General features: G+C 35.5%; 1 protein-coding gene across 1 annotated transcript; it reads right to left on the bottom strand.

Moving 5' to 3' along the window:
- Nucleotides 1–12,868: 12,868 nt before the first annotated feature.
- LOC140337714 (mucin-5B-like) lies at nt 12,869–64,490 on the bottom strand. Its single transcript, XM_072421515.1, has 49 exons — nt 64,397–64,490; nt 62,857–63,118; nt 60,226–60,340; nt 59,845–59,935; nt 58,776–58,891; nt 57,752–57,968; nt 56,633–56,758; nt 56,098–56,215; nt 55,111–55,249; nt 53,143–53,253; nt 52,083–52,152; nt 51,812–51,949; nt 50,348–50,512; nt 49,853–49,947; nt 49,306–49,432; nt 48,257–48,512; nt 47,687–47,733; nt 46,923–47,020; nt 46,386–46,537; nt 43,857–43,995; nt 42,680–42,790; nt 38,679–38,772; nt 38,145–38,237; nt 37,504–37,575; nt 34,685–34,756; nt 34,070–34,159; nt 33,171–33,263; nt 32,498–32,578; nt 32,268–32,357; nt 30,566–30,655; nt 29,326–29,403; nt 28,925–29,035; nt 24,977–25,174; nt 24,597–24,844; nt 23,696–23,879; nt 22,858–23,050; nt 22,299–22,474; nt 21,445–21,514; nt 21,240–21,352; nt 20,346–20,377; nt 19,591–19,768; nt 18,609–18,713; nt 18,427–18,467; nt 17,526–17,645; nt 17,313–17,408; nt 16,059–16,187; nt 14,923–14,962; nt 14,451–14,574; nt 12,869–13,409 (listed from the first exon to the last, which is right to left on the bottom strand). The coding sequence occupies exons 1-49, from the start codon at nt 64,470–64,472 to the stop codon at nt 13,172–13,174; spliced, it is 6,018 nt and encodes a 2,005-aa protein (XP_072277616.1). The 5' UTR covers nt 64,473–64,490; the 3' UTR covers nt 12,869–13,171.
- Between the last annotated feature and the right edge of the window lie 7,599 nt (nt 64,491–72,089).

Genomic DNA, 72,089 nt, shown 5'->3' with positions numbered 1-72,089 from the left:
GTGGAAACATATAGGGAGGAGAGTAGTGGAGTTTAGACATAGAGAGAGCAAAGAAGGTAAAATAAGGGAGAACAGGGATGAGAAAAAAAGGAAAAGATCAATAAAGCATAATTCTTTTTTACATGTTAAGTTATTAAATTTTACTTTCTAAGAAAGGAATGGGGTAAAAAAAAGGGAAGTGAAAGAAAGGTTTCAATTTTTTTTTATTCTGTGAAGTTTTTAAATTACATTAACCAATTCATAAAATGCATCATAAATGAAATGTATTCTAATGGAAAAGTGTTCAGATGCAGATTGTTTCTTACATTCTTAAGCTGTACTACATTAATGGAAGATGTAGGAAGACGTCTTTCCATATAAAACAAGGCAATAACCCCTTAGGATGCCTACATACATGATAAAGCAAACCTGGAATTGTGTAAGGGCTTGAGTTTATATTATTTACTAACCATTCATCTGAAGGTCATTGGAGTGGTCTCCATCAAAATTTCCACACAAACCACATGTTGAATTCATGTAATGATTTTCCAGTTCCACCTAAATAGAAAATCCAAATATATACTGTAACATTAACAAGAAGAATATATTGAGATGTTTAGTGAACATCGGCGTTGCGTGATACAACTAATAAAATAAACCGTTGGTAAAGCTTGAAAAATTTGGTTTTCCAAGGCTCTTGTTATTTGCTTTCAGTGGTGCCAAGCAAGAAAGAAGATGAGCATTATGCACATGGATTTAACTGTTACCGCAAAAAAGCAAGTTTAGATTGCATGAACCCCTATAAAAATGTCTCTGCTCTGTGGCCCTGATTGATTAAAGTTCTCCAAGGCTGGAGAGAATACACTTTCATCAGTGAAGCTGGGTAATCCAGCACACCTGGAATGAATTTCCTATCCAATAGCTATGTGTTAGCAAATGTTTTCAATCCTGGACCAGTTCCATTCCAGGTTTGCTGGATCACCTAGCTTCACTGATGAAAATGTATTCTCCTCAGCCTTGAAGAACATTAATAAATAAGAGCCTGTGAGTCAAAGGGGAGGGTCAAATATAGTACACAAGGAGTACACTTGCCAAGCCCTTTGATAAAGAAATAAGGTTTAAGAAAGAGAGAAAGAGGCTTTTAGTGTCAAAAATAATGGAGTGTATTGATAAAAAACAACAATGTTTGTAACAGTGCTACACCTTAACATAGATCTCCTATGCTAATTGTTCTTGACATAGTTCATATATGCAATAAATTATATTAGCAAATAAAACCACTTGTCTCAGTTACAAACGCGTTTCGCTTAGAAGGCTTCCTCAGGGGATTATATAGACGTATGTAGATTGAATTTGTCAATTACCTGATCAATGAAAAACTGAATAGAACCATATGTAGAGGTCCACTATCCATAAAAGTGATTTATTAAAAACTTGGTGACGGCTGGACTCTTAAGAGCTGCTAGTGGAGGGGGGAGGTAAATGTATATAGCCCTCTTCTCATACATAAATAGCCAGAATAAGAGAAATAGCAAGATAGGATCTTGGTTTAATGGTGTTGTGAGGGAAGTATAAGATGCTGAGTGTCAATTTAAATATGACTGGATGAATATACCTAGGGTTGGAATTGGGTCCGCTTCCACAGTAATATCTATATAAATTGGAATTAGGAAAGATTTTGTAAAGGATATTTAGTTGTTATTCTACAAAGGGGGGTTTGATTCTTCAAAGAATTATGTTTGCTGTGAGATCATTTTCTAGGAGAGTTTTAAATGTATCCAGTAGTGATAGAGTGAAGGACGGGATGCCTGCAGCCGGACCGATAGCACTACATAGATTTGTGGAAAAGCTGATAAATGCAAACATAGGTTTTACACTCTCCAAAAACAGACAGGAAGGTAACATTCACTTTTTTTAAATGATGTAAATGCTATAGAAAAGTATCCTCTTTTAAAGAAAGGGGAAAACCTCCAATTCTTTTCCTTGGTGAGGCTCCAGGACTCTAACAATCCAGCTTTCCACAAACCAAACTGAAACTAAAGCATATAATACATTTGCATGGGTGGTCTACACACCCCGTCTCACACTTTCCACACAAGGCTTTGGGACAGTATCATCTTCAAAAAAACAGGGTTTTCCTGGTTAAATTTTGACTGTTGTCAATATACTCACATACTGAATACCAGTCAACACAATGAAGTTGAAAGGTCAAAGCAGCCTTTTATTTTATAAACTATACCAAAATAATAATAACAACCAAATTGTGATCTAAGGTCTTTGAGGTCACCTTAGCAATGAAATTTTATTCTGCTAGCATATATTTAGCCTCAACTGCACCACACTGCCTTGAGGACATTAAATTCCAACTTCACTTCAGCAAAGTACAATGACATCATATATGAGATCGATGTCCAAACATTTTCCCAACTGATCAATAAGATTACCTTAAAAGTCCCCAAGACCCTACTTCTACTAATATAAAGTGAATAATGCAAAAAAATACCCAAAACAATTTCGCCTTATGCCAAATAACCTATGAGTGATCTCCCTGCTTGTAACCTCTCAAGATCCCATCAGCTTGAGACATCGGTCAGGTAAAATCTGCCCTGATCATAACCTGGTAGCTCTCATATGCCCAGGCCGCATTGCAAAGCAAGGTTATTTAGACCTTGTACTCTTTTTTCTTTGTTTTCTGCTGCAAGCCTTTCTTTCTGATATATGAATATCTTTAACATACACAGAACACTACAAGATTATCCTTTTTTATATCTGCCTTTTATTTCTATTTATTGAGCAAAGACACATGTCAATATAAAAACAATCAGAAATGAGCTTCCAGACACAAATCAGGGTTTTCTTATCTAAAACCAATAAATAGGTGGTTGTAAGCAAGTATTGACCCGATCTGTGCCATTTTGTTAATAATCGCCATCATCTCTTTAATATGACATTTGAAAGCCTCATTCATTTTTAGAGGAGGATAGCTTTTCTGCTAAGGATAAATTTTTTTCACACATGGCCTTGGAGTGTATTAAGCCAAATTTTGTTGCAAGGGAGTAGCTGTAGCCGATACAGGAAGTTGGTTAGGGAGGGCTCGCAGGTGGTCTGTAATGATGGGCAATTACTGTGTAATAACGTATCTAAACTGGAGCTTTTCAACAATAAAATTGTAATAGTTAACCATTCACTTTGTATGGTGTGGTTCTGCTACCGAGTTGGCGCTAAGTCAAATCTCCTCTCTGCAAGATATCAGTCGTCACAGTCATCAGAATGATTTTTTTCTATAGTGGGCAAAATGGCTTTCTTGGCTCTCTTGTAGTTTTGGTAAAGCATCATCAACAGCAGCTCTACCTGTGATTATGAGGGCGTCAGATGCTATTACAGGTTTTATATCCGAGTTGGATAGCACTGGTTCTACTAGTGTCCATGGAAAGGAATAGATGTGTATTATTATTAATATTGTTATTATCATAATAAAGATGTGTATGTAAATCAAAATAAAGGGAAGAAGCACATCACTTATTAATTAAACAAAATATCTGCTACAATTATTTACACCTGAAGAATAATATGTTTACTCACTTCAACAAAGTCCCCGTAGTTCCATGTAATGGTTATGCCATTTCCTTTGATATAAAAGTAGTCACATGAATCCTCAATGTTTATATCTGTATATTTAGTAGCTGAATCATATCTGGAAAACATAGCAAATTAAAGTTTAAATACATCCCCACTAGCAACCAGATAAGATTAATATACCCCTAAGTACCCCTATGTATGTCTGACTTTTTTGTGCAGCGTCTATTTTTTTCTATACACTTGATATCTCTAGATTACTAGATTTATTTATGGAACAGTAGACATGTTTTCCTGTGTACTTTCCCTAATTTGATTCTATTTGATTTTTGAATCAAATACCATTTAAGTTATCTTTTATATGAACCCTTTTGTTGCCGCTTCTGCATCTGCAGGCTTATTCCCACCAGACGTTGACACATTTTGTACACTGTTGCTGCTTCAATTCCTGTCTTATATCTGCTATTGACTGTGCTTAAAACCTTCATCCAGTCTAGAAAGACTTCACTGTGGTTTGTTATCATGTTTGCAGTTACTTACATGTCAGTTTAGGAGACATTGCACTACATCTCTATTATTTCATATTATGCCACATTATTAAAAATTTGAAATTAATTAATTATCTAATTTATTACATTTATTATATTTTAAACATATATTTCAAAACAATGAAAATCAGACCGAATAGGTCAGTCCATTACCCTTTATTTCACGGAGGGCAAAAGGGGCATAGCTGCGTGTTTTTTGGATGCTGGATGCAGCACCCAGGGGCTTTTCTGGGTTGCCGCTTGTTAATGCTTAAAAACACTTTTAAGCATTTGAAAGTAATTTTTGCAGACACTTTTAAGTTTTTAATGCTTTGTTCTTAGCTGATCCCTTTGCTGGATTGGCTGAACACAATGACAGTAGCTCACTCGACCTGGATAGAGCTCCTGCGATTTTGAAGTGCGGAGCAAAACTGATTGTCGTGGAATTCTTTTTAGACATAGATGAACCCTGCAAAAGTAATTATTAGGTAAAAAGAACAATCATTTTTTATGCATGTATATTTGTATTGTGTCATTTTTTTCTAGGACTGCTTTAACCCTTCTGGCAATAGGTAACGGACATGCATGTACTCATGCACTCATTCCCAAGTATGAGAAGGAAGAAAAACCCTAGTTGAGAAACACTGCCCTAAAGATAAGAAACCATTACCAAATTGTGAGACAGTAGTAAAAATTAGTAAATTTTAAGCAGATATAGCAAGCCATAGCAAAGGACAAGTCATAGCATAAATTATTGATGACACATGCTCTGCAATATAAAATCAGTGAGGCAGCAGAAGGAGTAGCTGGGAAAGTGAGTACTAGGGGTATGGGGGGTTTACATCAGCTCGGTCACTTTACCCTGACTAGAAGAAGTGACATGGTCTCTTTTAATCAGCAAAGGCATTACATTACACTTACTCTTTGCCATTTATCATGATCCCAAATGGACTAACATCAATCCGGACATCGCTGACTTTCGAAGTAAAATACACAATATTACCTCCTTCTTCCAGAGGTCTATGTATTTCGACTGAGAAAGCAGGAAAGGGTGTATGGCATTCAAATATGAAATGATAATAGCATATTCCAGGAAAATTATAAACTCGGTTATCAAAAGTCTGAAAGTGATAATTTCCCCATGTTTTGCAGGTACTTTTTGATGCTTCTGTCTTGTGAACTGCAAGAAAACATTGAAACATATTTATTAGCTATGAAGCTGGTTGCAAAGAATATGAAAGTATCAAAGATTTTTATTAAACTTTATTTAGTTTTCCAAAAAAACACTTTTTTATAGAAATAACTAAATACAAATAATATCTTTGACATGTGAAAAAGGAATAATGACTTATGGCTGACAGATTTTGCCATGAAAGACAGTACTTTAGTCTGACTTAGTCTGCCATGCTTCACTCAAAGATTAAAGGCACTGGGATCAAAAACCAACCAAATCTGTTGTAGGTATAAAGTAAAACACACATAGTTGCATATAGCTGCAGCAAAACTTTCAGTGGGTTATAATCATATAGAGACAGATAAATTGTGTATCATTGATTGCCAAGCCTAGATGATTGCAGAGTGGATGACAGCTGTACAGGTAGTCCCAAAGTTAAGGACATCCGACATATGGACAACTTCTAGATACAAGCTGGGCTTCCCTGCTCACTTGTGTGCGGGTTGGAGGCTTGATAGGAGGGAGGGGCAGTTTGCATGACTTGCAGAAGAAATCTTTTGCTAAACACAGCTGAGACCGGGCTTTTCTGCAACACCTTGTGTTAATGACTAAGCTAATGACCAAGATAAACTCTGCATTTGTTTCTTTTTGCATATCTAAGCACAGCTTGCTCCAGAAGTTAATGAATGTGTAGGCTCAATAAAGTATTTTTTTTTGCTTTGATTTTTTGATTTTTTATGATTAACCCACAGTGAGGATTTTATACAGTAACTGACACCACACTGCCTAATAATATGTTGAGGCAAACATCTGTCCTAATTGCATTTATTAAAATAATGTACCTGTTCTGACCTACATACAAATGAAACTTAAGTACAAAGGGACTGCCTGTACCTACATTTGCCCTTTCCATCTCCTTATGTTTCATATCTGAATTCTGGAAACAGTAATGCATGTAGATCCTGGGAGTCTAGTTGTATGGAGCATAGGAGGCACCTGTGGGAATCAGTGATCAAAATATGATGGGCAGGAGGGGAGGGTGCGACATTCAATATGCAGCATCTAACTGGCAAACTCCAAGCAGAGAGCCAGTCCAATTTGTAATAAATCCAATTTTTTACCCTAAAACAAGATATGTCAATGCAATTTACCACAGGTACTTCTGATTTGAATTCTTCCAACAGAGGCGTATAGCATAAAACAAAGAACTCAAAAATAATGATTTCACCATCTGGGTACATCAACATCATGCAACCATTATACCTACCTACCAAGTTCAATGAAGCACATGTTTTAGAAGAAAACTATGGTTAAGCTCTTTGATTTTCTAATGTGTTGGCTAAAAGTTAATTGTGCTATAGATATATTTAGTTGTATTAGCTATTAGATATATACATATATATATATATATATGTGTATTGGCTATTAGATATATGTAGATTTATTTATTACTATTAGCTATTGGATATATGTATATTTATTTAGTTGCTTATCTATAAAGACAACCCATGAGTCAACTTAATTGCACTTGAAAGTAGGACTATACCAATTTTCTTTTACAAAAGACCGCAATCTAAGATAACTCAGCAGTAAATAACAAATCTGATAACTAGAAAGGCAGCCATGTCTCACATTATAAAATTACAAAATTACACTTAGCAGAGGTTACAGTGACCTAACACACACACCACATTATATTCTACTGCCGAAACTCTTTTTACAAAGACACAAAGTCTCTCCCTGCTGCTCCAGTATATAGGAATGTACAATATTAGCTAATTTGTTGTTATATAATGGATAGTATCTAGAAATACTTTTAAATAGCAGAATGTATCTATATATGTTTGCATTGGTCAAGCCATACATATGTGATTCATTTGTCAATTTTTATACAAATACAATGCAAATAGTCATTTACTTTATAAACCAGCTTCTAGCTTTTATTTTAGGAAAATGATAAACACTTTCACTTCCAGTTTTGGCAAGCATTAAAAGTTGTACTGGCAAACAGATAATTTTATGGGTGAAATACAAAGGCTGTTTTACTTTATTAGAATTTTGTATTTGTGCCCATCCAGCTCTGTCCAAGAGGTCAGGATACCAGATTTTTCTGTGCTGCAGTTTAGTAATCCTGTGCTCTGCTCTGTGAATGTATTTTTTGTTGGTTAAGTACTGAAGATTTCCCTTTATTTACTGTCCCAGTGATGCAGAAGCCAGAGGAAGTCTCCTAATGTGAGTGAAATTACCCTCCTAGTCAGTTGTCTCCAGTACAAGTGCCCTAATTGAAAAATAATAAACTCGTCTCTAGTTCCCAGAACAAACCTAAATTTTTGAATTTCCTATTATTTTCTGTTTCACTGACGTAGACGTAGGGGCTATGAATCTTTTCTACAGGGACACAGTCTACAATAAAAACCTATTAGAGGGTATATCCCTTCACTCTACCAAATACATTGTTTTACCTTTATACACTTATATCTAATAATAATATATATCACCAGTATGAGCTGTTTTTTGGTCCTGTAATAGTCTTACAGATTCACATTTTCATTTTTCATGAAAGAGTATCCAGCTGAAGGACTGAAAGACTAGAGGAGCCTCATGCTCGAGTTGTCAAGGGTTATTAGAGGCTTAAGCCAAATAATCCCTCTAGATCGACCTTACTTTATCTCTTCACCACTGAGGGATTGGGGAACCCCTACTAAAACCAATTTATTGGGGATTTAGAAGACCCCCTACCTAAACTAAATTTTTTTGGTTATTGGAGGGAAAACTTCTGACATTGGTAACCAAAATATCCACCTTACAGTGTTGCTTAGAATATCTTTCTTTCATACTTCTAAAGAGATATAATCTCTTGGTAAAGCTACGTACACACTTCCAATTATTATCGTTGGAAAACGAACGACGAACGATCCTGCACGATATCTACGAACGATCGTATAGCACCGATCCTGCACATAGAGATAACGACACGATCATTCGTAGATATTGTACACACAATAGATACGATCGTTTGAGCGATAGAGGAACTATGTGCATGACAGGAAAGTGAACGAACGTTCGTTCATTACGCATGCTCAGCCCATGAACGATCAACGAACGACCGTACACACGAACGATGTTCAACGATCGTCGTCCAATCCGATCCGCCGGTCCGGTCGTTCGTTTCCAACGACTTTCCTCGTTCGTCGGCGTCGTTGGTTACTTTTTTACGAACGATTTTTTGCCCAATCGATCGTTCGTTGTTCGTTTTGAACGATAAAAATTGGAAGTGTGTACGCACCTTTAAGCAGCTGGATCAACCAAGTTCCCCAGAACTAAGCAGTCATTATCAAATAGGAGATTAATCAACAACAGAATCCCAAGCAACCCCTTCAGGAACTACTGGGTTCCATGAAATTCTGCTCCATTCTCTCTAGAACTACCCATATTCACTTTGGGTTGGTTCTTATTTTAAATTGGTGATATTAAAATTAATACATTTTGCAAATGTAATTTCATGAAATCCCTTATAACTTGCTTCGTAACGTCATGTAAAAAAGAAAATTTTCCAATAGCAAGCACGGTAATCACACAAAAAATTGTTATAGCATGCAGAACAAAACAATACATTATATAAATCTTACTTCGTAGCAGTTTCTGTTGTCCAGCAACTTCGAGCATAAAGCTGAAGGTCCACAGGAAAAGTGATAGCACTTCGGCCATGCTAGTTGCTGACTCTTAGCTCTGGTATCTTCATGGGTTATACATCCACATCATAAAGGTGGAGATTCTGGCAGCGCAAGTTATATGCTCTTGTTGGCAAGTACTTGGCACAAGTTTAAGTAAGCACAGGAGACCAGAAAGTTTTCCCAGCTACCCAGGAGGGAGAAGAACAATTGTTTGTACAGCTTTCAGTTCATCTGTGCCTGTCCATATGTGTAGAAACAGATTTATGGTGCGGTTGTTTGAACTGGAGACAACAATAATGCTAAGCTACCTTAAACCAGTGAATCAAATTAACAGTCTTGATAATAAAGTGCACATAGTCTTTAAAATAAGTTACCTTGTAACCCCTTCTCCAATAACGTTCATTGAAGTCTAGATGCCTAGACCATATTCAGTGGCTTCTGCATACATTACCTAAACTGTCTATCATGTCAAAAGTTAGAACCCTATTAGGTTTTACTAATATCCAGGGCTATTTTCAAGCAGTTTAGTCCCATTTACTGTCCTGCTGCCTAAGAAGCTGAGTTACTAAATAAATGTAGGCTCTTCACGTAGTAAACTGAGTTAACTTTTTGCAAGGGGTATTTCACTTAGCTAAGTGAAAAAGGGAAAGTGTGGATTTCAGCCATCTCATCATGTGCGGTGATGTAGGTGGTGAGGTTAAACTTCAAACAGAGCTCTAGATAACAGTAAAAACTGCCCAATCTGTGCAAAAATATTATTAGAAATCGTCTGAGCCTGCAATTGTGATTGGGCTTCATCAATTCTGTACCAATTCTTCAACTCACCTCTTCTAAGTGGAACAAGACAGTGACAGTGACCAAAGGCTGGTTGGTTGGAACCAGGCAAAAATTTGTATAACAAAAGACTCCTAAATTCTGCTTTAGTGTTTTTTGTTTTTTGTTTTTTTTGCCTCTTTACCCAGCTAGCAATACATTATTTCATTCTCCAAGAAAACAGAGTTGTGTCATCATTCCACAACCATAATTGTTGTAACAGTCAGTGGTCAAAATTCAGATGCAGTAAATCAGTTATGATGGCACACCCTCCACGAATATGGACATGTGGTATTTACTTTTCTCCAAGAAGGATCCCAGACCACAGTGAGAATCAGTGTAAGCCCTTAATTCCCCTGGAAATGTAATACACTGTTACCTCCCTGATGTCAAAACATTCACTGACAAGGGAATTGTTTCCTCTTCCCAGAATGCTTAATGAATTAAAACCAAATCACATTAAACAAAGTTGTGGTTTGACAACATCAAATAATTTATTGTTGGATTATGAAAATGCATTAAGTTTTAAATTTGAATTAAATATGACGTTTTTTTTTAATGACAAAAAGTCACTAATATCAAAGTTCCACTTTTAAGTTTGTACAATTAGGCAGGTCATTATTGCAGAAAGGGGCAGGTCCCTGGCGTCTGCCGGAATGAGGTATGATTATGTTATCCTGGCATGGCCAATCAAGATGGCGAAAATCTTCCGGAATTAAAAGAACAAATGGAAATGCTCATAGCTGGAACACAAACAGGTACTTTGCAGGGTTTAGTTTTGCTTTAACTCCACTGCCAATTCTTGATGTGAAATTCCTGTTAATTTTTTTTGTTTTTTTTAAGGGCAAGCTAAAAGGCTAATTTGCAGTTGTGTTACTGCATGGTAACCCTCTGAAACAACCTTCCCAGTGAGACTACTGTACAACTAGATGCACAAACATTTGGTCCACTCACTCAACAGTTATTGCATCTAAAACCAAAAGTCATAGGGATTTATTAATGATTAACTGGACCCACTGAAATTCATTATATGTAGGATCCCTGTACATCACTTTTGACCAAGCTAATCTGATACTATTGACATTAAAATGTATTTATCTGAATCTGACAGATTATGGAACACTTTACAGTCAATAGTCAGGTTACTGTTGTGTTTTCAGAGGAGTTCACTACAATAATCAATGCTTGAGGTGCTCAGAGCTAATTTTGGGGGACCATGCACTTTTTTCAAATAAAAGGAAACAGCCTCATCTCCACAATGTGGCTGTTATGGAAGTCTGTGGACAAACAGGAATCTAAGAGCCCTGCTAATAAATGGGGCCCCAGATATCCACCCCCTCATTCCGGGGAATAACTATTGCTGGTATTGTGATATACCCTTTATACATAGGACCCCATTCCTATTCCCAGAAAGTGTTAAATCCACTAAACTGAGCTCCTTGCATAGATCAGCCAATCCAGCCATTGGACAGGTATAGTAGGTATCAGCTAATCCAGCCACTGTGCTATGGCAGTTTTCATTATTGAGTGGCCTACTCTACCTGTCAATGACAGGTATAGTAATGTCAAATCAGAACTCAGATTGCTCAGATTCCAAGTTCCAATCTGAAGTTAGAATATCTCCAATTGGAACTATGTGACCACCACTAGTATTCTCATGTCCCATCAGACCAGAAAAACTCCACAGCCACAACTAAAATAAATAAATGCAATGTAACAGATTAACACTGTGTGTTCAGCTCTGTCTCTCTAGAGCAGCCTTTTTAAACCTCTTTATTCCCAAAGGAATCTTTGATAAAAATGTTGGGTCTCATGGAACCCCTGAAAAAATGGATCCACTGAGGGTAGATGGGAGGAAAGCCACCATTCATAGTAATCAGGTAAGAATGCCCTTTAGAGTGTTAGTCAAAATTCCACCTTTAGAGACAGCTAAAAAAAAGTACTGTGTCGTCCTACTGTCTCTTCCAAATGACCCAGACTGGGAATGGCTGCTCTAAAGCTATTGTGTATTCTCTGAAAAATCAGGTCAGCTAATGATCCATATGTGATGTGTGTTCTTCTCCCAGCCGGTATATATTGGATGACTATAAAACTGGATATTTTTCTCCCATTTTATTATTTGCAATGAATTCTACTTTATGATGTAAATTACAAACAGTAAACTGTGTTAAAAGATGATAAACAGCTCTGCATCTCTGCATACATACCACAACTATTCTAGAAATTGTTGTACTCATGCTTAAAACATAATCTCTGTCTGGTTTACAATACCAGCTCAACTCAAACTAAATTTCACTGAAGTCTCTATGTACACTCGCCCAAGCCATTGTGCTAATTTACTATTTATGAATCATATTGAAAAGTCTACTCCTGGCCAGGTTCATTGTGACCTCTTCAAGAATTTCACATTGACATTGTTAACGCCTTTCCCAGGATTGTGAGACTGCTCGTTTTATGAAAAAATAAAAGGACCCTTATGTGATTTAATAATTTAATTATCATTATTTACAGTCAGCTGATCAATTCTGCAGTTTTAAATTTAGTACAAAGTAGTATTCTGAAATTAGCACTTTCCCACTGCATTTCCCACACTGCATTGTAAATTTTAGGGGTCTTATAAATCTCTTATTTTATAAAATCCTGTCCACATAATTACATATCAATGCTAAAATATAGTGGCTAAGTGCAACACCACTTTCACTCAAATTAGTCTCAGTAAAACACATAAGAGTGATGCAGTGATCTTTACCAATAGGTTCTTTTAGTATTAGTATATTTTATTACAGGACAGTCCAAAGACAACATGCTTCCCAATTACACGAAAGAGGGAGATGTGCCATTAGCTATTTTGTATATCAGCTTAGACTTTAACATATCAGCATGCTCCCCTTGGACTTACAGTCCAAAATTTTTTATAAGCAGTTGATTGGACAATGTGTTGGTGGAAGGAAGACCTAAGTTAGCATTGATCGAAAAGAACTGCTAAATAGTTGTTATAAACTTTAGGTGGTGTCCCAGCCACATTTTTTAAAAAAGTGACCTAGGTACCCACCACTCTTTATTCTTGATTACAGCATATATGCCTTTACCACAGAGATTGAAGAAATGAGACATGTTCTCAGAAGTAGCATCTCTCCACCTTCCCAACAATTTATTACAAGTAGCAAATATGTAAAAAATGTCTGTAAATATTAACATAAAGGTCATTTACGGACCTCTGCAGATACATTTGACAGCACATAAAAATATTTTCTAATAAATTTAGCATTAAAGCAAACACAAAAAGTAAAAAAAAAATCACAAAATTTAGCATCATATGATATAGGTGCTTTATTCTAAAGGAAGAAAGTTAAACATATTTAGTTTACATACAGAAATATATTAGATATGGCAGTAAAATTAGTTTACAGCTTCCTGTAAATTGGTATTTAAGTAAGAGCTCGTCTGTTTTTCCGTATGGAGCGGCGAGCCCTGGCTGGCGTACGTTCCTCTGATGAATGTGACGATTCACAATTAGTGTTGACACAGCTACACTCTTCCACATCAATATACTCGTGTTCTATTTGACTGCCATCACTGCACTTCAACATAACACGTTTCTTGGTGGTCTGCACATCCTGGCAACAGGTGCACTTATGTGATATTGACCTGGCAGCTGCCGAGTATCTGGAACATAGAAGTAAAGGGAGAGAGTTGAGTTACACAGAAATATGATCATTTCATTCTCCTCATTTTATGTAAATTGGTGGGAAATCAGTAAGCTAACGAACGAACGTAGCAGTAACTTATTTTTAGCTTTAGCCTAATAATTTAAATATAACAATTTAATATTTATTGTACAGTGCCATCATATTACGCAGCGCTGCACAAAGTCCATAGTCATGTCACTCAAAGGAGCTCACAATCTAATGTCCCTATCTCAATCATATGTCTTTTTAATAGAGTCTAGGGTCAATTTTGGGGTGCAGCCAATAAACCTAACTGCATGTTTTTGGGAGGAAACCAGAGTACCCAGAATAGACCCACAAAAACACAGAGAGAACCTGCAAACTCCATGCAGGTAGTGTCCTGGCCAAGATTGGAACTTGGGACCTAGCGTTGCAAAGGTCAGAGCACTTACCTCTGAGCCACTGTGCTGCCCATACAGTCCCAATGCGTCTATACATTGATAAATTACCAGTCACTTATAATAAAGGATCACAAGGCATTAAAGCTATAATATTATACCTATAACAGAGTGTGCTTCTGTACCATGTATGTCTTGCATGTCTTGTATGTCTTGCAAGGCTAGCAAGTCCTACTATACAATGTGTTGATCTCCTGGCCCCCTGCCTCACTGCTCATTTGGTTTCTTCTGCACTCTCTACCTCACTACAGGGCACAATATTAACACAGGGTCTGGCAGATCAAACTAATTTGCTCAGTAGGGTACTGGAAGTTTGATACTCCCAGAAGGGTTGGTTTCTGAAGGAATATTTGACCAAGATGTCTCCATCATTCATTCAGTTATGCAAAAAACAGAAGTATTTATTGCTTTTTTGCAAAAAGTTATTTTCGTAGCATTTTTATTTGTTGAGCAAAGTCTCATATGCATATACACACACACACACACACACACACACACACACACACACATATATATATATATATATATATATATATATATATATATAAAATAAAATATAAATAATAGAATTATGATCTTACATTGAAAAGGTGTTGCAAGATCCTTCACAACGTGACATCTTCACCCTTTCTATTGATAGGCAGTTATTATAAGTCAGGTAATCATAGTATTGTTGCAGCTCACAAGATGAACTCTTTTGAACACCTGTAGGGTTAGCAATATAACATATTATAAAGAGTTATTTTTGGATATGGAAGCTAAAGTAAATAAGAAAATCAACACACAAAGATAAAGTACATTTTTATTTAGGTTAACAATTGTTATTTTTTGGCAGTGAGACTGTTCCTATTGGCTGCCATTGCTGAAACTATCATTGAAAAGAGGTAAAATAATAATTGAGGGTAATTAACATTTTGCCTGCATCAGTGTACATATGTTATGCCATTGGTGTGCTTTTATTTTCAATGGGTTCGCAAACATTTCAAAAGTGAATAATCACTATTTCTACTATATTTATATACTATATGAAAATGTAATTAAAAATATACTTACATATCTTACAGCAGCCATCAGGCAAAAGTTGAACAGTGTCCTAAAAACATATAAGATGCAATAAAAAAAAAAAAATTTGATAGCATGAACAATACCTCATTACAATTTTTTTATGTTCATTTTATGATAATAATGCAAATAGGTAAATAATAAGACATATCAATTTATTTTTTGTAATAAACCTGGGCCACAATATTTCATACATAACTTTTTTTTGTGTGTGAATTTATATAACTTTTTTTACCATGCAATTTTGGTATTCATTCCCACCCGAGTTATACCTAACTTTAGTTTTTTATGGCTTCATGGGGCCCTTATTTGTTTAAACTGAATTGAGGCCATAAGCTGAAACATTTGGGGCCCTTTACTCTACAAAAATGGTGTGTGTGGTATTTATTACTGTAATGTAAAGTATTTAAGTGTCTGATGTTTTTAAAAAAATTCAATAGGTGTTGTTATAGCCGTTATACTGTGACTCTTTAAAGATTAATTTCACCCAATTCAGTCTACTTCAATTTGCATTCGACATGCTTATAAAAAAAACACTCAAATTCATAGTCCAGCACAGCAAAGACTTTTTTTTTACAAAGAAAACAAATTTACATAATGCCACTCTAAGGTGGAACTAAAGTCCCACTTTAAAAATGCATGATTCAGGCAGGTGTTTATTGCAGAAAGGGACAGGCGATGTCACTTCTGCAATAACTATTCTTACCTGCCTGAATGAACCTAGTTGTAAAATTCCACTGAACTGGGCATGCTCAGCTCAGCAATTGTTGCCATGTTAACCTCGGAATCCCGGCTTCCCTAGCAAGTTTCGGGACTGAACAAACTTCCATGCGCCTGTAGGGGTGGTATGTCATCCTGGCCTGGCCAATCAAGATGGCCAAAGTTTAGGAAACAGAAGGAAAGAAGGGAGAATTTTGTGGTGGCCATGATGGAAGGAGGACATTGATGAACATTGATGGGTTTAGTTTCTCCTTAAAAAGTAAAAAAAGAAACGTTTTTTTTTCCATTTAAAGATCGTGAACAGATCCACAGAAGCCCAGCTCCATTTCCTATAACAATCACTAGATCCTGAAAGTCCGGTTCATAGTAAGTAAGGTTTAGCTATAGCAGGAATCTTGAATACTTACAGGTTCACATTCATCTTCATTAAAGTTTCCACAGGTAGTTTTTGCAGTAGATGTGATGAAACTATTTTTGAGCATATAGCAGCTGTACGTTGTACAGTTGTCATTGCTTGCACGCAATGTTTCTTGATTCTAAAAAAATTAGATGGTTCAACATTACTTATCCCCAAAGACAAACACTTGAGTAAAAGTTTGAGACTTTGCTACATAATAACGAATCAGTAACCCTAAAAGCTAAATAGCTATAATAAAAAACTATAATAAATTATATACAGACGATCAGGCCTAAAGATAATACAAAGATTTTTCACAACATAATTGGGGAGCACAGTGGCTCAGGGGTTAGCACTCTGGCCTTTGCAGCTCCAGAGCCCAGGTTAGATCCCCAGCCAGGACATTATCTGCATGGAGTTTGCAGGTTCTCCCCGTGTCTGCGTGGGTCTCTCCGGGTATTTCAGTTTCCTCCCACATCCCAAAAACATGCAGTGAGGTTAATTGGCTTCTCCCTAACAATTGACCTTGTCAATTGTTACATACATTAATGACATATGACTATGGTAGGGACATTAGATTGTGAACTCCTTTGAGGGACAGTTAGTGACATGACTTTGTACAGCACTGTGTAATATGATGGCGATATATAAATACTGTGTAATAATAATAATGTATTTATTTCCTAAAAGTACATTGTGCTCAGCTTCTAATGAACATGAAAAGTTTAAAAAAGAATGTAAGTCATTTATTAAAAAAAATTGTGTCTAGGATCTGTAGGTCTGCCTGTCAACTGCCCGTTCTAAAAGGGTACACTAAGCTGCACATGCACATCCCTTTTCCTGCTCTGACAACTCTGGGTCATTTTCCAAACACGATATCTATCACATAAAAAGAAAGGCATTTAAATTCCATTCTTCTCCATACAGTATTGGAAATATTCTTCAGTAACAGTAACTGAGCAGGATAATAGAAAGGTGACTGACTAATGTAATGCTGGGTGGGATGGAATTAAATGCATTAAATGCTTTTCTCTGCATAAACACAGCAAATGTTTTTTTTAAATCTAAAGCCTATAATTAAAATGATGAAACAATAAGTGAGAAGTAACAAGTTGAAATTTCAGGTCTTGTACAAGTGGTATCCTAAACAGAAACTATTGTGAATAAGATGTTCTTGGAAAAAATAATTTTATTCCAGGAACAAGAATAATATATTTAAAATGTTTGATGCATTGTTTGGTAGAAGAAGTAAAGTGCTACATACCTTCAACAGATGGACATTACCATTGTCATTGATAACACAACTAGTTTGTTGACATTCACCACAACAGTCGGTTTTGCTCTCCTTCAACTCAAAGCCCTACAAACAGGAAAATGTATGATTTGTTATCAATACATACAATAAACAAAACATTACTTACAATGAATAGTCCAAGGCATGCTACACTGTGTATTCTTCAACATGAACTGCACTTACCAGTGGGCATGTCTTACTACAAAATACACGCTTGCATTGTATCTCAATTCCTTCAGTTGCATTGGAACTTTCTGCACACACACAGGTCTGGCACTTGTCAGAGAGCACTGAAGCTCCAGGCTGTAGAGAAACAAATCCATATTATTAACAATATACAGAAGACTCTGTATCAATGCTGAGTTTTCTCCTTGTTATACATACTATCGGTGGTGATTGCCAAACTGGTCATACCCATTTGAAGACTTTTTTTTGATAATAACCCCACTTTCCCCCAAAAAGTGATTTAGAGTCACCAGTTTGTATAACATATCCTATAATTCACTTCTCTTTAGCTTAGCTGCCCTGTGCAAGCCTAAGATGCATACAAATGTCATGTAAACATAGGGCTAAAGTGATTCAGCAACTATGGATGGAAGGAATGTTTTCAATGCATTATGAGGCACTGGCATTGTATTAAAGTTTTTGCACAAAGCTATTCATATCAGTCCCTACCTCATTGTAGCAATTTGTATACTTTTTCAAGAAAGCAGTCCCTTTGCAGGACAACTTTAGAAAATTTGGTGTTTATACATATGGCCTTAATGTACGGAAAAAACACATTTGTACTATAGGGCAAAATTGGTAACCATCCATCGGTCCTAGTTGGGCTAAATCTTACCCGCTACAACAAATGTGGGTGATACAGCAGTTTGTAAGCTTATCCCAGAGATCTCATAGAACACAAGTAGGGGGTGGATTATTTATGCATTTTCCCAATTGACCAGTGTTCACTGAACATCTAGTCATATGTGAGAAAACACCAATACACATCATTTGATAATTGATGTGAGCACAGATTTCCAGATGCAACATATAAATACTTCATTCATCACACAGTATTGACTTTATTTAAGTAACTTACCAAGTATTCTGCACTTCCATGTACACAAACTTTCTTCCGGACTGCAAGAGATAAAAAAGCAGTTATTTTAAAAATAGGTATTTTTTTCAAATGCATAATGCATTGGAATCATACATATAAGAGTGGTATAAATGCAAGAGCACACAAAAAACAATTACATAACAAAAACTATTTCAACTTACAGCATTTATACACTGGGCAACAGTGTCCTTCTGGAATGCCACCGATAGCTTCATAACCAAGTCCACAGTTGGGGGATTTATTTGAGCATTTATTGACATCACATTCTGTAAAACAAAAATGAATATGACATATTTAGGATATGGTGATCTCAGTATATATATATCAATAATATGAAATAATAATGCCATAATATTCATAGTCTACTTCCATCAAGCTTTGGGAATTCAATTTATTCTATTCTACAAATATGGAGCTAAAAGGGTCATCTAATTTATCTAATTTCATCTAAGGGACAGATTTTTAAGGTTCAGGACCGTCACCTATTAATGTTTTCTGAGAATAATTGGGAGTTTCTGCTTTGCAAAAGTTTAAGGAAAAATAAGGACATGTGCATTTGAATTAATAGAGAATGAGAAACCTAATGGGTTTTCAAGAGTGTAACAGGCTTTGAATGGCTTATACAAGTCAGGAAATCTTCTTTCAAAAAGGAAATAGGATTGGAATAGGATCTATAATTACCATTTTTATAAATGTTTGCTTTTATTCTAACGGCTTGCATCAACAAGTTTCAGTAAGCCACTGCAGCTTGCTTTTGACACAAGTTTGAGATGGTTCTGAGAGCATTCAGAATGCACCGTGAAAAGCATTTGGCCGATAGTTGAAATCACTCTGACTTTTTTTGTTTGTTCGTTTGTTTGCATTCCTGTAGGACTGAACTCTCTCAATGGTTTACTTTAGGATAGGTAATTTAGGGATCAATACTCTGTACACAAGTTCTGTAGGTATGGATAATATAAATTGTTTAGAAAATTAGATATCCAATGATTATACCCTACTTAAGCAATTATTAATTATTTTAAGTTAAAATAATTGGAATCAAACCTATACATCAATAGTAAACTAGCAACTCTTTGTGAAGAAGCATTGCTGTTAACAAGCTATACATTTCCTGGAAGAAAGGCACAAAGTGAATTCACTTACTGCACACAGTCTCTTCACAGCAGACATCTTCAGGGTTGAGCTGGGTCGTGGGATAGAAACCTTCCAGCTCACACTTGACATTTCTTAACTTGGGACACTTGTGTTGGTCGCAAGTGATGCCACTGCCACCCTCCCGGCAGACACAGTCCTGGCAGTTAAACAGGAACTCTTCTCCATACTATTTGGTAAAGAAAAAACTAATTTATCAGGAACTTAACTACAGGTAACATAGTTGGCGATTTTGAAAATTAAAAGATAAGAAAAGCTGATACCTTAGACCTGGTTTATGAAAGCCCTCCAAGGCTGGAGAGAATACACTTTCATCATTGAAGCAAGGTGATCCAGCAAACCTGAAATGGATCTGGTCCAGGATTCAAAACATTTGCTAGCAAATAGCAAATTATTTTGAAGAAATCCATTCCTGGTTTGCTTGATCACCCAGCTTCACTTATGAAAGTGTATCCTCTGTGGTCTTAGAGAGCTTTATAAACCAGACACATTGTTCAAGAAAACTATCAGACTCTAGTTGCCATTTTGTAGAGTGTAAGCCAAAAAGGTAAAAATCGTCTACGTTTTATTAGAAAGATGTAGTGGCTTTGCATTTTGAACTGGAACTAGATCCACGTTAAAGAGAATAACACACATAGTTCTTGGTCTTATGAAAAATTTGGCATCCCTCCTTTCTGAAATGCATATTTAGTTATGGTATTATTATTATACTATAGAAGATTACAAATATAGATAAAAAAACATACCTCACGTGGCACATTGTCAGGTCCAACACATCCTGAAAGAGACAAATATGTTAGCCTGATATTATGTACAAACTTTTATTTATAATATGTATTAAACCTTCTATTAACAAAATTAACGCTCACACTCCGGAAACAACTTATATCAGCATTGGGGTCCTTTCTGTTACCAGTGGCCCACTGTTCCTATTTGCTTGCTTGACCTAATTACAGGGTGGAAGTTACCTCACACCCCTCTCCATTGAAATGTGTACTTTCACCTCTTAAACAGAAACTATACTTCCACCATAATCAGCAAGTATGCACAGCATTATATGTCTCTTTAATCAATTTGCTTTACCTCCTGGTAACTTTTGTTTTTTGAATTTAGGTCTATTTCAAGTTACAGAAACCTTCGCTGTGCATTATTATTGATATTTGAGACAGACCTCTTTCTGCTACACATTGGTCTTGTTATGTATATATGACAATGACTATGGTAGGAACTCTAGATTGTGAACTTCTCTATGTGGCAGTTATTAACCTGACTATAGACTATGGACTCTGCTAAGTGCATTGTAACAGTTAGAACAATACAAATAATATTATAAATATATATATTTAAATAAAATCCATTAAAACTGTCTGAAAGAAGCTCTAATAATCTATGACAGCATCATTTTTACAAAGCTGAAATATCCTCAAAGTTTGCCAAAGAATATTTGATCCTTGCACATGGCAAATCCTAAGGTTTAAGTTTCGACTTGAAACAGACTTGAAATGTTGTAGTCAAAAAAAAGTGCTGGCTGATTAAGTGTTAGGTAAATGTTTTGGGTGTAGAAAGTAGAATTGTTGTGGAATGCTATATCATAGGAAGTAAAAGCAAAAAGTAAAAATTAGTCAGTATAGATTCCTTACCACAAGTAGATACACAGACATCCATAGCTGGGCTGAAGGGTTTGGTACCCAGTGGACAGAAGCATCCTTCAACAAGACGTTTATCATTCTTTATCTGTTCAATCTCCTCTGGACTATAAAAAAAGTAATCATGTATCAAATGTTATTTTATAAAAATATAAAAGTAAAGCCATCTTTATATATTGGTAAGCTATTACACACTTACGTAGATTGGCATGTTCTTGGTACAGCAGGACCGCATGCATTGTAGACTTTGTTTGAAGGGCAAGCAAGAGCTGGAAAGATAAAAATGTTTTTAAGATATTGATGAATGAAGAATTAAAAATAATCATATTTATGTCACAGCCTAAAAAAATAAACTTCATATATATGCAAAGGGGTTTTGTTTCCAAAATAGGTTTAAAAAGTTTACTCTAGCAGCTAGATGAATTAAGAATGCACAGACCTATCCTACTTACACTTACTTGGCTACTTACACTCACCTATCCTTGGTGTTTGAGAAGCAATGACTACAACATTCATGTTTGCAAGTGGCAAAGAAAGTAGCAAATAGCAAAGAAAGGGAATCATTTGCACTTTATGGAAAAATGTAGAGATGAGGTTGGGGTTCGCCATTGCAATGGATTTGAAAGAAATCCATGGGAGTTTACAAACCTCTGGCTGAAAACTTTGCAGATTTGGCATCAGAAATAAGAAACTTATCTATAATGAAGTGTATAGCCTTCAGCCATGCTCAGCCGAATCATGAGAACCAATTCTTTGCAGAAATGGAAAACCCAGTCCTCTTTTAATACACCATATCATAACCATATTGTCAGTGTGTGCCTGGGATGTTCAGTACAGCCAACAATGCTGCAGAGGTAGAATCTCTGCATTGGTGGTTTTTTTTTCTTATTTCTTCTTAATTTTGGTATTGGTACACATCTAGTACCTGTCCTAATATGCCCTTTCGTTTGCTTTGTAGTCCCACAAACATCCAGAGTTGGAAAACAACATTCTTTTCCAATGGACTTTATTAAGCTTAGTTCAAGGCAAATGCTATAAAATAAAATAACTTACGACATTCTGAAGCTTTATCTCTCCACTGAACGCAGATTCCATTTTCAGAACACATCTGCGCATACTGCTGCAAACTGGTACATTCTATGTTAGAGCTTGCAACATGGCAACTGTCATAATTACAGGCTTGGTAGAAATGTTCTGGTGGTAGAATCTTGTGACATTCTTGAAATGTCCTTTGGAAAACAATACAAAAAAATTAGTTCAAATAATAATCTGGTTTATCAGAAAATATTTTTTCATTTTTAAATAAAGTGTAATGATGCCTATTTTTTTAGTCCCAGGGAGAATTATCTGTATCATTTTATTTGTATACCGATATACTGATATTGGCTTAGTTCAAAGCTAAAATAAAGTCAGTGTCCTATCATGCTCCTTCATATAACTTTATTGAACACCTCTACTGGCCTTAATTTTTCTTGTATTAGATTTCTTTTTGGTTGGGTCAAAGCATTTTTAGCTATTTGTAAACTGTCAGAGTCACAAACATTTGTTTTGAAACATCGATTTAATATATTTTTGTAAAGATATTTACAATAATAATATTATAAATGCTTACGTTCCCAAGATAAGTTCACACAGTGGAGATGGTTTGCAAATAGTCCCAGTTGGGGAAATTGGGGGCTGCAGTTTACCACATGTAGGTTTTCTTGGATCTGGTACAATCCAGGTGTCCGCCATAATTTCACAGTTTGATACAATTTGACCACTACGTGTTAGGCAGTCATCAGTTCTATTGTTGGTGCAAGTACCTAAATAACAAAATACAGTCAGATAAAAGGGCACAGGTATTTCCATAATGATACAATATGGCAATTAGGTGGGGATTAATTTAATGTAATGTTTTACTGAAAAAAGTACATTATTTTCTTTTTGTATTATTCAAATAAAATATTTTTTTTTTGTGAATCTAAAGGAATTAGGGTAAAAAATACAAAACAAGAACAAAATAGAAATAATAAATAATAAGCAGAAATACAAAAGCTATTGGGAGGTTAGGTAGAACTATTTTGTCAACTAACTTAAAGTGTTTTGTTTTCAAACTTTTGTACATCGTTTGATCTTATACAATGCATTATTTCAAGCAATTTCCAGCTGTCAAAAAAGAGCCATAGATGCACAAGAAGGACACAATGTGCTCCATAGACACTGTGTATTTAGATGATTATATTGATGATGCATATAGCCAAATGTCCAGTAGTAGTTAAGGGCACATAAACTTTCTGTTCGTCCTCTTCCTGTGCCTTACTCTATTCAGTCTACAAACTACAAAACACAAAAATGTCTGGGTTCGCAATTGTCTATTGTAAATGATTTTCATGTAAAGTAAAAGAAATGAGTATTACCAATAAAAGGTTAACAATATTTTGCAAATATAGATTACAAAAGAAGCTTACCGCACTGTCCCTGTGTATTGTGTCCGAAAAGACGATATGGCAGTTTGATGGAGAAAGACAAGCCGTTGTATGTGATATTAGCCCCTAATTCCGGAATTTCTACCACGTAATTGATGCCAGATCTATACACAGTCACTCCATACTTCTTATAAGGAGTTCCTACAACTTCTTCGTTTACAAGTACCTAGGTTAAGCAGGATAAAAATAGATGTTTGTAATGTTTTTATCATGAGCATTGACTGCAAAGAACCTTGTAATCTAATGTCTTAAAAAAGGAACTATAGTGTGTAGAAAAGTGGCCTTTAGTGGGCAATGGAATCTAATTTGTTGCTGTCCAGCATTTACCTTTGTAATGTCTATTATGGGTCAGCTAGTGAATTTTTTAAACTTTATTATTTTTCTATCATTCTGTCTCTGGTACCTATGTTTTACAGATTCAAATCTATCCATCTATCCAATAACTCTGAATTATGGGAAACCCCTTCTGGGACACAGGTGTCGCCATTGGACGACGTCTATTCTCTTTCTGTTTTTACTGTAAAATGCTGGATTTCTCATCGTGATGATGATCACAAAAAATGATAGACATTTATCCACCCCATTTAAAGCTTAAACAAAAGGTTTAGAATTTAGATCTACTGAAAGCTATTAATAGACATGTAATGACTGCAAAATCTTACTTTTTCTTACTAAACTATACCATTAGAAAGCATTAAATGGCAGGAAAACCTATTTTAAGATTTAATTACTCAAAAAATTAGGATAGAAAAATGATTCTCTGAGCTGCCTTTTTTGTTAAGGAATACAGGTACTTTGCATCTTATATGTAAAACTATTACTATGCTTCACTGAATAAAATGCTGGGTTTTCAACCAATAACATTTATAGAATTTCATCCTACCTCTAATTTGATCGGCTGCATGGTCTTTGCTGCAATGCGTATTGTCTGCGTTTCATGACGAACAATTATATCACGTGGACAAGATACTCCGTCCTGAGATCCACAGTCATAGTTATCAATATATATTCCAAAATTATCAATCCTCTTTTCAATCTCTTCCACCAGAGCATAGGTACAGCTGCCTTGATAGCTATAGTAGGTTCCATCAAATGTGACATAATGGGGGTCACCCCATCCATTACAGATACCTAAAGTGAAAGTTTGCAATTATTGAAATTAAACCAGAATTTATTTGATTTTGCAGATTAGGTCCTGCCTAATATGTTTTTATTAGGAAAAACAATAAAAGCTACTAATTCATTCCAGTTACAGATACTTACAGTCACACTCCCAATGCCAGCAACATAAGTCATCATCTGGTACAGCTACTGGTGGTAATCCATTAGCACATGTTATTAGAGGTGGAGGCTCACACTTGAGTTCAATAATCTCTACCGTGTTGTTCTCAAGACATCTAGCCATGGTGCAGTTGCACAACATCCAGGTTTCATTATGCTGGAGACACAAAAGGGTTGGTATGTGAAATATTCATCACAAAACTTTTCCTATAATATACCACTGTGATGGTCGATATGAGCATGATTTGTGTTTTTACAGCCTCCATTAAATACAGGACTGGGAAATCAGAAAAGTAGCTTAGGTTCCACAGCAAAAAACATATTTACTAACAGTTCAGAGGATGCTCACAGAGAATATTTTCTTTGCAAAATGAATTTGAGATTAGTTCATTAGGTTGATGCAGTTATTAAAGCATTACCATTTGTACAATTTAGTCTACATTATCCATAACACATAAATATTAACAGATATGGTTCTGAACCAAAGATTAAAAGCTTTATCTTCCTGAAACATCTGATTGTTGAATATAATTATAGACTGGGTTGGGGGGAGGAAGCTCATTGAGCAACCATATAAAGTGTAAATTCTGGCCTTTGGTACACCTTACTATACATTACTACAACTAATTTTCCTAGATTAGTAAATTGTCCTCGGGCAACCTACTTCCCGAAATCAAAGTGGCCATAGTAGCTGGTAGGAGTATTAAATGTGTCCACAGGAAGAGTGGAATTTCATTTGTTGAACTTTAGCCAATAGTGAAGTTCCTGTACAGGAAAACTTCTAAGGGAATCCATTAGTTGGTAATGCCAACAGTAAGGGAGAAGCGCTCATAAAACTCTAAATAAGTGGTTTGCCAACTTTAGCATGGCGATTTTAAGCTTCAGCAAGATCTGTGAGTTCTTCATCAGTATCAACTCACAAAAGTGTTTTATATTTATGACGTTGTGTCAGAATCTCAGCTAAAACAAATTACTGAATGCTGACCAATATGATATTGAGTGGACATTTTGAGCAATCTTAATCTTGCAATAATTCTTTGGAAGTCCTTGGTTCATTATTGTTGATGAGTCCTTGCAAAGGAAGGACTCACTCACACACATATAAATTCATTTCAGCAATAAAAGTCATTGCTATGTTTTTTATTGGGTATATGAAAGGTATAATGATGACTTGCTATCTTTAGAAGAGCCAGTCAATGCAGAATATTACTTTACTGAAGCTACTTATAGTAAAAAAAAAATAAGGACAATGTTGGTGCTGGATAAATACTGTGTAATAATATTAATAACAATAAGTAATACTATGCAATATTTCACATTTTTAGAATAATTATTATTTTGTCCTATCAGTAGCAAAAAAGGAAATTTTAAACAAAAGCCACTACACATTACCACAAAATCACAAAAGTGCAGACATACCTTTTACAAATCATTTTTATTTTACTTCTTATTTAATATAACTGACTCTGTAGGTAAATTAGTCTAAACCAGCTTTTTCCAGCTTTTTACCCCACCCTTTGAAACAGTTTCCAGGTTTTGGGTATCTCTACTAAAAACCTTTTTCGTGGCTATATTAAAATAATAAAAATACTAATAATAATAATAATAATAATAAATTGGTGGTCATTACTGAGTTAGAAACAGTTTCAAGGCACTCCTGGGTCAAATCAAATACCTTACACATGTTAGGGCTTAACAGCAGTTTAGTATTTGTTCTGGTTTAACTACAGTGTCTTGAATATATACCTAAAAACCAGGGTAAGTAAAAGGTCCTGGTGAAGAATTTCTTTAGTAAAAAATATTAATAAAAATCCTTCACTGACGCACTGTTGTCATTCATGTAAGCAGTGTAGCACTGTGTCTGTCACTGTGTCAATGTAAATTACCACACATTCAGGGTGGGTAATCTCACTTGTAAATCAATAATCGAATTGTTGTTCTGATATGGTTGGTAACTTGCACACACCAAATCCCTTAGCTATACAAATAATACATTAAAGAGTGTCAAAACCATGCCTCAAAAAAAGATTATTTTAGGATCATAATAAAATTAAAAAAACAGCTTTATTGTTTTTGTTTTGTAATTCTATGATCCCAAACAATTCAGTTTTTAGGCATGGTTTTGCCACTGTATTAATCTCTTTTGTCGTAAATTTAAAGAGGAATTAAACTCAAAAGTACTCCATAACAACAAAAAAACATGCCGATCTTACTGCACAAGCGTGAGATAGGCGATTTATTTTCCTTTTGGCAAAAGGATTCCTTATGCGCATGCCTAAGATGCTCGGGCATGCGCAGAAGGAGCACCCATGAGCCTCCCAGGATGTGTGAGGGAGATGATTCCTCATTTGACGAATCCCTGTTAATTTCAGGCTGGGCACATTTAAACAGGTTTATACTTATTAGAACCTTCCTAGATATCCAGATTCGTGAAGAATTCCTTCCTTATCCTGAGATTAAATTTCATTTCCTCCAGACGCAAAAAGTGCCCTCTTGTTCTTTGTAATGATCTCAAAGTGAATAATGGGGAAAAGAGTTCTCTATATGGACCATTTATATATTTATACAGGGTGATCATATTCCCCCTTAAACATCTCTTCTCGAGAGAGAATAGATTCAGTCTAGCTAACCTCTCCTCATAGCTGACCTCCTCCATTCCTTTTATTAATTTAGTTGTCATTCTCTGCACTCACTCCAATTCCACAATGTCCCTTTTGTGAACTGGTGCCCAAAACTGGACTGCATATTCCAGATGTGGTGTGACCAATGCTTTGTACAGGGGCATATTGTCTTTCTAACATAGACCAGAAATGGTCAGAAATGTAGAGTGACTCTGAGGTATCTTGGGGGGTAGAAGGATTGTGATTTAATATTAAATACTTCTCTCCCTCAAACTATACTGAATTTTATACTTTTAAAAAGCATGAATTCAATTGATGCTAGCAAATAAATGTATTTTGTGTAATTTACAAAAAAAATAGTTTTTTATAATTTAGTTCTCCAGTTTGTGGAGAGTTTATTTCTCCAGTTTTGCTCCAAAAGATATTGGATTGTTTCCTATCATGGGTTTTAGTTGTATTTCTTTTTAAATACTCTCTGTAGAGCAGTTTGTCTTGAAAATAATATTGATTTTTTGACTTATGTATAAAGACTAACAACTTTCTCAACTCACATGAACTTGTTGTTGTAGTAATTTGTTGTTTTAAAGAAATTGTCCAGAGAACTAATAAAAATGTACAAGATTATGGTATACCAGGAGTGAATAAATTTAGATGGGTGTAGAGCAGGCATGTCCAAAGTCCAGGGGCCAATTGTGGCCCTTGTTCAGATTTCCATCGGTCCGCAGCTTCTGTCATCACAGGGAATCCCCTACGTCATTATAGTGGGTGTGTGCTGTGCTCTGCACAGAGCCCGCACTGACACCAGACTCCGTGCACAGGGAATCCCTCACGCCACCCTGGTGGCCGTGTGCTGTGTGGGACTGTCATTTTGCTGTGTGGGACATTTTCACCTTACTAAATCTGGCCCTCTTTGCAAAGAGTGTGGACACCCCTGGTGTAGAGTATACTAAGGCCTATTTTTAGAATTGTTCTAGAAACAGATATTGAAAAGTAGAAGATAGTGCACACTTCAACCAGATTTAGAAATGTGGAACACACTCCTAATTTTTTTTTGTTCAGAATGCTCATATATAAAACTGCCTGGTAGATTATCCCTTTCCAATGGTAGTAATATTGGCTCACAGATTTAGTTGTACATTATGTAATCCAATGTCTGTGGGTACTTATTGCAACCACTCCTGTCCTTCCATTATTCTTTTATGTACTTTTGCTTTAATTCACTTTAAGTACTTGTTGTAGAAGTGTTCCTCCTGACAATAAAAAAAACTTTATGGTATACCAGTAAAGAATAATAAAGCTCTCAACTCACATAAAAATGTAGTTGTGGTGATAGAGGTGGTTGTTGTAGTCTCAGTAGTAGTTGTAGGTTCTGTAGTAGTAGTGGGTGGTGACGATGTAGTTGTAGTGGTTGTTATTGTTGCTGTGGTAATATAAATATTTATTGTTAGAGAGTAAACAGACAAATAGTTATAGCATTTCATATTAGATAACAAGGGCATAATGTCATATCCAGGGGTGAATGATAGTGGAAAAGTCAAATTGATTCTGATCAGATTGAAAGAGAAATCCTACTAGATTAGGAAATTCCAAGTGAGAAATTTGATTTTTTAAATTATGGTTTTAAATTATTATTTTTGGTGAAAGATATTGACATAAAAGTATATAATATTTAATGATAATATAGTGATGGTAATAATGCCTTTAACTCACATGGAGGTGGAAGTGTTGTTGTTGTAGACTTGGTAGTAGTTGTAGGCTCTGTAGTAGTTGTGGCGGTTGTTGTTGTTGCTTTGGTAATATAGATATATGTGGTTAGAGAGTAATCTCACAGATGGCATTAGCAGACATTAATTTTTTTAGCAGATGTAACATAGACATAGGGGTATATATAAAAAACATAATGATTCATTCAATGAAACTGCTAATTTTATCATTCTACACCAGAGGAGATGGGAGGATATAACTAGAGATTGGCTCCAGCTATATTTTAAAGTACTTTTATTAAGATATTAAGTAGACAAATGTACATATGTCTCTGGATTTTATAGCAGATGTCATTCTCAATTCTTCCACTGTGTGGTGCTCTGTTTCCATTCATAAGAAAAATAATTCAACAAGCAATTAATTGTGAATGAAAGTGAACACAGCGCCACCTAAGGGATTTATTGAAAGTGACACATCAATAAAACCGGGTTGATTCACTAAAGCAATATAGTCTGTTTATTTACCAATGTGAATTATATCCATGCCAGAGATATTTAACTCTGCTGTCTAAAGAACAGTTTTCTTAACAGATATTTGAATATATGTATTTTTAGGATTTTATAGTGAAGACTAATAACATTCCCATTTCTGTAGTAGTTGTAGGTGGTGTAGTGGTTGTAGGTGATGTATTTGTGGCGGTTGTTGCTGTGGTAATAGGAATAATTGTGGTTGGATAGTAATGGGACAGAAAGCAATAGCAGATATTAATTCTATACCAGATGTAACATAGACATTGGGTTATATAAATAAAATTTAGGTGATTTGTTCAACAAAAGTTGATTTTATGATTCTGCACAAAATGTGGTGGGAGAATATACTTTAAGTATAAAGTATAATATACTTTAAGATCTAACTGTACTTCAATGCACTTGAAAGCTATTAAGTGTACAAATCCATATGAATTTTATAGCGGATGTCATTCTTAACTCTTCCACTTGGTGGTGCTATGTTATTTTTCATTCACAAGAAAAAAATAATTCATCAATTCAAGTAATTAATTGTGAATGAAAATGAACACAGCACTGTCTAGTGGATTTATTAATAATTCCATCTATAAAACCAATTGCTTGATTCACCTAAGGATTATGGGCTGTTCATTTACCAATATTAATTATCACCATGCAAGGGATATTCAACTTAGCTGTCTAAATATATATATTAAAGACTAAGAACATTCCCAACTCACATGGGGGTGAAGGTGGATGTATTGTAGTTGTAGTCTCTGTAGAAGTTTCTGTAGTGGTTGTAGGTGGTGTGGTTGTGGTGGCTGTTGTTGCTGTAGTAATGTAAATAATTTAGTTAGAAAATAATCAGACAGAAGGCTATAAACATGGGGCATATAAATACACATAGTGATAAGTTAATTGAAAGAGCTAATTTTCTTCATTCTGCACAGGATGAGAGGGGGGAATAGACTTTAAAGTTGACTATAGATTGGCTCTACTTGTACTTTTAATGTACTTAAAAAGGTATTAGGTAGACAAATACAGATATATGAACTTTATAGTGGATGTGATTTTTTCACTTGGTGGTGCTTTGTTCTTCTCTATTCAGGAAGAAAACAATTTTTTAATTCAAGTAATTCTTTGTGAATGAAAAAGAACACGGTACTGCCTAGTAGACTCAAAATTCAAAATTACACATCTATAAAACTGATGGGGTTGATTGACTAAAAAAATATATGCTGTTCACTTACCAGGGCGAATTATCCCCATGCAGGAGATATTTCATTTTGGCTCCAACTGTACTTTAATATACTTGAAAAGTAATATATATAGACAAATAGATTTATATAGCAGATGTCAATCTCAATTTATCCACTTGGTGGTGCTGTGTTTTTTTCTATTCACAGGAAAAACAATTCATTAATTCAAGTACCGTATTTTTCGGACTATACGACGCACTTTTTCTTCCCCAAAACTGGGGGGGGAAAGTGGGTGCGTCTTATACACCGAATACATGTTAAATATACCGGTAATTAAAAAAAATCATACTCACCCGATCCCGCGATGCTGTGGGCTTCTTCTTCTCCTCGCTCTCCTCCCGGCTGCAGCGCGTGTCCCCTCCTCCTCTGAGCGAGGAGAAGCCGGCACACGTGCCCTCGCGATCCGGTAAGCAGGCTGGATCAGCCTGCTTACGGGATCGCGAGGGCACGGGTGCCGGCTTCTCCTGGCTCTCCTCCCGGCTGCAGCGCGTGTCCCCTCCTCCTCTGAGCGAGGAGAAGCCGGCACACGTGCCCTCGCGATCCGGTAAGCAGGCTGGATCAGCCTGCTTATGGGATCGCTGGGGTATGCATGTCGGCTTCTCCTCTCTCAGAGGAGGAGACGCGCTGCAGCCAGGAGGAGAGCCAGGAGAAGAAGAAGCCCACAGCATCGCGGGATCGCGGGATCGGGTGAGTATGATTTTTTGGCACAGGGTGATCAGAAGGGGATACATTGTGTCAATGTATCCCCTTCTAATCACTCTGTGTCAATGTATCCCCTTCTGATCACTCTGTGTCAGAGTGATTAGAAGGGGATACATTGACACAGAGTGATTTTTTAGTATTTTGTACAGAATCTTTTTTTTCTAGGTTTTTCTCCTTTAAAATTGGGTGCGTCTTATAGGCCGGAGCGTCTTATAGTCCGAAAAATACGGTAACTGATTGTGAAATGAAAATGAACACAGCGCTGCCTAGTGGATTTTTTGAAAATGACATCTATAAAACTATTAAAGTTGATTCCCTAAAGGAATATAGGCTTTTCATTTACCAGGGGGAATTATCCCTATGAAGGATACATTTACCTTAGCTGTCTAAAGAACAGTTTCCCTAAAAAGCTATAGTATGATAGTATAAATGATAATATATTTATAATTTTATAGTGAAGACTTATAACATTTTTACTTACATGGAGGTGAAGGAGGAGGTGTGGTTATTGATGTGGTAGTTGTAGATACTGTAGTAGTTGTAGGTGGTGTAGTTGTGGTGGTTGTTGTTGCTGTAGTAAGACAGATGATTATATGAACATGATTATTATCACAGGTGCATAGACATAGAGGTATATGAGTGAGTAAAACATGGAAATTTGTTTTGTATTTATAATTTTATAGTGAAGAACTATTAACATTCCCAACTCACATGGAGGTGAAGGTGGAAGTGTTGTAGTTGTAGACTCGGTAGTAGTTGAAGGTGGTGTAGTTGTAGTGGTTGTTGTTGTTGCTGTGGTAATATAGATAATTATTGTTAGAGAGTAATCAGACAGAAATTAGTAGCAGACATTCATTTTATACCAGATGTAACAGAGACAAAGAGGGTATATGATTAACACAATAGATGACAGTGATTTGTTCAATGAAAGGGCTAACTTTATGATTCTGTTCAAAACGAGATGGGAGAATATACTTTAAGATTAACTGGAGATTGGCTCTACCTGTACTTCAATGTACTTGAAAGCTATTAAATAGAAAAATGTACAGATCTATATGTATTTTATAGCACATGTCATTCTTAATCCTTCCATTTGGTGGTGCTGTGTTATTTTTCATACACAAAAATAATTCAGTAAATCGAGTAATTAATTGTGAATGAAAATGAACACAGCACTGCCTAGTGGACTTATTAATAATTACATTTATAAAGCCAATTGGTTGATTCACTTAAGAAATATGGGCTGTTCATTTACTGTAATGAATAATCGCCATGCAGGGGATATTCAACTTAGCTGTCTAAAGAACAGTTTTTTATATGTATATATATATATATATATATATATATATATATATATTAAAGACTAAGAACATTCCCAACTCACATGGGGGTGAAGGTGGATGTTGTGTAGTTGTAGTCTCTGTAGAAGTTTCTGTAGTGGTTGTAGGTGGTGTGGTTGTGGTGGCTGTTGTTGTTGCTGTGGTAATATAAATAATTGTGGTTAAAAAATAACCAAACAGAACACTATAAACAAGGGGCATATAAATAGCACATAGTGATAAGTTAATTGAAAGTACTAATTTTCATCATTCTGCACAGGATGAGAGGGGGGAATAGACTTTAAAGTTCACTATAGATTGGCTCCACTTGTACTTTAATGTACTTAAAAAGGTATTAGGTAGACAAATACAGATATATGGATTTTGTAGTGGATGTAATTTTTTCACTTGGTGGTGCTTTGTTCTTCTCAATTCAGAAGGAAAACAATTAATTAATTCAAGTAATTCATTGTGAATGAAAATTAACACAGTACTGCCTAGTAGACATTCAAAATTGCACATCTATAAAACTGACAGGGTTGATTGACTTAAGAAATATAGGCTGTTCACTTACCAGGGTAAATTATTCACATGCAGGGGTTATTTCACTTTGGCTCTACCTATACTTTAATGTACTTGAAAAGTAATAAATAGTCTAATAGATTTATACAGCAGATGTCACTCTCTATTTATCCACTTGGTGGTGCTGTGTTTTTACATTTACAATTAAAATAATTCATTAATTCAAGTAACTGATTGTGAAATGAAAATGAACACAGCACTGCCTAGTGGATTTATTGAAAGGCTATATAGGCTGTTCATTTACCAGGGGGAATTATCCCAATGAAGGATATATTTACCTTAGCTGTCTAAAGAACAGTTTCCTTAAAAAGCTATAGTATGATAGTATAAATTATAATATATTTATGATTTTATAGTGAAGACTTATAACATTTTTACTTACATGGAGGTGAAGGTGGAGGTGTGGTTATTGATGTGGTAGTTGTAGATACTGTAATAGTTGTAGGTGATGTAGTTGTGGTGGTTGTTGTTGCTGTAGTAAGACAGATGATTATATGAACATGATTAATATCACAGGTGCATAGACATAGAGGTATATGAGTGAGTACAATATTGCAATTTGTTCAAAGAAAGTGTTTTTTATCATTCTGCACAAGCTGAGATGTGAGAATATACTTCAAAGATACAAGTGATTGGTTCTACTCGTGATTTTACTGTACTTGAAAAGTTGATAAATGTACAGATATATATAATTTTTTGTGGATTACACTCTCAGCTCGTACATGAAAGAGTGATGTGTTATTTTCCATTCACAAGGAAAAAAATTGTAATTCATTGAAAATATAAATGAACACAGATCTGCCTAGTGAATTAATTGAAACTGACATCAATTATAAAACTGATGATGTTGATTCACTAAAGAAATATTAGCTGTTCACTTACCTGGTGAATTATCCCTATGCAAGGGATATTTCACTTTGCTGCCTAAAGAACATTTTCCTAAATATATATCTATTTATGATTTTATAGTGAAGAACTAATAACATTCCAAACTCACATGGAGGTGGAGGTGGAAGTGTTGTAGTGGTAGTCTCGGTTGTAGTTGTAGGTGGTGTAGTTGTTGTTGTTGCTGTGGTAATATAAATATTTGTGGTTAGAATATAACCAGACAGAAGGCTATAAACATGGGGCATATAAATAGCACATAGTGAAGTGACAGGATGAGAGAGGAGAATAGACTTTAAAGTTCACTGTAGATTGGCTCTACTTGTACTTTAATGTACTTATAAGGTATTAGGTAGACAAATATAGATATATGGATTTTATAGTGGATGTAACTTTTTCATGTGGTGGTGCTGTGTTATTCACTATTCAGAAGGAAAACAATTAATTATTTCAAGTAATTTATTGTAAATGAAAATGAACACGGTACTGCCTGGTAGACTTATTCAAAATTACACATCTATAAAACTGATGGGGTTGATTCACTAAAAAATTGTAGGCTGTTCACTTACCAGTGTGAATTATCGCCATGCAGGGGGAAAAGTAATAAACAGTCTAATAGATTTATACAGCAGATGTCACTCTCTATTTATCCACTTGGTGGTGCTGTGTTCATTTTTTTCACAAGAAAAGTACTTCATTAATTCAAGTAACTGACCGTGAAATGAAAATAAACACAGCACTGCCTAGTGGATTTATTGAAAATGACATCTATAAACCCAATGATTGATTCACTAAAGGAATATAGACTGTGTACTTACCAGGGTGAAATATCCCTGTGCAGGATATATTTAATTTAGCTGTCTAAAGAACAGTTTCTCTAAAAACCTATGGTATGATAGTATAAATGATATCATATTTATATGAGTGATATATGAGTTGGGTATATGAGTGTGCGTAAAACATAGCGATTTGTTCAAAGAAAGTGTTTTTTTATCATTCTGCACAAGCTGAGATGTGAGAATATACTTTAAAGATACTAGTGACTGGATCAACTTGTGATGTTACTGTACTTGAAAAGTTGATAAATGTACAGATATATTGATTTTATAGTGAATGTCACACTCAGCTCTTTATGAAAGAGTGATGTGTTCTTTTCCATTCACAAGGAAAATCATTTTATTAATTGGAATTGAAAGTGAACACATCACTGCCTAGTGAATTAATTGAAATTGACATAATTTATAAAACTGATGGGATTGAGTCACTAAAGGAAGATAGGCTGTTCACTTAACAAGAATTATCCCTTTGCATGGGATATTTCACTTTCACTTTGCTTAATAAAAGAGAAAAAGATTTGCTGACTTCAATGAAATCAAATACTTTTATTATATATTCTTGTATGTGAATTTGGGCTTTATTTATTAAAGCTCTCCAAGTCTGGAGAAGATAGACTATCATGGGAGAACCTACTGTAGGTAACCTAGAAAATCTGGTCAAGGATTAAAAAAATTTCCAAATACTAGCAAATGATAATAAAGAAAACCAATCTAGGTTTTCTAGATCACCCATTTTCTGCCATGACAGTCCATCTTGTCAAGTCTTGGAGAGCTTTAATAAATTAGGTCCTGTTTAGCTTTGCAAATAGAACTATCACCACATTCACTTTTCTAAGTCTGTTATTCGGTTTTAAAGCAATAATTCACTTTGGTAAGTGAATAGCCTAAATTCTTTTATTTAATTACATTAACTGTTATCAACCTAATGCCCTTCCAGGGTAATAAAGTATATGGCTGGACATAAACGTAAAAGAATGATCCTTAGCCATCATCTGTCAATATCTGCAAATACAGCTTCATATTTCATCAGGGAGGACAGTGCAGTTACACACTAAGCAAATAGGTCTCAAAATCCCCTCCATTTGGTTCATATTTGGGGTAACTCACATCATACCACTCTGTCCAATAGCAGTGATCGATACAGATAGTTGCTGAAACACAAAATATCATTATATTGTAACATCTGTGTCTTTACAATATTGGCTCATTTTGGAGCAAATGTAATGGCTGCATTAGCTGACCTATACAACAGAGAAATTATACAAAGGATGTGTACCAAATTGGAAAATAGTTTTCAATTTTTATGTTTTCTTTTAATATTACTTTGCTACCTCTACTATTAAATGTTAGAGCACATACTTCATGGACACAAAAGTCACAAGATCTAAAATGACCATTCTTTGCAGATATCTTATGTATGTAATAACCTTTATTGTAAAGATAGAGTAATGAAGGGTTTAAAGCCATGACGTACGTTATATAAGTATGTTACCTTCAATATCTCCATTTAGTTACATGGAGGAAAAAGTAATACCTACATTTCCAGGTATGCAAGAACATGTACAAGTAGATATCACTTCTTCATACAGCTTTTGATTACCATTAACCAATCAGAATAAGAAACCTGAACCATGTGCAAGCTCTGATTAGAGCAGTTTAGGAACTTAAAGGTAACTAAAGATCTGAGAATGCATTTTAATGTACTTGTAAGGTCTTTAGCGGACATAGCCAATAGTCCAACTACATTGGTTTTAAAGCTGTCGCCACTCCCAATTCCTTCAATTCCTTTTTTGTCCTTTGCATGGTGCTGTGTTCTTTTAAATTTACGTGGAAAATAAGTGTACAGCATTGTGAATGAAAATGAGCACAACAATTAATACCTTTTGAGTACATTAAAGTACATTCACCCATATGTATTTACACTTAGGTATATTTATTCATCTCAATATGATAAAAAAACGGTTTCATTATTGTAGCACTGTGTAAATATTTATATTTATGCATCAAATCCTAGTTGCTGTCTAAAGAACATTTTTCCTAAATATATATCTATTTATGATTTTATATTGAAGAACTATTAACATTCCCAACTCACATGGAGGTGAAGGTGGAAGTGTTGTAGTTGTACTCTCGGTAGTAGTTGTAGGTGGTGTAGTTGTAGTGGTTGCTGTGGTAATATACATAATTATTGTTAGAGAGTAATCAGACAGAAATTAGTAGCAGACATTAATTTTAAACCAGATGTAACAGAGACAAAGAGGGTATATGTTTAACACAATGGATGATGAGATGGGAGAATATACTTTAAGATTAACTGGATTTGGCTCTACCTGTACTTCAATGTACTTGAAAGCTATTAAATAGAAAAATGTACAGATATATATGAATTTTATAGCAGATATCATTCTCAATCCTTCCACTTGGAGGTGCTGTGGTATTTTTCGTACACAAGAAAAATATTTTATTAATTCGAGTAATTAATTGTGAATGAAAATTAACACAGCACTGCCTAGTGGATTTATTAATAATTACATTTATAAAAACGGTTGATTAACTTAAGAAATATGGGCTGTTCATTTACCATTATGAATTATCACCATGCAGGGGATATTCAACTTACCTGTCTAAAGAAAAGTTTTTAAAAAGAAAAAAACAAATAAGATAAATATATATATTTATATATATATATATATATATATAATTTTATAGTAAAGACGAATAATATTCCCAACTCACATGGGGGTGAAGGTGGATGTGTTGTAGTTGTAGTCTCTGTAGTAGTTTCTGTAGTGGTTGTAGGTGGTGTAGTTGTGGTGGTTGTTGTTGTTGCTGTGGTAATATAAATAATTGTGGTTAGAAAATAACCAGACAGAAGGCTATAAACATGGGGCATATAAGTACCACATAGTGATAAGTTAATTGAAAGTGCTAATTTTATCATTCTGCACAGGATGAGAGAGGAGAATAGACTTTAAAGTTCACTATAGATTGGCTCTACTTGTACTTTAATGTACTCAAAAAAGGTATTAGGTAGACAAAATACAGATATATGGATTTTATAGTGGATGTAACTTTTCCACTTGGTGGTGCTGTGTTCTTCACTATTCAGAAGGAAAACATTTAATTATTTCAAGTAATTCATTGTGAATGAAAATTAAAAATTACAAATGAAAATTAAAAAATTCAAAATTACACATCTATAAAACTGACGGGGTTGATTCATATATATATATAATTTTATAGTAAAGACGAATAATATTCCCAACTCACATGGGGGTGAAGGTGGATGTGTTGTAGTTGTGGTCTCTGTAGTAGTTTCTGTAGTGGTTGTAGGTGGTGTAGGAAGGATTGAAGTCTTTGGGGTCTGTTTTCAGACTCATCCTATTAAATACAGCTAAGACACAGGTTCTCCCAATGAGAATAACAATTCAGATATAGAAGGAAAGATGGCAAATGAATGGAATGATGCAGATATTGCAGTTTTTGCCATTTAGATTTTCTTTCTCTAATAATATTCATATCAGTCATTTTGAATGTTTGATATCTAGTATTAAATTCAATCTTCATACCTTGTATGTAGGTGACACTTTGATAAAAATGGTGGTCTTTTTGTCCCAGATGAGTAGAATACCATTGTTTGCTTCAATGACCAGGTAAAGACCAACTTCACGGGTCAGGTAACTCACACGTTTTATACCTTGGCCTTCAGTTTCCACCAATTTGTTATCTGCCAATTTAAGTACTTTATCCTGTGACAATCCAAAACAAACACATTTCCATTTTTTTACATTATTATTTCCATTAAACAAGCCTGCCTGCATATTAAAAGAATAACACCTTAGCACCATAAATTCTGACATTCTAATTTTAAGATTTTTTATCTAAGATGCAGTTTTCAATAAAAATACAGATTTGTCAGTATGGATACCCCCCTCCCCAAACTTATTTGTAAGTAAGGTAGTAACAAAATTGCAGAATTTAGTAGTTCTTTTGCAGCTTTGTTACTACTTCTCTCACAGCTTCTAGGTTTAGAGGCTTGAAGCTTCCCAGCCTTTCTATTAGCATATGTATTCTGTCCATCTGCATCCCAGGGGATTAGAGAGTTTGTTCTGTAGCCAACTAACAGATTTGTTCTTAGTCATGATTGTGGCCTGTTACTACTAGCTGCTAGTCCAATTTAAGGCTCTCTAGTTTTTGGTTCTGGTGACTGGATCATGGTTGCACATTATCTACTATTCTACCTAGCATGCTTTCAGTTCTGCTATTCTGGATTTTTGCTTGTAATTGCCACCTGCCCTGACTTCCGCCTGTTACATGACTTTGCTTTGGTTGCTGCCTGCCCTGACCTCAGCCTGTTCTACTACTCTACCTTGACTCACTGCATTCCTGTCTGATTAGCCATTCCTACACTGAACTTGTCTGATCCCTGCCACCCTGGGTAGGGAGAACGGGGGGGGTGCACAGTAGTGGTAATCCTTTGGCCACTAAAGTCACTGGCCCGTTATTGCTTGGAGGTATTGTGGTCTGGGTCAGGAGACGCTTAGATTCCACGCCTCTGGTAAACCTGTGGCACCAGGAGGCAACTCATAACAAGCTGGTAATTCTAGTAGCTGCATAAATTGTAACCAGCTACAGAAACAACTTTATACATGCTATAAATAGGCACAATAAAAAGGCAGATAGATGTGTAGCTTCTGCAAATCACTGCTACAAAATTGGTAGTGTGTCATGTGCCTAAAGGTCTCCCACATTGTACTTATTGACAGTTCTGCTGTTGCCTATTAAAAAAAGTGCTGGCCTCCAGACTCTAGTGAAGAAGCCTCTGAAATTCAAATAGAAGCTTTACTAAGTTACTAAGAAGCTTTGAAGCTAAAATTTAAGTTAACTCAATCAATAACATTTTATATCAACTACAAAAAAAGCTAAAAACAAAAAAAATAAACATAAAAATAGAAGTACCTCTTAAAAGAAGAAAATATATGCTTTCTATTCTAGTAGAATGTGGTTTATCTTTACCACTGCAATTGCTCTGGGCATTGCTGCTGTTCAACACTTTTGAAAGTTTCAGAAAGCATACAATCATCCCCCAAATAGTGTGGTACTGAGCCTTATAAAAGAACATGCTATCCAAAAAATCCCCAAGAGAAGGGCAAAGGGGATTTGCTGAAGGGGATAGGAGAAGGGCTGCAGCTCTCCCAAGGTCAAGGTGCCTTGTTTTTTGTTTTCTTCAATGGCGAGAGTTCAATCTATGATGGTATATTTTCCGAACGTGGACTCTCAAAACCAGTAAAGTACACATGACCAGTTTGTTTACCCTAACAAAGATCTTTCTGCTATGTTAAGCAGAAAAAAAATTAAGGGACATTGCAGGTTACACAACAAATTTGGGTGTCTACAGTGGGCACATAAAACAATTAGTTATGGGTTCTCAGTTAAGTATTAAGTCATTTTTATTTGTGTTAACACTTTTGCAAACATCCAGATCCAAACAGGAAACTAAAATACTCACCCCCAAAAAAATCTTGATGGATTTGGAACATGTAACTCCTGTAGTACCACATGGGATATTCTCTGTGATGATGCTAAAGCTGCCAGTAGAATGGTCAGGACCACAGTAATCCTAAAAATACATTTTAAGTGTTAGCGTTAGTATTTTCTTCCTATATATGTTGCACTAAATCCTACAGGGTAAAATGTATTATGAGGAACAGTGATCATTTGCAGGGTTTCAATCATATTAGGTGTGTAAGAACTTAGAAACAGGCCTGTAACATTAGAATATTAGGCGCATGGCCCACATGACATGGTGGGAGGCTAGCCCAGGGAGGTTAAGGGTTAAAAAGAATTGGAAAATGGTTAGGGAGGGGTAGTAGTAGTGATTGGGCAAGAGGTAAGAGGGGAGTGGGGCATAGTAAGGGTTAAAAGGGTGTGAACAGAAGTGAGAGGTCGTCTTTTAGTGGTTCTGGTGACTGGATCATGGTTGCACATTATCTACTATTCTACCTAGCATGCTTTCAGTTCTGCTATTCTGGATTTTTGCTTGTAATTGCCACCTGCCCTGACTTCCGCCTGTTACATGACTTTGCTTTGGTTGCTGCCTGCCCTGACCTCAGCCTGTTCTACTACTCTACCTTGACTCACTGCATTCCTGTCTGATTAGCCATTCCTACACTGAACTTGTCTGATCCCTGCCACCCTGGGTAGGGAGAACGGGGGGGGTGCACAGTAGTGGTAATCCTTTGGCCACTAAAGTCACTGGCCCGTTATTGCTTGGAGGTATTGTGGTCTGGGTCAGGAGACGCTTAGATTCCACGCCTCTGGTAAACCTGTGGCACCAGGAGGCAACTCATAACAAGCTGGTAATTCTAGTAGCTGCATAAATTGTAACCAGCTACAGAAACAACTTTATACATGCTATAAATAGGCACAATAAAAAGGCAGATAGATGTGTAGCTTCTGCAAATCACTGCTACAAAATTGGTAGTGTGTCATGTGCCTAAAGGTCTCCCACATTGTACTTATTGACAGTTCTGCTGTTGCCTATTAAAAAAAGTGCTGGCCTCCAGACTCTAGTGAAGAAGCCTCTGAAATTCAAATAGAAGCTTTACTAAGTTACTAAGAAGCTTTGAAGCTAAAATTTAAGTTAACTCAATCAATAACATTTTATATCAACTACAAAAAAAGCTAAAAACAAAAAAAATAAACATAAAAATAGAAGTACCTCTTAAAAGAAGAAAATATATGCTTTCTATTCTAGTAGAATGTGGTTTATCTTTACCACTGCAATTGCTCTGGGCATTGCTGCTGTTCAACACTTTTGAAAGTTTCAGAAAGCATACAATCATCCCCCAAATAGTGTGGTACTGAGCCTTATAAAAGAACATGCTATCCAAAAAATCCCCAAGAGAAGGGCAAAGGGGATTTGCTGAAGGGGATAGGAGAAGGGCTGCAGCTCTTCCAAGGTCAAGGTGCCTTGTTTTTTGTTTTCTTCAATGGCGAGAGTTCAATCTATGATGGTATATTTTCCGAACGTGGACTCTCAAAACCAGTAAAGTACACATGACAAGTTTGTTTACCTTAACAAAGCTCTTTCTGCTATGTTAAGCAGAAAAAAAATTAAGGGACATTGCAGGTTACACAACAAATTTGGGTGTCTACAGTGGGCACATAAAACAATTAGTTATGGGTTCTCAGTTAAGTATTAAGTCATTTTTATTTGTGTTAACACTTTTGCAAACATCCAGATCCAAACAGGAAACTAAAATACTCACCCCCAAAAAAATCTTGATGGATTTGGAACATGTAACTCCTGTAGTACCACATGGGATATTCTCTGTGATGATGCTAAAGCTGCCAGTAGAATGGTCAGGACCACAGTAATCCTAAAAATACATTTTAAGTGTTAGCGTTAGTATTTTCTTCCTATATATGTTGCACTAAATCCTACAGGGTAAAATGTATTATGAGGAACAGTGATCATTTGCAGGGTTTCAATCATATTAGGTGTGTAAGAACTTAGAAACAGGCCTGTAACATTAGAATATTAGGCGCATGGCCCACATGACATGGTGGGAGGCTAGCCCAGGGAGGTTAAGAGTTAAAAAGAATTGGAAAATGGTTAGGGAGGGGTAGTAGTAGTGATTGGGCAAGAGGTAAGAGGGGAGTGGGGCATAGTAAGGGTTAAAAGGGTGTGAACAGAAGTGAGAGGTCGTCTTTTAGGGAGAAAATGTTTATTTTCCCTCCCCTCCCCTCCATGATCCCCTCACACATGCCTTTATATAGAACATGTGTATATTATATACCGAAGGAATGGTATGGCACATTTCACTTTCATCCCCACTTCATTCCAGTATTACTGTGCTAGTAAATTTCCTAATCCCATCTAAAACTAAAAATTCAGGCACAGTGGGGAGTCAATGGGATACACTATGAAATCAGCTTGGTAATGGTACTGTATGCTAAGAGAAGGAGTGTTTACATTATTTCTGAAAGGTATCTGTGCCACCCATCAAATACTTCAAATTCATATTTTACTGAAATATGTATGGAAAGAAATTCTTCACCTTTAAGATTATATTCACAATGAATTTGAAATGCATGCATTAAAAAAGGGTTTACTTATCTTATAGCAACCACAAAACTATCTTACTTCTTTCTACAATTCCTTACCCTAAGTGTATTCAGAATAGGTCAATACTTAAATATTGACATTTTCTAAAGCTGTAAATCATTAAGAAATCAATCACATAAGACACCGCTGATAATATACCTACATGAGCATTGAGTTCAAAGAAAATATTTACTTAAAGTAGAAAAATTATTGTATTTAAAGTACACCTGTCATGAAAGTCACGTGTATCCAAAACTTAAAAAATTACATTCATAATCCAGTTAGGCAGCATTATCTACAAAGAGGACAAAGTTAAATGTGTTATAATAGTCACATACCTGGGCAGCTACAAACTCACAATTCCCATCAAAGTCATAAAATTTCTCATCAAATGTGATGTAATGACCACTTCCATAGATTGAACATGTCCCATAACACACAGTATCGGTACAGCTCCATCGCCCTCGCTGACAAACACTGAAAATAAGTAATTAGAAGATGAATATTCAAAGAAAGTTTTAGGCTAAGTGCAGGTTGGTAACTCTACTGTATATTGCAACAAAGTAACTTGCAGCAAAAGAATACATAGGGTCTGGTTTATTAAAGCTCTACAAGACTGGAGAAGAAAAATTATTTCAGGAGAACCTGGATGGCCCAGCAAACCTTGGATTTCTTAAAATCAATTGCTATATTTTGGTAATTGTTTTCAATCCTGGACCAGATCCATTCCAAGTTTTCTGGATCACCCAGGTTTCTTGGAGAGCTTGGTTTATTAGTTTGAAGTAACACTATGACAGTGCTCATCTTTGGATTCATTTACATGACCATTTGGCCGTGCATCATAGGATATCTGCTTTCCTGGTATTGTGCGCCAAACCAGAGCATCTTTTAAAAGAAGTTGTGCTGCAGATTGCCCTAAGATGCTGCATAAAACATCTGAAAAAACACACCAGACCACATGCAAACGTCTGTGGAGAAAATGGATTTCTACCTTTCAAATTTATTTCAGTGGTATTAGAAGAAGAGGTAAAAAACATAGTAGGCTTTAGGGCAAAGGGGTACAAATATTTATTATTCAAGGATAGTAGTGGTCCTGTTATTAACATAGAACAACTGTGAAAAAATAAATCATACATAGATTTGTGAACACAAGTTACAAAGTTTCCACTTGTGAGTGGGGATCAGATATTTAATGTCTCAAAATCTAGACACGTTTCGCCAAAAAGGCTCCTCAAGGGATTGTTAAGATTGGAGACATAAGAAAAAAATAGTTATCAATGAATTTTAAAATCAAAGGAGGTATCAAAGAAATTTCCAGGTTTAGGTACCTCAAGAAACAATATTTTCTAAGACAGTAGCCAGATAATGGTTTCCAATATTAACGGTTGCATTAATGACTGGATATTGAATAATAGGACCGTATAAGAGAGGCAGTTGCTGGGCTACAGCAGACGCAGGTCTTGTTGTGAATACAAAACCAAGCGATTGGTTAGTTCTTAATTGTTGTTTTATAGGAGTTAGTGTGATATTTTTAACTCATATAGCAAATAGATGCAGACCCAGGGAGTGAGACACCAGGGTAAAGATATGTTGCATGCACATGTTACTAGTATATCATGTCTCAAAGGACTTTCACTGTCTCATATAATTTGTTATTTGGTTTGGGTAGTGTAAGGAACTTACCCGCCCTGCGAGCCTGCGGTGTCCCTGGGGTTCCCAGCCACAGAGGGAGACCCCTCAGTAGCAAGCAGCATAACCAAGGCTGCTCCTCTGCTCACAGCTTGTCTGTCTCTGCAGGCGGAGGGATCCGCCCTGGACTAATTACTGATCAGCCAGGCAGCAGCCCTTGCATCCCTTTGAATGTGGTTCCTGCTCCCAGCACTGTGCAAGTGCAAGTGCAAAGTAGTGCACGTCCTAGGGGTACTGTGGGAAGAGGTGCGCGTGTTACCATGCGTCCCTCTTGTACCCCCCAAGGGCGTGGCACTCGGCTGCTTCGCCCCAGGGCGGGACATAGTTAGTTTGAATTCCCTGCGGCCAATCAGCTGCAGGGGATTTACTCAGTCTCCCATCAGACAGTGCCAGGTGGCGCAAGGTGATTGGTCATCCTGGCTATTTCAGGAGAGCCTGTCCATCACCCCATTGCCCGCCATAGCCTCTGTGTGCTTGGGTGTGTCTTTGTGTGTTTAAAACTTCTGCTTGTCATCTCCTCAGTGACCCGGTCTGAACCTAACTCTGATTGAACTCTGCCAGCCCTGACCTTGGATTGTTATTGACCATTCTGCCTGCTGCCTGCCCTGACCTCGGATTGTTACTGACCTGCTTTTGCCTTATCCTTCTGTACCTTGCTTGATTGGACTTAACCCTTGCTGTGCTGTACCATTCTGAATAAACCTTATTCAAGGATATCTGGAGTCGGTAGTGGTTTGTGTGCCCAGGCGCATTACAGGTATGTTGAGGGTTCCTAGTGAAGTGAGTTATGAATAGCCGTTCCTTGTTTGAATCATTGGTTGTTTGAGATTAAGGAGGGGGCCCCAGCAGGCAGTCCAACCTGGGACCAGTGGTAAACAGGGCTTTGGGACAGTTGAGGGCTGGTTGAAAGGCGAGAACTGCAGAGGTTCTGCTGTCAACAATACTAGCCTGAAATTGTCCTAAATCCTAATTTCAATTAATAGAAGGTCATTTCTTATTGATTCATCATACCTATTGTCTGAGTTACCATACACTTACAATTGGATCTCCCTCCCAGTACATCAGAAGTGTGCAAAGTTGTTTCCCCTAGTTTATTGGATGTGCACAAACAGCCCTATCAGTACATTATCAGAGTTCCTCTTTTCTTATTAAAGTATAATTTTTACGGTTTTACTTACCATGTGTTACAGTCAACCTTGACTTTAGTCCCATGGGGGTAAAGTTCATCATTGTGGAAACATGGGCACCATTCTTCAGGAACACAACCACCTGCACCATCATCTAGAAGCCCGTTGGGGCAAACACATCTTGAGATACACTCTGTTTGAAACTAATAATACAAAGTAAATATGTATAAATAGGTATTTTGTTAAAATTGAAGTAAAAAGATTTTTTTGCAGTATATATTCTATAATAGTTTTTGGTTCAACATTTGTTAATAGTAAAATAAAAAAAATGAAATTGTACATAGACTATACTGTATTACATATTTATAAAATAACAAATAGCACAATGTATTAGTTAAAAAGAAGTCTGATAAATTTAAGGGAGTTTGATGAGAGATAAGTCACAGCTGTCACTCCCTGAGTCATCCAACAACTAGCAACCTCAACATACCTGTAAGCTAAAATAGCTGAACATGAAAACATATCAAATATTTTCTTTTTTCCTGTCCAAAAATATTTGTATATTGTATATATTTATAATATACTTACATATTCAACACCAAGAGTCTTGCAGCTCCTATGGATTGAGGATTTGGAATCACCTTTATGTGTGTTACAGTCATAATAGACTTTTCCATTAGGACAAGCTAGAAAGAAACCATATATGAGTTTTATGTCCAAAATAAATGTACCAATTATGATCGTGTTTGGTCTAAACACTTTTACTTCACCAGAAAAGTCCTAATCCCAGAGGAATAGCTAGGGTGGGTGTCAGACGGTACACTAATTTATGGTATCAGTCCCCAGAGGAGAAGAAGTTGGCACTGAATGAAGGGCAGAGTCAAATAGTATTTACAGAAGTGTACCCAAAATTTTAGACAACTACTTTTCAGGTAAGCTGTAACCTATCCTTTGGATCTTTTCGAAAGCGGAAGAAAAAAAAAGGCAGTACTTTCCTTCATTCAATTTTTTAATTATGTTAAAATAGAACCTCTTTTTTTGTCTTCTCAGCTCTGTTTACCTAATCTACTTTAGTGATTTATTTTCCTCTCCTGTACAGGCAATAGTCAGTATATCCTGATAAACAGCTATATGATCTTTCTGGCAATTTATTGTTTTCTAAGGCAACATACACATTAGACGCTGTAGGGGATGGACAGACGGGTCCAGGGAACAGTATGGAGTTGTGTAGATGCTGGTCTCACACATGCTCCAGGTGAAGTCTGTACACCCATGCCACCGTAGTAATGCCACTGCTTTATCTAATAATGGCTTATGAATATGTTCAGTCTGCAATTAAGTTTATATATTACCTTCAGGGGTATGTGAAGTGCATTGAAGTTTTCCATTATGGCAAGTGCTGTTTGACAAAGTAAGAAAACAGAAATTTATTAATAAGAGTTTATGATCATAATTATTTATACCCCTGTTCAGTCTGTTATATACTATAGGTTCCCAGGAATTAAATAACATAAATACAACAATCAGTGTAAATGTAGTTATACAATTGTAATAAATTGTAGCTCTCTAAAAAATGTAGACACCATATTAAAAACTGGTACGTTGCAAATGATTACATTTTAGTTTGCCATTAGATATGTTTGAAGTACCTGTTTGTTCAATAAAAGAAATGCAGAATGGTTAAGGCTAGTAGAAAATATACAAAAATTACAAAGGACAAAAAAATTGAAAGACTGAAGAATTTCAGCGTAGGTGATACATATAACTTTGCTTTCCTTAGTGGATGCAGTGGTGCAATGGTGCATCATAACCTACAGCTACTGATTAGAAATCATATCTCATTATTTTCCATTAGGTATCTACCTAAATCTGATTGTAAATAGGCTAACACAAATTTCAAATGATTTTAATGTTTTACTTACCAAAGTTCGTCTTGAATGTAGATGACATCTAATGGTTTCACGTATGAGCCATGGTAGTAGCAAGAGCACTGAGATATGGGTACACACTGGTTCTTCTCATTCAGTAACTCTCCATCTGGACAGCCACAACCATCAACTGGAGTAAAGCCACTAGCACAGGCTTTCTCACCCTCTGCCAGGGAACGGCAGGTTGGCTGGCATGTAGTCAGATTATATAGGTAAATTTGGGTAGATGGGCAAGAAGGGATGTCCTTGTCTGCAATAGAAGAATTTTGTTTCATTATTTTGGACATTCACATATACTAATAACATAATTCCTAATTCATAATGTGTAAGAAACTAGGTTTTAATCAGCATGACACCTGCATGGGTTTTTATTTTACATAAAGTTTCATAAATGTTGCCAGGAAATGGGAAAACCCATTAAAGACTATGGAAGCTTTTGCAATTTAGGTCCAATTTCTAGGTCTAATAAGCAAACTATTCGTAAACAAATGTATAGTATGTCACTGCCATGGTAGGGAATGTACCAACAACAACAAAAAAAATCTTAAAAAATAAAAACAATAGCTCCCCCTAAAACCCCAACGCATACTGTCAATATGGCCAGTATGAACCTACCTTTTAATGAAAGAGGTTTGGGCTATAACTTATTTTTAGTGAACCTAAGAAGCCAAACTCTGTACTTCACAACCTAATGAATCCCATGAACTCACTACAGTCCCATGGTAGTGGCAAACATGAACCTTGTCCTTAGTTTGATTACTTTTTTACCTGCTAGGGTATTGATAACCGTTGCTGCAAAATCTAAAACTGATTTAATAAAAAAGTTTCTAATAAGTAGCACTATGCTAACACAATGTTTCACACCAAGAGATGACTAGGATACAAAAAGCCAGTTTTATTTATATAAGGTAATGCAAAATTTTAAAGATCAATTATCAACTAGTAAGGAATACAAACATGTTAAGAGCTTGTATTCTAAGTGAAAAGCTCCTGTCACAATTCATCTTTTATAGTAATATTATTTATTTATTAAGGGCACCTACCACAAATGCCATTCCTCCATCCCCACAAGATGATCCCTTTAGCAGCGCAGGCCCTGACGTAGGAGGAGAGAGCAGCACACATACACTTCTCGCTGTCCCTACAGTTACAAGTGTCATAACGACATCTCTGTGCAAAATGAAAACAAAAGCAACACATGAGTCATATGTACATGCAATGCCACATAAAAAATATGTTATTTAATAAACATGAATACTTCAATATTGATATCTTATTTTATTTTATTTTTAATAAATATTGATGGCATCCATTATCCATGACTCATCATTGTAAGATGGGCTCTGTTCTGGTTTGTCACAGCAACATTTCAAAGATAGTCATTTTCATTTCAAAAAAATATTTATCAATGATTATTTACCCATGATTCACTTACCTTTCACCCCTTTTGTTTTCTTTTATTCTAAGCTCACACTAACTGTGACCACATTTACTTTCTACATTCTACATTTGCAGTATGTGGGGTCTTTAACTCAGTATATTACTCTTTCAAGAACACAAGATGTGACATATCAACAGATCAACACTCACCTTGACATACTCAGCTGGGTTTACCACTAAATGGCATTTAGCAAATGGAGTCTCTTTTTTTTCTAGCACAGAGCACCAATAGTCTGCATAGTTTTCTAGAAAGAATGGCGCACTAGGATTAGTATATGCATGAAAGCAAAATGTTAAACCATTACAAAATAAAGGAAAACCATTCTGGTTAAAAAACCTGGGCATGTTAATTGCATGTGATAATAGCAGAATACAGAATTTTACAAATTTCTAGGTATTGTAATTAGCCAGTCATATTTTATTAGAAGTAGAACATTACTATATATTAAACAGGATTTATAAAGCACCATCATATTATGCAGCACTGTACAATAAATAGGGGTTGTAAATGACAGACAGATACAGACAGTGACACAGGAGGAGGTTTTAAAAGAAAGAATTGTGGAATTTTGCAGAATTGTGAAGGAGTGAAGTAAAAACTTTATTAGTTTATCAATATGGCAAAAAATGGAAATGATGACTTACTGTTCTCAATGCTGAGGCTGCAAGGATCATCCAGCAAATCTGACATGTCATGGCAGCTGGGTTGGGCCTTCCATGTGTTGGCAAATGCCGATGCTGTGGCTTCCACTAGGCCACCTGATGTTTTAAAATCATCTGCCTCCTTGGAATTAAAGTTTCCACAAAGACCTGCAAAGATATAATAGTTTCATACTGTGTTCCCTGGTATCATAACATTGCAATACATAAATCTTTCTATGTATATTTCACAGATTCTTCCAGGTAAATTCTCCAGGTCCAGTCTCAGAAGTTTGAAGGATGCCTATGTAAACCCATAATTATTTATAGAACAAAGGGTAAACTGAGTATGTTAAAGTGAATATTTACATACATTAAAGTGCATGAAAACTTTAAATTAATGTTTCAGTATGTTTAGCATATCTCACTGTAAGCAATTGTTTTTTATTATTCTGTTGCAAAGTTTCTTAGTTGGAGTTCCTACCAATAACCTCACTTCCTGTTGTAGGCTGACCATGCTAGGCCACTGTCTTGCATTTGGCAGCAGTGGTGCCAGCCTAGTACATGGACTCCTTAAGTTGTTTGTTCGGTTTGCCTATCTGTTGGATATGATAGGCAGCCCAAAAACAAACTGAAAACAATGTCATAGCAGGCTGATTTGGTTGTTATTTATGGTGAGTCAATAGCTTGGCTTCTTAAGAAAGGAAAACCTTATACAAACCTTATACCATAAGGTGTGATTCCAGGAAATACTGAAAAATATATTTAGTATTTACATGCATTTAAAATATTTTCCAAAACTCTCCTAAATGTTGCTATAAACTCTTTGGGTCTGATTTATGAAAGGCTGGAGAGAATACATTTTCTGAAGTGAAGCTGGGTGATCCAGAAAACATGGAATGGATTTTTCAAAAGCATTTGCTATTTTGCAAGCAAACATTTTGAATCCTGGACCAGATCCATTCCAGGATCACCCAGCTTCACTGATGAAAGTGTATCCTCTCCAGCCTTGGAGAGCTTTAATAAATCAGGCCCTTTGTGTCTTCCAAAAGTATCTGGGAATTAACACACTTAATATGTTGTAGTTACTGCCAATACCATAAATATTTTATTACAGTTATTTTAGCAGTTACTGGGCAATTGAGGGGATACCAGTAGTGTCAACTGTAGAATTCTTCTATCTCTTTCTGAGTGTGAAATTGTAAATCAGCATCTTTGTCACGTAACACAATTGAAAACAATCATCAAGAACCAAGAGTCTACTAAATGGAATCAATGAGCAATTCTCTTGGCTAAAAAATTATATATGGCTATGTATAGGCATCTTCTTTCACAGACATTAAAAAATCTATAGTATGAAAAATATATAGTTGTTAAACACAGAAAACTATCATTATTGTAGCATGCATTATGATTAAGTATAGGTATCATTCCCTGATAAACAAAGGTAACAGGTCCTCTTAAACTGACCTTGAAGTCGTCTCCTGGCAGATTTCTCCATAGTGATATATAACTGCATCAGTGGTTGCAGCTGAATCTGCATCTGAAGACCATTGACAGCCTGTACAACGATGTAAGGACCAGAGGGCTGCATAATGGAAAAACTGGCTGTAGAGGAAAACACAAGGATATTGATAACCTCAATGAATTATACTTCCTCAGGTGGCAAATAAAATGAAATATAGGGAAGTAGTTTTGACTAAATGCTTCCATTGTGTTTTACATTGTCTTGTGATATTACCTGTGACATGAGGAAGTGTTACTTTCAGTTCATTCAGCAGAACAGTGCCATCAGCCTTGAAACTCACCACCTAGATCAAGGATTAAACATTTTTAATCACACTTTTTCATGTTAATTTCATGATAAATTCATGTTCTAATGTTATATTGTTGAAAAAATTTTACAAAAGCTCCACTGTTTGGCACATGTTCAATGACGAGAGCAAGGAAACCATTATTAGCTTCTGCAACATTGCTTCCCCACTGCTTTCTCATTAATTAGTTGAATTTTGCAGCAAACAAGGGAGGGTCATATGAGAAAGATTTGTCTCTAGGATCACTAGAATTACATGGGTCTTAACACCTCCAGAAAATTCTCTATAACATCAAATAGGCAAACACTGCCTAATCAATGTTAAGAAAAATATTTCTGAGTTTGGCTATTAGCTGAAATATTATTTTTCCAATGTTTATTTCTTACAGCTTAGCTGTAAAACCATCGGAAGAGAAAATTAAAACAGGAGGATTCCCAGAGCTGCATTCAGCCCTGAAAATCCTCCTGTTCGTGCAATCCCCAGGCACTAGAGGTTAATTAACCACTAGTGCCCCAGGGATCACACACACTCAATGAATGCATCTCTTACAGATCCATCCTGTATCTGTAACAAATGTATAATTTGTAAGAGATACTTATATTACAATGTCAGGAGGTTCGCCTTTCCCGGGCATCTTCTCAATGATTGTAGCTGTGGCTGCATTCATTGAGAAGAGTGTGCGATCCCCGGGGCACTAGAAGTCAATTATACTCTAGTGCCCGGGGATTGCAGAGGATTTCCAGGGCTGCATGATACAGCTCTGGAAATCCTCCTGTTCGGTGAGAGTTCGACCTCTCAACGAATCAGAAGTCAAATCTCCCTTACATTTTCGGTAAGCGAGAAAGACCTGATTCACAGCGAGATCAAACTTAATATTCTTGCTCGCTCATCCCTAGTTGTGCACACCAAGGCCTCACATTTTTAATCTTTACAGATTTTTAGGATTATTCATTTATAAATTAGTATTAAAAAAAATTGTATACTCACATTTTTCAGGTTATCTGTTAGGAGTGTTACAGACTTAAGGCAGGTCTCTCTCGCCAAGGAACTACAAGGAGTCATCTCGCCTAGGATAACATGTGATTCATTTCTATGACCCTGAAACAGTAGCAAGGTATTAATAATCATCTGTTCAGCAACAAATGTTTTTAATGTTATTTTAATTCATAAACAAAACCATATTTGCAAAAAATCATAAAAAAGGCCACCTTTGGACCCTAGTATTGGGCATTAATACTCATTAATGTGCAGATTTCTAAGGCAGACCATACATTTTGGATGGGCTGTCCAGTCACCATAAAAAAGGAAAAAACATTTTTAACCTAGATCCTTTAGTCGTTCTTCTATTTCAGCATTGGGGTGCCATTCAGAGAGTCGTTTGATTACCATACATTGCATTATTGAATGGAAAACATGCAATTTATCATTATACATTAAATTAAAACTCAGGTCAACAGTGTAGTAGTGCAAACTAAGCAAAGCCCAAAACACTGAATCATGGCATGCCAATGAATAAAAAGGTAAGTAATTAAATAATTACCAAACTTGCAAAAAAGTGTATCCTAAAGTGAGTCTAAAGCCATAACCAAATTTTAATTAATTTTTGACACAGAAGTTGGGGTGAAAGTCCTGTCACATTTGGATTGCTAACATAAATATCAGCACTTACAATTCTTCAAATGTCCTTTCCCTAAATTCCATACATAAGGTTTATGGGGCACAATGGGCTTTGGATTTTATGTGGTGTTACTGTTTTATGTACCACACACTTGTTGGTGTTTTTGAGGAGTCTTTTATTGCTTTTTGTACTCACACTCTGCTATTTGTACATTGCTCATGACATGGTAGGTTAAGTTTGTAAAGAGATGACTGGTTCTCTTTAAGCATTTGTTGCAAAGCACTGTCCACTTTTAACCTAAGCAAAATGTTCACACGTCTAACATAAACCTTTAGTGTTTGATGCAGATTTAGTACAAGATTGATAGATTTGAGCTGCTTTTAAACCACCCAGTGGCATTTGTGTACATTAGTGACTTATGTATGTTTGTGCTTACACCTGTTATGAATGGTCCCTTTGTGTTATGGAAATGTGCAACACCCAGGCACCTCTATATGGATCACTCTGTTGTTTGATCTTTAAATACATAGTTTGTAAAAGTTACCTTTCACCTTTTTCATTTGTTTTTAAAATTTATTACTTTGTCATCCGGTTAAAATTGATTCTTACACAGTGAACACCATAATCACTATCAATTAAAAGTTTTTTTCACTTTTCAGCTTCACTAATTTTCCAATCAATTACAACAGATTCAGGTTGCTTATATACTGCCAGCAGTGTGTACTAATTTTAAAATTGCTAGGAGAGAAGGGGGAATGTTTTTTTATCGTAGAAGAGTCATATAAATTGCAGAATAAACTGTAAATAAAAATATTGTACTTTGATTTTAATATGCTATCTTGTCAATGTCTCATTTACTTCAGATGTTCTCCCCACGTCTATGTGGACAAAGCTTTCCAGCAATGTGAGAGTGATAGGGGTTGAGATAACACGGCAGGAACAGTATTATCATATTTTCAGTAAATGTATGAACCACATGGAGGCTATTTAATTTATACCTTTAGTCTGATAGTCCATTACCTTGAGGTTCAGTTTATTTAATAAAGATGTTTTTCTTACTTTAATTTTCATGTCAACAACCTAATATTTGCACTGATTATTTCTTAACTGTTTCCTTACTGTTCTTTGTGACTGAAAATATTTCATGTATTTCTCCAGGGTATTAAATGTTGGCAGTTTCTAGGCTTCTCAGAATAAATAATAACCTCATAACTTTAATGTTTACAGTCTATCCAAATTAACATAGTTCAAATCCTCTTTATTGTACTTGATATTTGCATTTTAATCAACAGAATTCGTTTTACATTGACCAGTAAAGTAATTCCAATGTTTCTAACCTTGGATAGCACATAGTAGCAGTCACCGTGGAAGGTATAGGCCTTTCCATCAAAGGTGGTGAAATGGGCTCCCCCTTCAATGGAACAAGCTCCAGGGCAAGCATGGTCCGTGCAGTTCCATCTTCCTGATATACAACGACTGTAATAGAAACATATGTGTAATGATTATGTGTGTAAAATTATTCAAGACATGGGGGAGCTCAGCATCTGTACCCTGAGTTATAAATATATTCAGTTTATCCTTTCAGTTTAGTTTATCATGGATTTCAGTAGTGACCAAGATTATAGATCAACCCATCACATCAATATGTGTTGCTTTGCAATGGGCAAACTTAGGACTTTAAGGTCTATCTTTTACTATAAAACTATATTTCGTGTCACCAATATCAGAAGTAGATAAAAAATATTTTGACCTAAAAAATAGGAACAAATGGAGACAAATAATTCTGATACCTATTAATATGATAGATATATAAGTAAGTTTAATGGATCACAGAGAAGACAGGCTCTAGGGATTTACCAATTTCATTATAGATAGTTATATATTTTGCTAGCCCCCAAACTACTGTCGCCACACCTTTAGTTGGACTGCATGAACCTCCTGTCTGTCCCGAGGCTATATTTGTTTAAATGAAACCTGAAATTTCACACTAAATCCTCTTCTGGTAAGGTATGAATCACTGCAATGCATTCTGCATTCAAACTTGTTTGTTAAATTAAGCATGTGCAGTTGTCTGTATACAATAGGGTTTTTGATAGTATACCATTGATGGCACCTTAAAGTAACTATTGGTTAAAAATGTAAATAAAATTGAGTTTGTGTAAGTACCATGTTTACACATACCAGTACACCATTATAAATCTTATAGTTGTAGCAGATTCCCAGGCCATTAACATGGACCCTCTCTTCCTAATTTCTGTATATTCTGATTGCCCAGTGTTGGGGACTTAGACTTCTGATATTCTCATTTGTCACAACGTACTTACCAGTTATCACAGTCATTCTGTATGGTTTCTCCTGGAGCATACAGAGTTCCTCGGTGTTTACAGTGACATTCATCAACTGCAACACATCCTCTGTCTGAGTAATCATCATGTACAGTGCCTGAAAACAAGGAGAAAATAATTATTTCAGTCCCACCAGAAACTAAATTGCTTTCTCCTATGTGCTTAAATGGTCCCTTTTATTATTTTCTTGGATGTGTTGATGACTTTTACAGAGTATTGTAATTAAACTACAACACCAACCATTAAAAAAGACAACACTCCAAAGCTAGTGACTTAACAAAGATGCAGTTTCTACCATTGGTTTTGTGAAACCAGATACATATTTAAAAACAATAAAAAGATAACGAAAAAGATCCATATTTTAAAACAATACCAAAAGTAAGACATCTATCTACTAAAAATTTGCAAACAAATTCTCATGGATATTTCCATATAAAGCCATACGTGCCACATAAATTGTTAAGAAGCCATTAGTATGACTGATTGGTTAACATATAAACATAATGTGATTTACCTTCAGGACAGAAGCAGCCATCCATATAATGCTCTTCACACAGGCTTTGTATTTCTAGATGGGAGCAGGAGCTCTTGCAAGGGGAAGCACTCTCTTGATATATCATATTGGCAGGACATTGCTTTGCTAGAAAATGAATATATACTTTGTTATATTATCAATAAAAATATCTTCAGTAGGTCACAAACTATGAATCATAATACCAATAATCCTCTGATCTGTGTGTGAATGAGTTGAATGTTCACAATGCAATAGGTGGGTCCAAGGTGCTCACTACTCAATCATTAGCTTTAAAGGCCGATACCTTGGCAGAACATCAACATAAAAAGGACTTACAATTGATACCCTGCCCAGGCATTAGGTGCCTGATTGCACAATGAGCACCTTGGATCTACTTTTTTTGTAGATTTTTTGGATTCAATTGTTGTTGTGTAAAAATTAATGTCAGTTAAGAACAAGAAGTTAGTAAATTATTTTACAGAATATTATCTCCCACTGATTGACTAACATTTTCATTGAAAAAAGTCTTAAATACTTTCTTTCACTCTACGTTTAAAATTCTTGGAAAGGAAGAGTCAATTGATCAGACCAAGGATGGCAACCAAATGAAAATGAAATGGAAAGAAAGGTAAGCCAATGACATGGGCAGCAAGCTTTCGTAATTTGTAACACTTCAGGGGACAATCCATATCTTGCAATAAAGTAATATTTAAATATGTAAAATAACAGTAAATTGTAAATTACACCATTATATAACCATGTTATATAATTTTTAACACAAATGGCGTTACACTTTAAGTAGAACTTAAGTCCCAGTTTATAAAATAAATGATCAGGCCAGTGGTTATTGCAGAAAGGGACAGAAGATGCCTATTCTCTGATATTCTGTCATGTCTGCCTGAAATGTGCCAGGTATGAATCCCCTGTGTGTGCTAGGAATAAATTAACTCCCACACCTGCCCGGGGCTACTTCATTCTAGCATGGCCAATCAAGATAGCCCAAGATCGTCTCTGGGAAGAAGAAAAAGGAAGATGGTGGCACCCTATGATTGAACATAGGTGGGTCACACAGGTTTACTTCTGCTTTAAAACAAAAAAAATCATAGAAAGCCAACTTACAGCAAAATGTATCAGTCCTCCAGTTTCCTGGTCGACCTCCAGCATGGGAGCACTGCCTGGAATATTCACTTATAGTGCTACACAGACAGAAAGAGTCCTGGGATTGGCTACAGGAGCACATATCTAGCATACAGGCAGTAATGTAAGCTTCCACATTGAGGAGATCTTGGCATCCTGAAAATGCGGCATGTCCTAGGTGTTGTTCACACACTGAGCGCTGAAGAAAAAGCACAATGTTATAATATGTAGAGTTAAATTATGGCAGGTGGAGGCGCTTGCGTGAAATATACCAATCTATCACATTATAACTTTTTTCCTAAAGGTTTAAAAAGTGTCAAATGAAACATGATCAACTGTTTTGAGGACAGTATAAACTGTTCTTCGTGACTGAACCTGGTTAGGCTTTAATTCTTCTCAAAATTTTAAGAATAATCATTACAGTGATGGCTACAAGTATACATGTGAATTTTTGGTTTTCAGTTGATCTAAAGTAAATTCTTGGCAATGTGGATGTTGCAGACTATGATATGATATTTGCATAACTATGCCTATATGTGACATTTACCAAATATTGAATAGGATCATCAACATTATTTTGGTGATTGTTATCGCCATATTTTCAATTGATGCATATATCAGTCATTGATATGTTTTTTTACATAGAAACCTGCCAAAGCAATTCGTCAAACAAGCAACTAGTACATGCTCCTTCGAAATTGATTATACTAAGAAGTCCTGGGCATTTCACAGGGTTCACTAGCATCAAATTTCCAGGGAAAGCTTAGGCCATATTTGTCAGCAGTAGAAGGAGCAGGGTATTGTGTGACTATGGCTTTTCTCTAAATCTAAAAAAAAAAAATAGGAAATCGGATATTTAATTTCTCGGAAGAAAAAAAACTTTTGATATAGTAAGGTTGTACTAAAACTGTTACATATTTTAAATGTATATATAAATAGACCTTTGATTTTCAGAGCGGAGACTGAAACCTGCTCTGTAAAAACATGGCATAAAACTGTTACTCACATATTGGGAACAATGAGATGTGTCCTTTTGTTGAGTCTCGTCTACATCAATACAGGCAACATTAGGGTCATTAATTTTCTGCATATTTCCAAACTGTACAGGGCTCACAATTACATCTGTGGACAAAAAATTTACAAAAAGTTTACTAACCTGCAAACCTTGCAAACCAGACTTATCTCATTACAACCCAGATTTGTTATGATTTACACACCTACAATGAATAAAACTATTTGATATCTCTGATGGTGATCAAAGTTCAAACCACTTTCCCCCCAAAACAGTATTTGTTTAAAGCCAGGGTCACATGAATTTCCTTGTGTACAGAGCCAGGGTCTTTTCTCAAGTGTCCACATCACTTCCCATAGTGAGTGATTACTGAGTTATTTTTTATTGACTGTCAGCAAAGCCCATTGAAAAGTCTGAAGCAGACTGATCTCATCACTGCAGGATCAGAAATTGCATTAGCAAGGGACCTGGATGACAAATTAATGGAGTATATCTTCCTTCAAAAATGGGAATATGAATTACTGCAGGATGGGTGGGAAGGAATGGTGATCTATTTGTTTTTGATGATGCTGATGATGGTGATCATTTTGATTGATGCTGGGGTATAGATTTTATTGCATAACTCCAAGTGGAAAAAAAATGTATATTTGTCTCTGGCTTTACTGTAGAGACTTCCCCTTACCTACTAAACCAGTGACTTCCAAAATAAGTAGTACAGATATCACCAGGCATGGAAGACATGGAGAGCAAGAAAAACATTGTTGGATGTTCCACAGCATTGACAGGTAGTGAGAAGCAATCCCTCCAACAAGGGCACAAATAGCAACGTGTACCTGACAAAGGCTCTAACTTTTCCATGTTGAAAACATAATGCAACTTTTCACCAGGAGATGAGCTTTAACTATGTAGGAAGATGGAAGGAAATAGGAAGATTTTTCTTAAATCAACCTCACCACTGAGATTTTTTTCTTCAAAGCAAGTTAATGGAAACAAGGGCATTAGTGCCCTTGTAATGTAAGTTAAATAGTGCTGCAATGATCTTCTTTTTACCCAAAATACTCACCCTGAACAATAAATTCATTATAAGAAGGTAAGCCGTTATAGTCACCACACAGTCCACAGGTATGGTTATTATACTTAGGGTCCAGTTCCACCTGTACAGGGGAAGACAACACAATAATGTTATTGATGCTTCCATACAATAATCATAGTTATTATTACACTGAAATCCAGAAACCATTCAACAACTATCTGTAATAGGTATGGTTATTTGGGAAAATCAGGTAGAAATAGGTAACTCAATATTGTACCAATCAATGTACCAATATTGATTGTGCTATCAGGCAGGGAAATACATACAAGCTGATTTACAGAATACGTTGAGAATCTTCACTTAATAAATAAAGAAGGGAGAATATAAAGTTGGTGTTATAGGATTCCTCACCATGAGTGCATCTTCTTTATTCCACATGAGGGTTAAACCTGTCTTCGTATAGATCTTAAAGTATGTTTCAGTTTTCTGAATAAGGATCCCAAAACTGTAGTATGGTGTCTTAGCACTGAAAAACACAATAAATGGAACATATATTTACTGCAAAGATTTCTTATAATAATGATTTGAACGTGTGGAATGGACAAGCAAAGTAATCACATAGAACATCCTTTAATACGCTACTTTCCAAAAACATAAAATTGGGCACTGGGAATACTTTGATTTACTTTGATATAGACTGATGTGCTTCTGGCTGTAAAAAAGGAATCCCTGGAAAATATCCTGGCCACAGATAAACAGGGAGATGGCTTTGCAACTGATTTTACAAAGTAACAGAAGCTTTTAACAAAAGTATTAAGTATTAGTATTAAAAAGTATTGTCTTAATATATGTCTCTAATTCATTTGATGTTTTGCAAAAATCTTCCAAAATTTCCAAATGAGGAAAAATCAGTTTTCATCTGAACCATGTTCTGATATAATGTAGGCATAAATTCTTTGTGTTTAAGTTATTAATTATTAAAGTTTCAGGTGTGTAATGTATTGGAGAAACAAGCAACACAGTAAAAAAAAGTTGTTTTTGTTTCAAAAGTATAAAAATACCTTTACATCTTCAACTTTATTACAAGAATAATCCCAACCTATACCATGTTGATAATATCATGGTATAGGTTGGGATTTCCATTAAATATTACTAGATTACAATATATATAATATACCATCCATTTCCCTATGTACAGTATACATTTGTACCATTGTTCAAAATATACATGGCTAGAATGACCACAAGTCACCTTTCCACATGAATTACCTGTGATATATTTTGTTTAACTTATAGTGGAAACTCCACTGAAAGACTAACAAATAACTACTTTATTTAGTATGTAATATTTGCAAACTGTGGTTGATGTAGTTGCCAGATATTGGGCAAGTACATCTAAATTTACGCCTATAAAGTTCATCACAACTGGTGTTCAGTTTCTATAGTTAATTTAAGCATTCACAGTCTGATTGTGTAATTTGTTTGGTTACTTTACATCTTGAGATTCCATGAGTCAAAACAAAAGGGTAGATTTTTGTTTAAATGTCCAGTAATTAAACCTGCTATAAATGTTTATGACTACTCTTAGGGTTACACCTCACAGTGTTCACCATATGTGTAAGGTTACTTATAAGGCTTGGTCTATGTATTAGGGGCTTTATCTAATCCACCGCACCCAGGGGAACACCTTGAACAAATGTTGGATCACAACTGGTCTTCCAAAAAGAGTTCTTTTACCCAGAGTTCCAAGAATTATGAATATTAATAATTAGATAATTGATGTATTAAAGCAAAATCTCTTTTGCCAGCCCAGAAAAATTATTATATTTTAGAAAATACCCACAAACAAGTATTTTCCTGATTCATGATGTAACTTCAGCATTTATAATATTTATAGCTGCCAGGAATGTCATTTAATCAGATAACAAAGTAAGGTTTAATTTATTTCCTTCATGTTATAGTTTATGTGGTCTTCAGAACAGGCGCTGGTTTATCTGTATTTTTATTTAAAATTTTTTATACTTATGCTATCCAAAAAATGTAAAGATTTTCAGCCATTAGAGGTCAATCAAATGTCTATAGGATACCCACTACTTGTGCAGGTCTTTGGTGGCGGAATGAAATTCGGAATAGATTGCATGGCAGTAGTTGATTCTCCACCATGGAAAGTTTTAGTGAATGTCATATTCCCTACTTTATAAATAGGACCATTTGTGTACAGGCTGGTTAATCCCACCCAAAAATCCCCAAAAATGTTCAACAGTTTTACATTTAAATACTAAGGTGTTGATAATCTTCACTATTACAGTAATAATTGCTTTGGATACAAATCCATACTAAAATATTATGCTATAGAAACATCTAATAATAAGCATAAATGTAATTCATGTACTGAAAATTGACATATATATGTTACTAATTATCAGTTTTTCAATATATATTTAACAACTTAGTGATTAGATTCCATTTTGTATCTGTTTTTATTCATATGGCATCACACACATAACTTTTGGAGAATAAGTTCTTAGGAGTATTTTGACAAAATGGTAAATGTGTATGGGAATGTATTTGGTCCATTGTACACATTGTCACTTTTACTTGAAACCATAATTCTTTTATTTTTCATTTTTCTCAACTAAAAATAACTTCAACCCAAAAAACTATGTTTTTACCTTGTCAGGGCACATTAAGTGACAGCTCTAAATATTTACCCTAATACTTTAGAGTACCAATGTAGGTAGCTTACATTAACACACACAAAAAGATGTTTTTTTAGAAAATAAGAGCATAACTGATGTATGTTTTTATTAAAATGAAGATCCCAATACTCAGAGAACATCCAATTGATTATCTACATGTGAGTAATAAAGAGTGATTCTATTGGATCGTATGCTCTATTTACTTTTTATTAAGACAAATTGTATTGTTGTTTTTTGGACATTTTAATGACAACTTTATGCAATAGTCTTAAATCTCTACAGCGATTTAAATCTATAAAAGGTAAATTCTAAACTTGCATCAATGCTAAAGGCATTTACTTACATGGCCCCATTCACCACCGCCAAGCTGCTTTTCAGTTGAATAATGACATCTTTGATAGTGATGGTGATCTTGTCTATCACTGGATGATCATTGTCAGCCGACCGGTGGACATGGACTGAGAATTCCTGATAGGAGTCCTGACAGTCTGAAACTAAGTTGTAGCTACATTTTCCTGGGAAATGGTAGTAGTCCCCATCAAATGACTTGAAGTGATAGTTTCCCCATGTACTGCAGACGTAGTGGCCATGATTGCGTATTCGTCCTGTTAGGAAATGGTATAGATGGTTATAACTGCTAGCAGATAAATATAAAAACCATATCAGAGCAATATAATTAAAACTATTAAGTGTGAAGGACTTTATTTGGAAAGATATTGTATGTCAGTACAAAAACCTCTAATCCCTGCAATAGGATTATTTTTCCTTTCAACCATGTCTTTGACAGGAACACAGGTTCGCTGGTATGAAATTAAACATGGAGCTCTAAATTAAAAACTTTTTTACAGATTTCTGAAAGTGAAAAGTGGCCAAATCATGCAACATTTTTATGGTCGTGGCACCATTTAAAAGTCCTTGGCTCACTAATCTTGAGCTAGTCTTCTAAACACATATGTTAAGAAGATGCTGGTACTGAATGCAATAAAAGCTCTGTTTTTAGAGATTTAAAAATTAAAATCAATGCATTTATTTTAAAGCCTATGAAAATCCAAAACCTATTTTTCAGTTTGTTTGACATCATGTGTTACTGTTCTTAGGATTTCCTAAGCAAATCATTTTATTGTAACCTACTGCAAATTGTGTTACCTAGAAATCTTGCCAGTAAAAATATTATCTGTTGGTCTCTGACGCCTAAGCCACTGAGATTAACAGCAATATTGCAAGCTTGCCTATTCCGGTTGTGCTCCTTACCTGCCAATTGGAAGTCCTCTGGCCATCTAAAGGAGCACACAGCTCAGGCTGAAAATACTTCTAAGTTTGAAGAATTGGCTTATTAATGTCAGGAAGTTACAGGAAATGCTGTTATAGCCAGGATTTTCAAGTAGGACCTTTTACAACAGACATGATGCCCAACATTCTGTAAACATTATTTTGGTTTTACTTTACCTCAGTTATCACACTTCTTCTAGAGTTAAAGTTAATAATACATTTTTTACTTATCAGATTTTAATAAAAGCACAAATAAGCACTGGGATGATCAATACATGGTATACAATTAAATAGACCAATACTTTTCTCATAAATGTTTTTTTTTAATACATTTAAAAATTAACAGAGTGCTAGTAGATAACTATAATACAATGTACCATTGGCCTTTACAGATTCCTATATATCTACATCAGTGATTCATATTTAAGTGATGGTCTCTTCTGTTACATTACTGGTAACAATAGAATATAGCCAGTATCACATATATTTACCTATGTTCATCCTAACTGTACATTCCATATTTCCAACTTCCTAATTATTTATCTGTCATTTTTAAAGATTCTTTAGCCTATTGCAAATGATGGGCAAAGGGTAAGTCAGATGGATGCAATTACCTGTTTTTATAGAGAAGGCACTTGTAAGAGTCAAGCCCAGCCACAGCACCACCAAGCTGGCAATCTGGAACCCCATTGTATGCCCCTGGGGCTAGGTTCCTTCAGTAGTATAAGGCACAGGTACTTCTTCTTATTTATAGGATTATTTGGTGTGTTAGTGACCTCACACCAGGAGGGGCAGGGAAAGGTTCAATCTTTACAATCAGAGTAAACACTATTTTTTTCTTCATATATTAAGCTGTCTGGGAGGGATCTTCTAAAAGGTATCTGTTACTTTAACCAAGTAACTGCTGTCAAACCTTTGATACACATCAGCAAAGTAATATATGTTCTTTTGGAGAAAAATGAAAAATGTGTTGTTTCTCTTTGTTTTATATATATATATATATATATATATATATATATATATATATATATTTATTTATTTGTTGGCATGTGAATTCATTAGTTCTTATCTTTATTCATATATAAATATCCCAGTCATATTTTGTATAACAATTTTCTTCATTTTACTTATTGTATTATTTTATATTGTAACATATTTTGATGGTAACTTGCTGTAATACTTATAGCTGTTTTAACTACTTTTGGAAAAACTTAGTAAACATTTTATTGATAAAATACAGATATGTGTTATTCACATTGTGTAGATAGAAGACATAATTCATTTACATTGTTATTTCTACTATGAAAACATAGAAACCCATTTGTTATCCAATGTTTTATTTTATTTGAATTTTGTATTATTTTATCATGTTATCATTGGTGTTTTTTAAATGCTGTTGATATATGTTGTATATACTGTATTATGGAGTATCTATACTAAATACCATGTAAGTATCCAACCTAAACAATTACAATGGGACACTAAGTGCCATTTTAGACTTACAGTTGACTGCAGTGCTCTGCAGCAAGATCAACAGAGTCTCAACCATTCCAAATCACTTCAGAACTATTGTGAATATGCGTCTACATGTGGCTGTGGCCTTTGGTAAATGGTGGCATGGTTCCAGAGGCCCTAAGTTGCCAATGGCTATATAGCTGCCTTTTCTACTATGAAGGAAGAACTGCTGCAACCATAATGCAGCGGTGCTGTGGTGCGGTTCGCTTCTACGGCAGCAGTTTGTTGGGAGTAGCCAACAACACTTTTTTCTATTGCAAGTATGAAAGGAACCAAATGTTCAGACAAGCAGTAAAGTAGAAATGCAGTTACCACTTCCTCACACTACTTATCCACTGTCCCAGGTGAGATGCCACATGTAGCATCCCACCCACAGAAGTCCTTTAGAATGAATGGGTGCAGGAGTAAACAGTCCAGTACCACTCACTGTCACTTGCCCTCAAATTTGCAGTGGTGCAAGTGTCCAGGCCAAGTGGCAATCCTTGTTCCCAGCACAGGTCAGAACTTGTCCTAAAGTCCCCTGCTGTACACTGCATGTACGTGACCCAACACGACACCAGTAAGATAATATAGACTAATTTAAAATTATACAGTTTATTTAACCTGGTCATACATCCTCATGGACAAGTACTACAGGGTGTGTTGGAATATTCTGCATTACGCATGATGAGTTGGTGTTAGTAGAACATTTCCCAGCTGTCACTGCCTTGCTGGAACTGTCCCAATTTCTGTACCGGAAAATGAATAGAGCTAAGCAAATAGAAGTGTCTGTGACATCCAGTATTTCAGTGGGATGTTTAGGGTGTAAATGTTCCTGCTATCAATTGTAAGAATTTGTGTTATAAGCTTTCTGCTCCTTCTAGCGTTACTGAATAATTGAAGAAAAAACAAGAACCGATACTGAGAATTTCCATATCTAGTGGTGGTTTGTCCAGCTTTATCTCATGGTGAAAACAAGAATGAAAGGTGCTTTGGGCTTACAAATTATTTGTAAATATCAAAGGGTAATATAGTACATAAATTTTATTAAGAGGCTCACAGAGAAAAAATAAACTGTTTTTCCTACTTACATAGGGGTCTGTTTAGTGATTTTAAGTTCTTTCTTTTGACAAATGAAGGCTACAGTTGTGTAACGTCAACACAGAAAGCACATCTGAAATCAGTAATACAAATTTACAAGTTATTTGTAGAGATAAAGTTTAGGCCGGCTACCATGCATGGATAGCAAATAATTTAAAGAAATAGGTAACTAAGCACTCTTTTGGTAAAAAGTTAGGCCCACATCAGTCATAGGGCCTGATTTATGAAAGCTCTCCAAGGCTGGAGAGAATACACTTTCAGAAGTGAAGCTGGGTGATCCAGAAAACATGGAATGGATTTTTAAAAATCATTTTCTATTTTCTAGCAAATGTTGTGAATCCTGGACCAGATCCATTCCAGGTTTGCTGGATCATCCAGTTTACTTCTGAAAGTGTATTCTCTCCAGCTTTGGAGAGCTTTCATAAATCAGGGTCATAGTGTCAGTGTGCTTTAAAGTTAGAGAGAGCTGATACTTCTTTTTTTTAATGTGTCATTGTTACATGTCATCCAATATAGAACCCATCATTCAATGTTTTCACTTGACAACACCTTGCTTAATAATGGCTAAAATTAAATAACAACTTTTCCACAAAAGTTCAATCAGGACTTTCTGTCCAGAAATAAAACCCAGGGGAATTAATTGATATTTGGTTATTAATCCTACCCTATAATGTATTTTGTCATACCACAACTAATTTTAGACAAGGACATGGATTTGGCCTGTACTCCACCATGGAACTTTTAGGACTTACTGCTGCAATGAGAACAACCATCTTTAAACAAATGTAAAAGAACTGAAAACTTTCTTAAATAACCTGCTTGGCGCTATATAACATCATACCTATATTACCACATAGGTATCTAATACCTCTTCTTACAACCTATCCATCACAGCTCAAAGTATGTAATGGAATTATGTCCATACAGGATGTCTATATTCTACAAGCAGACCTGGATGTACTGTTTGATTGGGCAGCCAAGTGGCAAATTACATTTATTATAGATAAATGTAAAGTTATGCCCTTGGGGGCTAACAACATGCATGCTTCATACTGTCTAGGGGGAATATATTTGGGGGAGTCAGAAATGAAAAAGGATCTGGGGGTTCTGGTAGATCATAGACCTAATAACAGCATGTAATGCTAAGCTGCAATATCTAAAGCTAGCAAAGTACTTTCTTGTATTAAAAGAGGAATAGACTGCAGAGATGGAGTCATAATCCTGCCCCTGTACAAAGCATTGGTCAGACCACATCTGGAATATGCAGTCCAGTTTTGGGCACCAGTTCAAAAAACGGACATTGTGGAATTGGAGAGAATGCAGAGAAGGACAACTAAATTAATAAAAGGAATGGAGAGATTAGCTAAAGTGAATCTATTCTCCCTTGAGAAAAGATGTTTAAGGGGGATATGATCACCCTGTATAAATATTTAAATGGTCCATATAGAGAACTCTCTACCCCATTATTCACTTTGAGATCATTACAAAGAACAAGAGGGCACTCTTTGCGTCTGGAGGAAAAGAAGTTTCAGCTCCGGATATGGAAAGGGATTCTTTACTGTAAGGTCTGTGAAAATGTGGAATCGGCTCCCTCAGGAAGTAGTTTCAGCAACTACTATAGATTGCTTTAGGAAAAAGCTGGATGTTTTTCTAGAACCACAGAATTTAACTGGGTATTAAGGATTTAAAGTAAAAATAACAGACGGTTGATCCAAGGAACATCCTATTGCCTCATGGAATCAGGAAGGATTTTTTTCCCCTGTTGAAGCAAATTGTACCAGGGTTTTTTATTTGCCTTCCTCTGGACCAACTATGTTTTTTATATCTGGAATATGTTTATTTCCCAAGTGGTTGAACTTGATGGACTTAAGTCATTTTTCAACCTACTATGTAAATGGTTCTGGATAATGGCTAACACTTTACAGAAACCTCAGATCTTGTGCAAAAGATCACAAGCTTAAGGTGCTAAATAATGCTAATTCAAAAGAAAAAAAGAGAGACAGAGTTTTTTTTTTTTTTTTTTGCATATAAATAAATGTATTTACTTCAAGTTTGGTGGTAATTTTTGGCCAAAGTCATAAAGTATTTGAAGCTTTAAATAAATAGAGTATAAATAGATATAGAACTATTTTCACATTATTATACAGATACAATCCTAAAGAAGATCATAGGTTCTTTGTGATCATACAATAAAGCAATGTCTCTAATCCTGACGGGTTTCGCCATTTGACTTACTCAGGGGACTCTCAGAGACTTTACATAGACATATCTCTGTCAATCTTAAGCATCCCTGAATCATGGTATGGAGAGTTATAAAACCCATCATTGTAGTTTAAAGCCATATCTAAAGGCAGTCTATTTATTTTTAAGCTGCAAATGATTTATGAATTTGGTAAGTGTTACTGCCAAACTTATACATTTAATTATATGCCAAAAAAGCACCCTCTGTCTCTTTCTCTTTGCTTTTGAATTTACAAGCTTACAGGTTTAGCAGAAAACACCACATGGAAAAATTGGACCCCCTTTTTCTCTTCACCTTATGAGTTTAAGAATACTAAATTTTCTTCACCCAACATGATTATTTTTTATCAACATAAGTGAAAATCTAGTGTGAGTACGGGTGACGCCATGCCAGATCTCTAAATGACAACCACTAATAGGGACTATGGTAACTAGGAAGTCCTACAAGTGGAAGCAACCCACTAATCATCCGCTTCCCCTTTCTATAGAACAGAAATGCTTGCTTGGCAATAGCTGGTCAATCTTTCTTCATAGTGATCGATCACAAAGAATCATTTTGATCACTAACAAGTAACAATCATTAGCAACACATAGCTTAAAAATTAAATGTATTGTTAAAAATTAATGTATTGTTGTGTGCATTATCATCATTTTCAATATAATGCTGAATTTTGTATCATATGGCACTAAAATTATTTTTTAATATGTTTTATCTATTAATATATTGATATAAGACAGTAGTCTCTTGCTAATGGAACAGTACACCTAATAAAGATGAAATGACATGGTACTTCATAATAATGGATATGTGACCCATTCTGATCTTTCCTCATTAATTTAGACACACAGGACAAGTTTAGTGGGATTAAAGGTTAGTGTTTGTTTGATATATGATAGCGACTGACACACATGGTCTTGTTCCTAATCTTTACATAATATATCAAATAATTATTGTGGTTAATGCTTAAACTAATGCTTAACGTGTGTTGTGTTATAATGAAATTCATTATCATAAAGATCCTGTTAATCAAATATACATTAAATAGTTTAAATGTGTTTTTTTACAACAGAACCAGAAGGGTCACAATGTTGTGGCGTCTCTCTTACTAATATTTAATTTATTACAAGTAGAAACTTTGTTGCAGTGAAATTAATGAGCATGATGTTCATTAGGGTTTTCTGCAAATTAAAAGATTCCTTTTCCATGCATTCTATTTTAATCTGTTCAACAGACTGCCTTTGAAGTTGAAAATATATTTTTTTATATACTATAATTAAGTATTGATTTCAGAGTGGGACTGGAATAGATGATTTTGTTATTTACCAATTCAATTGTTGGGAACATCAGTTTCGAGCTGTGATGTTAAAAAATGATGCCCCATATCCATAACTAGCATAGAATTGTTAAATATTTCTTCTTGATAGTAATCACATTTTTTTCTTTCTTTGAAAATGAGTAAAGCTCCAAAGGCTGGATAGCAAATAACATGGAGCTTCTTTTGAATATCACCATACTGGTTGTGATGATAGAAGGCTTTTCTGCAGCAAATGTGTCCTCAATCAAATGTGTCCTCAGTCTTACTGATTGAGGACACATTCGCTGCAGAAAAGCCTACTATCATCACGACCAGTATGGTGATTTTCAATAGGAGCTCCATTGAATGCTTACAATTAACTATGGTGAGGTCTGGTGTATCAAGCTGCAATTGTTTTCAAAGCTGTCTTTTCTTTTTTTATATTTTGATTTTCAGTCATTCGTTTAATTTTTTAAATATTTTCCATAGTTGGAAAGGTCCTTGAGAGTTTGATTAAGAACCACATAGAGGAGCCTCTGCTAGAAAAAAATATTATAAGTGATAGTTAGCATGGCTTCAAGGAAGACCGAAGTTGTCAAACAAATGTACTCTCTTTTTGAGGAAGTAAGTAAACAGCTAGACAGTGGAATAGCAGTTGATATAGTGTACTTGGACTTTGCTAAAGCATTTGACACTGTACCCCACAGACGGTTAATATGGAAGTTAGGGTCAATAGGTTTAGAAAAGTCAATCTGTAAATGGATGGAGAACTGGCTTAAAGAATGAATCCAGAAAGTTTTAATTAATGATTCATACTCTGAATGGTCTAAGGTTATTAGTGGTGTACCCCAGGGTTCAGTGCTGGGACCTTTACTGTTTAACATCCTCATAAATGATATAGAGTTTGGGATTAAAAGTACCATTTCTGTGTTTGCAGATGTCACCAAACTATGTAATGGAATTATGTCCATACAGGATGTCTATAATCTACAAGCAGAACTGGTTGTACTGTTTGATTGGGCAGCCAAGTGGCAAATTACATTTAATATAGATAAATGTAAAGTTATGCCCTTGGGGGGCTAACAACATGCATGCTTTATACTGTCTAGGGAGAATACATTTGGGGGAGTCAGAAATGGAAAAGGATCTGGGGGTTCTGGTAGATCATAGACTTAATAACAGCATGCAATGCCAAGCTGCAATATCTAAAGCTAGTAAAGTACTTTCTTGTATTAAAAGATGAATAGACTGCAGAGATGGAGACATAAACCTGCCCCTGTACAAAGCATTGGTCAGACCACATCTGGAATATGCAGTCCAGTTTTGGGCACTAGTTCACAAAAAGGACATTGTGGAATCGGAGAGAGTGCAGAGAAGGGCAACAAAACTAATAAAAGGAATGGAGGAGCTCAGCTATGAAGAGGGATTAGCTGAACTGAATCTATTCTCCCTTGTGAAGAGACGTTTAAGGGGGATATGATCACCGTGTATATATATATAAATGGTCCATATAGAAAACTCTCTTCTCCATTATTCACTTTGAGATCATTACACAGAACAATTACTTTTCATGACCAATTCTGTGCATTTTCATCATGAACAAGTTATTTGAAAGAGACTCTCTGTTTTTTCTAATGAGAATTGTAGAAAATAGAACATAGGTATCAAATGGAAGACTGCTGCAATGTATTATTGTAGTATGGAATCACAGAGCTAATAAAGAGCAAGAATGAAAGGCACTCCTAAAGCTAAATGGCAGTTGTATTTACCAACAATGGGCCTGATTAATTAATTTTCATCAATGAACCTGGGTGATCCAGCAAACCTGGAATGGATTTCTTAAAAGCAATTTGCTGTTTGTTGAACCAGATCAATTCCGGGTTTGCTGGATCACCTGGTTCACTGATGAACGTGTATTCTGTCCGGCCTTGCAGAGCTTCAATAAATCAGGCCCAATGTATCTGTCAACTTTGCATTTAGGATAGTGGGCAGCAAATTCCAGAACCGAAGGCATTGCAAACATAGGCTACCTTTGTGAAAATGCTTTATGTTCAGAATAGCTACCTGTGTTAATTAAAAGTCAAAATTTAAACATTTCCGGAATATTGCTAGGACCTGAACTTGAAAGTTTTTCTCCAAAAAGTTACCTGAGAGCAGGGGGCTAGTCACTAGTATT

The sequence above is a fragment of the Pyxicephalus adspersus genome, chromosome 9 (genome assembly GCF_032062135.1).
Source record: "Pyxicephalus adspersus chromosome 9, UCB_Pads_2.0, whole genome shotgun sequence".
NCBI classification, from domain to species: Eukaryota; Metazoa; Chordata; class Amphibia; order Anura; family Pyxicephalidae; genus Pyxicephalus; species Pyxicephalus adspersus.
Note: the sequence above shows the minus strand (reverse complement) of the source record. Positions and strands in the feature narration are given on the sequence as shown.

What these genes read in the sequence shown, in the direction of transcription:
- LOC140337714 (XM_072421515.1), bottom strand. Translation starts at nt 64,472, where the DNA reads ATGGGGTTCCAGATTGCCAGCTTGGTGGTGCTGTGGCTGGGCTTGACT. An exon ending in TACATTCAAGACGAACTTTG is followed by an intron (nt 47,734 to 48,256) that starts GTAAGTAAAACA and finishes TTTGTCAAACAG; the next exon opens with CACTTGCCATAATGGAAAAC. An exon ending in ACCTCCACCTTCACCTCCAT is followed by an intron (nt 33,264 to 34,069) that starts GTAAGTAAAAAT and finishes ATATTACCACAG; the next exon opens with CAACAACAACAGCCACCACA.